The sequence below is a fragment of the Miscanthus floridulus genome, chromosome 3 (assembly GCF_019320115.1).
Source record: "Miscanthus floridulus cultivar M001 chromosome 3, ASM1932011v1, whole genome shotgun sequence".
NCBI lineage: Eukaryota > Viridiplantae > Streptophyta > Magnoliopsida > Poales > Poaceae > Miscanthus > Miscanthus floridulus.
Genome location: NC_089582.1, coordinates 130,030,964 through 130,103,052, shown reverse-complemented (window position 1 = coordinate 130,103,052; position 72,089 = coordinate 130,030,964). Strand labels below are relative to the sequence as shown.

The window sequence follows — 72,089 nt, the reverse complement described above, 5'->3', positions numbered from 1 at the left end:
TGCATTCACTAAAACAAGTTTACATTTATGTTAGGAGTGTTGAATTGAATTGTTTGAATCAAGATCAAAATTTGGTTTGGATTTGAATTTTCGAGAAAACCCTGATTTTCAGCATTTAAAACCTGCCCTAAAAACTCATTTCAAAATCTAAGCATATTTTGGGGTTGAGCCCAAAAGCAAAAGTGTAGAGCTTGTCAAGTTATACAAAGTTTGTTTTTGGAGTTTTCAAAGTTGTTATGAAAAATTTGGAGTAATTCGAAAAGGCGTAATTCGTTAAATATTCCCTTTTTGAATTCAAAAGTCAATTTCAAAATGTAGACCAAATTAGGGGTTGGTTATAAAAGCAAAGTTGTAGAACTTTGAATTTTGAACAACTTTTATTTTTGAAGATTTTTGAGTTGTTATACAAATTTGGGAGTAATTTGAATTTGAATACGAATGGCAATTCTGTAAATTCTGTGAACAGTGTTCACCGCCTAAGCTACATTGCCGGCGACCTTCGGTTCGCTTCCAGGCGCGCGCGTGGATGTCCTCGGCTTCGCGCTAGCACGGTGAAGTCTCCTGCGTGGCTTCCTTGCGCTTCTGAGCCGTGCTATTTAGCCTTGGCCGTCGTCGTTTGCCCCCGCTCCCTTGCTCTGTTTTTCCAGTCACAGTCGCCATAACTTCGGCGAGCTCTCACCGTCGCTTTAGCGCACTCCTACCGCTGCAAAGCTTGTCATAGCTCCGCTTGCTACTTGCGCACCCAACCAACCTATTTTTGTCGCTTGACTTCACCAGGAACTCGTTATCCACGCCCTTCTTCCTCGCGGCCGGCAACCTCACCCGCGATCCTGTTTCGTCGTGGTCAGCGTGTTGCGGTGAGTCTCTATCCTTGCCGAGCCGTGATTCAGTTTCGCCACGATGCCGTGGTGCTTTGTACCTTGATGCTTGATCAAATTGTCCACCACAGCCACCGGAGCGCCACCGTCGCCGTTGCTTGCTCTGCCGTGACCGCTGTGACCATCGAACAGCGTCTCTAGTGCTCCTCCTGCCTTGTGCTCTACTCAGTCGCGTTTGGGGTGAGCTGCTGGTGCTTCCTAGGCCATCTGTTTAAGCTTTACACTTCTCACGTTGCCAGCATAGCATAGCCGTGCCGTCGTGGCCGCCATGGCTGGCGTAGTGCTCGGTCCAATCCGTAGTTAGTCCAGCTTGTGCCCCAAATCGATGCGCCTAGACTCGGATAGTGTTTTGGTACTTTGGCCGTCGTCGTTGGTCTCATCGTCGGTGAGTGATCGCTGGTCAGCGTGCGTGTTGCTGGAGTCAAAGCTAGAGGTTAGGGATGACAGGTGGGACCCGATGTCAGTGACTCAGCGTTCAAATGGGATTTTTCTATTTTTAGATTTGAATGAATAGTGATGTAATTTGTTATTTTTGTGTAGATTTATTTAGAGCTCCAAAAATTATGAAAATTTTTGTGTGACTTATCTGTGATGTATAGTATTTAATAAAAATATGAAATAATGTTTTTCTATAATTTTTGAATGTGATGAAAATTGCTCAATTAATTAATAAATGGATTTCCATGATTTTTCTAGGCTTATTTATTTATCCAAAACTTATGAAAATTGTTTTGTCACTTAGTTATCATGTGATGAACATTTAAAAAAATTTGAGGTCAATTGGAACGAGTTGATTTATTTCATAATTCTTAATTAATTAATTAATTCATAAAAGCAAATAGTAACCTTTAGTGATTTAGGTTTTGTTTGAATTTTTGATTGAGTGATGTCCTTGGGTCATTAGTTGGTAATGATCTTTGGAATTGATGTTAGTATTCCGGAAAGGTTTAGTTAGTTTGACTTGGAACTATACTGTGAAGGAAAGTTGTATTCCAGTTGTTAACTTTTGCATCCATCATTAAGCATCATATTTCATATTCCGCATCATGTTAAATATGGCATTGTTACTACGTATAGTGAACAAAGGTGAACACATGGTAGTTAATCAAGTTGCAGAGGAGGTTAATCCATCTGTTGAGGTCGGATCGAATACTTGTGGAACGTCATAGGAACCAGACTTTTCCGTCAACGAAGGCAAGCCCCAGATGCATACAACCCTACCTTGTGTTTTACAAATTAATGTCGCTTTTGCTTTTTTGTACTACATTAAGTGATTAGGAGTTAAGTAAAAGCCTAATTGGTGCATTACCAACATTGTTTTTTTGTACCTACCTTGTTACCCGTTTTACGTCATAAATGTCTAGTTATGCTTAGCCATGCTTAGACAGGTCAAAGTTGGGTGATTACCTGTCACCTATAGGTGTTAAATGGATCTTTGGTTACTTATGTTATCATGAGGTACGAGCATGGGAAGTAATAAATCTAGACCGGACGGACTCGGGGTGTGTGAGCCACAAGACATGGAGGTCTTGTGAGCAGATTCTTTCCGTCTGTGTCAGTTAAGGTCCGTACCATTGTTGAACTGTGTGTGGTGAGACTTTGTAGTACTAACCATATACTCTGATAAGCCTTAACTTGGCGATTCTATTATGAGAATGGCAACTCATGCACTGGGAGTGGAGAGATGGCGGGAATAGCATGTACCCACGTGGCAATGGGCTGGATGGGTGGAGTACTGTATTCTCGGGTGGCGCGGACCCGTTCTTGTTTTAGAGGATCCAAGAATAGGTTGGTATATGTAGGTCGGGGACCTACATAGGTCGTGTGGTCTAGAATTTCTAGCTGGGTTTATAATCGGTTCGAATCATCGTTGCTCCTTGGTTATGGAGACTCACTTCTCTGTTCATCATCGTAGTTTAATAACTAGAACTCGAATAAGGTTGTGAAGGTGTTGGATATGAAGTATCATGATCTCATTATGGATCGTGTCAGCTTTGTATATGATCTTATGAAGTTTTCAAATGTTAATATAAATAATTTTGTTAAAGAGCTTTTACGTAAAAGAACTTTGATTATTGCTAAAGCCATACCTTGAACCCCTAAGCCTTCATTACTGTGTTTTATAACTTTTATTTTAGTTAAGTCTTGTTGAGTACTTTTGTACTCAGGGTTCGTTGACCCTTGTTGCAGGTGAGCCTCATGAGTAGGTCTGTTGTGGACCGTGCTGCATGACTATTGTTCAGGTCGATGATGATAAGTAAATGTGTGATCCTTGGGCAGGAAACTTATTTTGTGTGTTTGTATAATGTACTAATGCCACCCCACTACTCCTAGGGTTTGTAATAATTATCGAACTTAGTTTGTAAGGTTTGAAACTACTGGTTTGTAAACTAAGTTATCGTAAGACTTCCGCTATTTTTACTCTGATGTATATATTTGAATAAATGTGGTAATATTGCAATAACTCTGTAATGTGATCCTACTCGGAAATCGTGGATGATTTGGGGTTCCCTGAGGACACCCGACAGTCTTCTTAAGTTACCAGGAACATATGCACGGTCGTCAGAGGTCGTTGGACAGTGATAGGTGCATGTGGGTCCTATAATTTAGGAGGTTCTACCATAGAATGGTATCAGAGCGATCGTTACAAAGTCTTTGTCGTATTGGTTTACAAAAACTTTAAAACAATTTGGGATGACTAAACTTAACTTGTTAATTTGGTCCAAATTGCTTCTGACTTATCTTATTTCTTTCTCACCATTCCTTATTTGATTAAAAAGGTTTTGTGTGGTGGAGTAGTAATCTTACTATGCCCTATATAAAAACAAATGTTGTTTATGTGCATTATAAGCTTTGATGATTTTGTTTGTAAGAATGATTCATGCATCATGATTAATTCACTCGTTACTTCCTTCACCTCTGAGTCTGGAGTTGAGTAGTGAGTCTAGTTTGAGTAATGTAATCCATCCTAGCTGCTCTTTAGACTTTGATCAAATGGTCTTACTTAGATTAAATTGGCTTCCTACAGTATGGCTCATACCAAGATGATGCCCCATAAGTCCACTGGACCCAAAGGAGTTCCTCATCACCAACTTGCCCCTAGGAATGATGGTGCTAGTAGTAGCAGCTCTAGGCCTGATCCCCAGGCAGAGATACAGAGGATTTCTACAGAGTTAGCACAAACTACTAGAGATAGGGCTTTGGATGCTATACAGGTAGGAGAATTATAGGATCAATTGAGGCGTCTCACCACCATGCATAGAAACTGCGAACGTATGTTAGTTCGTATGGTGGAAGAAAGGAATGAAGTTTGGCATAGGGAAAATGTAGCTAGAGCTAGAACTCATGAGCTAGAATTCTATGTAGAAGATTTAGAAGAACATAATACTTATCTGCATGAAAAAGTTCATAGGCTTAGCAATCTCTAGGATCCTAATCATGAACCCCAAGCTGATGTAATGGACCCAGGTGTTATCCTTGTCGATGGCAGTGAATCAGAAGAAGAAGAAGAAGATCTTGAAGAATTAGTGACGATCGATGAAAGTGATAATGAAGGCGGTAATATTTCCGGAATGGATACCGAGCCTGAAGTTTGAAGTAATCAAGGAAAGGAGTAGAGTTGTATAATAGTTAGTTCTAGTTAAGTTAAGTAGTTTTGTTTTGGTACTTGTGGATTTGTGTTTATATTAGTAAACCCTATGTAATATGTATGGAGTAAGCTTTTGTGCAATTCAATAAAGACTTGTGAATAAAGTTTGATTTGTTATGAGCAGATGCGTCGTATGTGGGGTTCGTATATTCCGGGAACTTCATAAGATGAGGACGGTATTCTAGATCTGCCACTAGTTCCAACAAATCTAGCTGATGCTATAACCGCACTTGTCAATGTGATGGTCGAAAATTCTTGTTTGCTTCATGAGATAGCTCAGAGTAATCAGAATCAGATGCAAGGAAACCGTGGTCGCCACCATAACAGACAAGAAGCTACATATGTTGATTTTACCAACACAAGACCACCAGTGTTCACCAAGGCAGATGAACCATTGGAGGCTTATGATTGGCTTCGAACTATGGAGCAGAAATTTGATCTTATTTCATGCACGGAGTATCAGAAACCTGCATTTGCCGCCCAGCAACTTCAAGGAGCAGCAAGTGCTTGGTGGACAAACTTAGTGGCTATGCAACCAACTGGCATTCCAATAACTTGGGCTGAGTTCCATACTGCCTTCAGAGCCCACTATATTCCGAAAGGAGTGATGGCTATGAAGCTTAATGAATTCCTTGTTTGAAGCAAGAGGATCAAACCATGATGCAGTATGTGGGAAGATTCAATCACCTGTCACAATATGCACCTGAACATGTCAATACTGATGCCAAGAAGAAGAGATGGTTTATGAGAGGCCTAAATACCAAGCTACAGACCATGATGACAACCTATACTAATGTTACTTATCATGAGGCTATAAATATTGCAATTGCTTCAGAGGCAAAGTATCGGCAGCATAAGGAGCTCAAAAAGAAAAAGAGTATGCCGTCTGGATCTTTTGGGGGAAATCAAAAGAGGCAGAGGGTGATTTATCATCCAGTAAATCAAAATCGTCCTTATTGTCTGCCATAGTTCCAAGCCGGGCAACAGTCAAATATCCATCCTGCTATAACCCAACTGAATCCACAGCAGACCAATGCTCCTAGTGGTAATGCTCCAACGTCCCAGGGTCACAATTATCCGTGTTACAATTGTGGAAGGACTGGTCATTTCTCTAGGGAATGTTCATATCCCAGGCAGGCTAATCAAAATTATCAGAAGGCCCTTGCCAATCAACAACAGGGTCAGGCACCAAACAAGAACCCTAATTAGAATGCTTAGAAGGGCAAAGATGAGAGGAAGACAGGACAAGTGTTCTATATTCAAGCTGGAGAAATTCCGGAAGGGGAGCCAGTGACGATGGGTATGTTTTCTGTTGCCAATCACCCTGCAGTTATACTTTTTGATTCGGGTGCATCTCATTCATTCATCAATAGAACATTTGTGGTAAAGCATGAAATTTCAATTGGGGCAACCAAGGAAAATTTCTTTATACAGTCACCTGAGGGACGTCTGTGTACTAAGGAAATGGTATACCAGGTACCCGTAAACCTAGGTGGGCATATTTTTCCCACTACCATGATTATCCTTAAGGATCAGGATATAGATGTAATCTTGGCAATGAATTGGATGTATCAGCATAAGGCTGTTATAGATGCTTTGAATAGGACATTAAGGGTGAGTTTGCCTAATAGTAATTCTCAACTTCTCATCCAACTTCTAACCTTAAGAAGATCAGTGGACAAGGTTTATGCAACTACTGTCAAAGAGATTAGAGATATCCTGGTAGTGTGTGAATTTCTAGATGTGTTTCCTAAAGATTTACCCGGTCTACCACCTGATAGGGATGTACAGTTTAACATAGAGTTGCAACCAGGAACAGCTCCAATTTCTTGGAGAGCTTATAGGATGCCACCCAAGGAATTGGCCGAGTTGAAGACTCAGTTACAAGAATTGATTGAGAAGGGGTTTATCCAACCTAGTTCATCATCTTAGGGATGTCCGGCAATTTTTGTGAAAAAGAAAGATGAGACCCTGAGGTTATGTGTCGACTATCGTCCGTTGAATGAAGTGACCATCAAGAATAAGTATCCCTTACCTCGGATAGATTTACTTTTTGATCAATTGGTCGGAGCCAAAGTTTTCTCTAAGATAGATTTGAGGTTAGGATATCACCAAATCAAGATAAAGCCTGAAGATATTCCCAAAACAGCATTTACCACAAGATATGGATTATATGAATACTTGGTAATGTCTTTTGGTTTGACAAATGCTCCAGCTCATTTCATGTATTTGATAAATTCAGTATTCATGCCTGAGCTAGACAAGTTTGTAGTGGTGTTTATTGATGACATCCTAGTATATTCTAAGAATAAGAAAGAACTTCTGGAACATCTCAGAATTGTTTTGACCCGCTTGAGAGAACATCAACTATATGCCAAGTTCAGCAAGTGTGATTTTTGGCTTAAGAAAGTATAATTTCTTGGACATGTCTTGTCAGCTGAAGGTGTTGCAGTTGATCTAAGCAAAGTGAAGGATGTGCTTGATTGGAAACCGCCAACCACAGTTCATCAAGTTCGGAGTTTTCTGGGATTGGCGGGGTATTACCGTTGGTTTATTCCAGATTTCTCTAAAGTATCAAAGTCCATAATGGAATTGTTGAAGAACCAAGTCAAGTTTGTCTGGTCATCTGATTGTGAAGAGGCTTTCCAGACTTTGAAGAGATTGTTGACTACTGCACTAGTATTAGCCCAACCTGATATCGAGAAGTCGTTTGATGTTTATTGTGATGCTTCAGGTATTGGTATTGGATGTGTGTTGATGCAAGAAGGCCGAGTCATTGCCTATGCATCTAGGCAACTTAAGCAATATGAAGAACACTATCCGACTCATGATCTGGAATTAGCCGCTGTGGTCCATGCTCTAAAGATTTGGCGGCATTACCTACTTGGTAATACGTGCCATATTTATACAGACCACAAGAGGTTAAAGTATATCTTTACTCAGTTAGAGTTGAACATGCGACAAAGAAGATGGTTAGAACTGATTAAAGATTATGACTTAGAAGTACATTATCACCCCGGTAAAGCAAATGTGGTTGCAGATGCCCTTAGTCACAAAAGTTATTGCAATTGTCTGGCAGTGAGAACAATGGGTTTGACATTATGTCAAGAAATGGAGAAGTTGAATGTAGAAGTAATTCAATAAGGTAGTTTAACCAACATAATTGTTGAAGCCACTATTCGAGATCAAGTTATTGTTGCTCGGAAAGAAAACAAGGGTATAGCCCATATCAAAGAAAGGGTTAGGAATGGAAAAGCAGAATGCTTCAGCATAGATGATGAAGGTGTGTTATGGTTCAAGGATCACCTGGTGGTACCAAAGGTTCCTGAGTTGCGGCAGTCAATTCTGAAAGATGCACATGCTACTAGGTTATCTATCTATCCGGAAAGTAACAAGATGTACCATGACTTGAAACAAAGATTTTGGTGGACTAAAATGAAAATAGAGATTGCTAGATACATAGCAAAGTGTGATACTTATCAAAAGGTGAAAGCTATACATTTGAGGTCTACTGGTGAATTACAACCATTACCTATTCCATCTTGGAAGTGGGAGGACATAAGTATGAATTTTATTGTTGGTCTACCCAAGACATCAAAGGAATTTGACTCAATATGGGTTATTGTAGATCAACTAACCAAATCAGCACATTTTCTTCTAGTTCAGAATACATATCCCACTATATGGTATGCCCAGATGTATTTAGAGCGAATTGTGAGTCTCCATGGAGTACCAAAGACTATTATGTCAGATAGGGGTACACAGTTTGTCTCCAGCTTTTGGAAACACTTGCATTCTTCATTGGGTACCAAACTACTATATAGTACAGCTTATTATCTGTAGACTGATGGACAGACTGAGAGAGTCAATCAAGTACTTGAAGATATGTTAAGGTGTTGTGTCCTTAACTATTTCAATAAGTGGGATGAATGCTTACCTTTGGCCGAGTTCTCATACAACAATAGTTATCAGGAAAGCATTAGAATGGCTCCATTTGAAGCACTCTATGGTCATAGATGCAGAACATCGCTAAGTTGGTCTGAGCCTGGAGAAAGAAGGTTCTTTGGGGTTGACATTGTGAAAGAAACAGAAGACAAGGTTAAGCAAATACAAAGTAATTTGAAGATAGCTCAATCCCGATAAAAGAGTTATGCGGATAGACGACGTAGACCATTGGTGTTTAACAAAGGAGATTTTGTATATCTAAAAGTATCACCAATGAAGGGAGTTACCTGTTTTGGTGTTAAAGGCAAGTTGGCACCTCGATATATTGGACCATTTCAAATTTTGGAGAGGTATGAAAAGTGGCATATCGCTTGAAATTACCAGAACATCTCACAGCTGTACATGATATGTTCCATGTTTCTCAATTGAAGAAGTATCTCCGAGTGCCTAAGCAGAATGTTGAAGTTGAAGGAGTGGAACTTGAACCAGATTTGACTTATTCCGAATATCCTATCCGAGTTTTGGATCAGAAAGATTGTGTTACTCGAAGAAGGACAATCAAGTTCTACATGATACAATGGAATCAACATTCAGAAGAAGAAGCTACTTGGGAATCAGAAGATTACTTATTAGAAAAATTTCTAGAGTTTCTTGTGTCAATATAGAGTAATGTTAGTTGAGCTAGGTTGTTACAAGTTGTGTTTTGCAAAGGGACCTCAGCTATTTTATGGACAGATTGTGTATGTGTTCTCGTGACATATTTCCTTTTCTATTACTTACCCTATGGCTTTGAATCTTGGGGCGAGATTTCTTTTAGGGGGAAGGATTGTAACACCCCGGGTGTTTAAATATTAAAAACAGGACATGTCATCATATGCATTGCAAGGCATTGATCATATTGTAAACTTTGATATGCATTCACTAAAACAAGTTTACATTTATGTTAGGAGTGTTGAATTGAATTGTTTGAATCAAGATCAAAATTTGGTTTGGATTTGAATTTTTGAGAAAACCCTGATTTTTAGCATTTAAATCCTACCCTGAAAACTCATTTCAAAATCTAAGCATATTTTGGGGTTGAGCCCAAAAGCAAAAGTGTAGAGCTTGTCAAGTTATACAAAGTTTGTTTTTGGAGATTTCAAAGTTGTTATGAAAAATTTGGAGTAATTTGAAAAGGCGTAATTCGTTAAATATCCCCTTTTTAAATTCAAAAGTTCATTTCAAAATGTAGACCAAATTATTGGTTGGTTATAAAAGCAAAGTTGTAGAACTTTGAATTTTAAACAACTTTTATTTTTGGAGATTTTTGAGTTATTATACAAATTTGGGAGTAATTTGAATTTGAACACGAATGGCAATTCTGTAAATTCTGTGAACAGTGTTCACCGCCTAAGCTACATTGCCGGCGACCTTCGGTTCGCTTCCAGGCGCACGCGTGGACGTCCTCGGCTTTGCGCTGGCGTGGTGAAGTCTCCTGTGTTATTTAACCTTGGCTTCGTGCTGAGCCGCGTTATTTAGCCTTGGCCGTCGTCGTTTGCCCCCGCTCCCTTGCTCTGTTTTTCCAGTCACCGTCGCCATAACTCCGGCGAGCTCTCACCGTCGCTTTAGCGCACTCCTGCCACTGCAAAGCTTGTCACAGCTCCGCCTGCTACTTGCGTGCCCAACCAACCTGTTTTTGTCGCTTGACTTCGCCGGGAACTCGCTGTCCACGCCGTTCCTCGCGGCCGGCAACCTCACCTGCGATCCCGTTTCGTCGTGGCCAGCGTGTTGCGATGAGTCTCTGTCCTTGCCGAGCCATGATTTAGTTTTGCCACGATGCCATGGTGCTTTGTACCTTGATGCTTGATCAAATTGTCCACCGCAGCCACCAGAGCGCCACCGTCGCCGTTGCTTGCTCTGCCGTGACCGCTGTGACCGTCGAACGGCGTCTCCAGTGCTCCTCCGGCCTTGTGCTCTACTCAGTCGCATTTGGGGTGAGTTGTTGGTGCTTCCTAGGCCATCTGTTTAAGCTTTACAGGTCTCATGTCACCAGCGTAGCGTAGCCACGCCGTCGTGGCCGCCATGGCCAGCGTAGTGCTCGGTCTAGTCCATAGTTAGTCCAGCTTGTGCCCCAAATCGATGCGCCTAGACTCAGATAGTGTTTTGGTACTTTGGCCGTCGCCGTTGGTCTCGCCGTCGGCGAGTGATCGCCGGTCAGCGTGCGTGTTGCCAGAGTCCAAGCTGGAGGTTAGGGATGACAGGTGGGACCCGATGTCAGTGACTCAGCGTTCAAATGGAATTTTTCTATTTTCATATTTGAATGAATAGTGATATAATTTGTTATTTTTATGTATTTAGAGCTCCAAAAATTATGAAATTTTTTGTGTGACTTCTCTGTAATGTATAGTATTTAAGAAAAATATGAAATTATGTTTTTCAGTACTTTTTGAATGTGATGAAAATTGCTCAATTAATTAATAAATGGATTTCCATGATTTTTCTAGGCTTATTTATTTATCCAAAAATTATAAAAATTATTTTGTCACTTAGTTATCATGTGATGAACATTTACAAAAATTTTGAGGTCAATTGGAACAAGTTGATTTATTTCATAATTCTTAATTAATTAATTAATTAATTCATAAAAGCAAATAGTAACCTTTAGTGATTTAGGTTTTGTTTGAATTTTTGATTGAGTGATGTCCTTGGGTCATTAGTTGGTAATGATCTTTGGCAATTGATGTTAGTATTCCGGAAAGGTTTAGTTAGTTTGACTTGTAACTGTACCGCGAAGGAAAGTTGTATTCCAGTTGTTAACTTTTGCATCCATCATTAAGCATCATATTTCGTATTCCGCATCATGTTAAACATGGCATTGTTACTATGTATAGTGAACGAAGGTGAACACATGGTAGTTAATCAAGTTGCGGAGGAGGTTAATCCGTCTGTTGAGGTCGGATCGGATACTTGTGGAACGTCGCAGGAACCAGACTTTTCTGTCAACGAAGGCAAGCCCCGAATGCATACAACCCTACCTTGTGTTTTATAAATTAATTTTGCTTTTGCTTTTCTGTACTGCATTAAGTGATTAGGAGTTAAGTAAAAGTCTAATTGGTGCATTACCAACATTGTTTTTCCGTACCTACCTTGTTACCCATTTTACGTCATAAATGTCTAGTTATGCTTAGCCGTGCTTAGACAGGTCAAAGTCGGGTGATTACCTATCACCTGTAGGTCTTAAATGGATCTTTGGTTACTTATGTTATCATAAGGTATGAGCATGGGAAGTAATAAATCTAGATCGGACGGACTCGGGGTGTGTGAGCCACAAGACATGGAGGTCTTGTGAGCGGATTCTTTCTGTCTGTGTCGGTTAAGGTCCGTACCATTGTTGAACTGTGTGCGGTGAGACTTTGTAGTACTAACCACATACTCTGGTAAGCCTTAACTTGGTGATTCTATTACAAGAATGGCTACTCGCGCACTGAGAGTGGAGATATGGCAGGAATAGCGTGTACCCACGTGGCAATGGGCTAGATGGGTAGAGTACTGTATTCTCGGGTGGTGCTGACCCATTCTTGTTTTAGAGGATCCGAGAATAGGTTGGTATATGTAGGTCGGGGACCTGCATATGTCGTGTGGTCTAGAATTCCCAGTTAGGTTTATAATTGGTTTGAATCATCGTTGCTCCTCGATTATGGAGACTCACTTCTCTATTCATCATCGTAGTTTAATAACTGGAACTCAAATAAGGTTGTGAAGGTGTTGGATATGAAGTATTATGATCTCATTACGGATCATGTCAGCTTTGTATATGATCTTATGAAGTTTTCAAATGTTAATATAAATAATTTTGTTAAAGAGCTTTTACGCAAAAGAACTTTGATTATTGCTAAAGCCATACTTTGAACCCCTAAGCCTGCATTACTGTGTTTTATAACTTTTATTTTGGTTAAGTCTTGTTGAGTACTTTTGTACTCAGGGTTCGTTGACCCTTGTTGTAGGTGAGCCTCATGAGCGGGTCTGTTGTGGACCATGCTGCATGACTATTGTTTAGGTCGATGATGATAAGTAAATGTGTGATCCTTAGGCAGAAAACTTATTTTGTGTGTTTGTATAATGTACTAATGCCACCCCACTACTCCTAGGGTTTGTAATAATTATCGAACTTAGTTTGTAAGGTTTGAAACTACTGGTTTGTAAACTAAGTTATCGTAAGACTTCCGCTATTTTTACTCTGATGTATATATTTGAATAAATGTGGTAATACTGCAATGACTCTGTAATGTGATCCTGCTCGGAAATCATGGATGATTCGAGGTTCCCTGAGGACACCCAACAGTCTTCTTAAGTTATCAGGAACATATGCACAGTCGTCAGAGGTCGTTGGACAGTGATAGGTGCATGTGGGTCCTATAATTTAGGAGGTTCTGCCACAAAGAGTTAGTGTATGTGGAGCAGCCACCGGGGTTTGAAGATCCCAAGTTCTTCAACCATGTCTATAAACTCCAAAAGGCGCTCTATGAGCTTAAGCAAGCACCAAGAGCATGGTATGAATGCCTTAAGGAATTCTTGCTCAAACAAGGCTTTGAAATAGGCAAAGCTAACCCTATACTCTTTACTCACAAAGTTGGAAATGATATATTTGTGTGCCAAATATATGTCGATGACATAATATTTGGTAGCACTAACCATGTGTATTGTGAGGAGTTTAGTAGGATCATGACTAAGAGATTTGAGATGTCCATGATGGGTGAGCTAAAGTTCTTCCTTAGATTTCAAATCAAGCAAATGAAAGAAGGGACGTTCATTAGCCAAACCAAGTACACCCATGATATGCAAAAAAAAGTTCAACATGATGAATGCCAAGCCTATCAAAACTCCCATGTCAACCAATGGACATCTTGATTTAAATGAAGAAGAGAAAGCCGTGGACATCAAGGTATATCGCTCCATGATCGGCTCTCTACTTTACTTATGTGCATCTAGGCCAAACATAATGCTTAGTGTGTGCATGTGTGCTAGATTTCAAGCCAACCCGAAAGAGTGTCATTTAGTGGCTGTTAAAAGAATCTTGAGATATTTAGTATACACTCCTAACCTTGGTTTGTGGTATCCCAAGGGCTCTAAGTTCAATCTACTTGGCTATTCGGATTCCAATTATGCCGGTTGCAAGGTAGATAGAAAAAGTACTCCGGGGACATGTCAATTCCTTAGACGGTCCCTAGTGTCTTGGAGTTCAAAGAAGCAAAATTATGTAGCCCTTTCCACCGCTGAGGCTGAGTATGTTGCAGCCGATGCATATTGTGCTCAACTACTTTAGATGAGGCAAACCCTTCATGATTTTGGATGCCAATTCACCAAAATCCCACTCTTGTGTGACAATGAAAGTGCCATAAAGCTTGCAAATAATCCCGTAAGCCACTCAAGAACCAAACATATAGACATCCGACATCACTTCCTGAGAGACCATGAAACCAAAGGAGATATTGAAATTCATCATGTGAGCACCGAAAAACAACTAGCCGATATCTTCACTGAGCCTCTCGATGAGTTAAGGTTTTGTGCTTTACGTAGTGAGCTAAATATACTTGATTCTCGTAATGTGGTTTGAAATATGGCACACCTCAGTTTGACAACCTAGCGACATAGGAAAATGATTTAAAAGGATATTATATTGTGTTTCAAAACCATTTCAAAAGGCCAACTAAGTGTCATGACCATTGTCTGTATTGTTGATTGCTTACTGGTCATGATATTTAGATAATATATATCCATATCTGAGGTAAAGGAGGTCATAAAGTTTCAGCGTAATCCCTGCAAAATTGGTAGGGCGGCAGTGCCACCCATAATGGTCGGTAGTGCCGCCCTCTGAAAACTAGGCTATTTTCTGCCAATTTTGACTGGGTTGCGGGGCCCATTTTCTTCTATCTATTCCATTCTCTTGCCCCCGACCTAACTCTTTCCTTCTCTCCTAGCCGACGCCGACACCCGTGCTTCTCTCTCTTTCTCTCTCAAGCATGCATCATCGCCGTTCCTTGCGGTCTGCCACCCCAGCAGTGCTGCCCCTGCAGCCGGCCAAGTCTCCTCATCGCTGGACCCCTGCAGGAAGCTCCTGGCCAAGCCCCTTCTCCTCTTCTCCCTCCATTCCATCATTTTGGAAGCAAGGTGAAACCCTAACCCCATTTGATCTATGCAATGTGAAGGTTTTAGTCATGGATTTTTATTTCTAGGGGGAGTATGAAAAGTTTAGAAAGGATTTTGATGATTAAATCAAAGTGATTTTGAATTTCACCGGTTGGATGATTTTGGGGGAGAGCGGCAATGCCGCCCATGGGACCATTAATGGCACCCCTAGTAGATTCTAACTGCTATACTTAGTCTCATTAAAATGATGAAGTTCAGAATGGATTGAATTCATTTATTAAAATTGTTTCTAAAGTTTTTCATACTCAATCTTTCAAATCCATGGCTAGGGTTTCATATATCTATTTTTAGACTGTGATTATGAAATTGTGATGATGGATAGACATTATTGGAAGTAGAATTTAACTAGAACGAGAAAGTTGAAAATGAACTAGTGAAGCAACTGAGGGAGGCAGTGCTAGCCTCAGGGGGTGGCAGTGCCACCCTACCATGCTGATTCCAAATCTAGCAAAGCTTCCTGTGTCATTTTCAAAATTCTTTTTCTTGTTAAAACCTGCTTGCAACTGTTTCTAACTCATTATCTTATATAGTTTCTTATCAAGTCTCATTTAATTACATAGGTGGACCGAGGAAAAAGGAAGATGATGTCAACTAAGCAAAAGGTCAAGAGAGGCAGGGGACAGGCAAGCTATATTCCCAGTGACAGAAATCTTGATGAAGACCTTGCTAAAGAAGAAAGAATTTAGAGGATGGGAATGACCATTCGTGTGTGGCCTGATTCTCCTCTGCACATTTCATAGTTTGATAGCAGCTACATGAGAGAAAACACTAATGGGTTCAACCTCAATCCTCCCCAAAACAGTGACAATCATACAGTTCTTGATTATTCCATGAGTTGGAAGAAGACATGTGAAGCTAGAGAGATTGATCCTTACTCCTCTAATAGGTCCAGTGGCATTGATTATAGATTTTGGAATGCTTTTCAATCTGATTTTTATGCCACAGCCATCCTGTCTAAGCCAAAGGGCAAGATCAGTAAGATGCAATACATTGATTTTGGTGACTTGGAGAACAGGGATGATCATGGGTTTGCTGCAGCCATCAAGACCTGTGACCGCTTTGAGATGACAGATATCATGAGTTTCAGGCATGCTTGGAACAGGGAGATTCTTGCACAGTTCCATGCCACTTACTATTGGAACAGGGAAGTGGATGAGCTTCATTGGATGACTGATGGGCGACATTATCGCAATGATTTTGTCACCTTCTGTCGTATTCTTGGTTTTGGACACATCCATAGGGGATATGAGAGGATTCATAATGAACGTCGTCTTGAGCCAATGGAAGTAAGCTTCATGTGGGAGAATCAAAATCTAGCAGTTCCTGATTGGTCAAGGACCAAGCTCAAGAGCTTCTATTACATCATGAACAATCTTTTCAGGATCACTCTTAACCACAAAGACAATGCAATAGATTTGAATGGCTACATCACTAATGTATTGTCTAGGTTTCCCAGTAGTGAAAAGTTTAATGTTCCAAGGTTTATTTGGGTTGAGCTAGCATATGCCATGGATGATGGGAGGAGATCTTTGCCCTATGCTCCTTACCTCATGTTTGTGATTGAGAGAGTGACTGGCATGTGGTTCCCTAAGGATTATGAGCACACTATTTACAAGATCAAAAAGACACATGATGGCTTAGGGGGACTTGGGCCAGCTTCTTAGCGCACTTGTTCTGGAGGACATGGAGATAGTGGGGCAGCAGGCTTTCACTCTTCTGGAGCTACACATAGAGATATTCCTGAGCCGTCCAGGGCTAGAGAACAAAAGAAGTCAAAGTGGGGGAAGATGAGTGCATGGATGAAGGCAATCTTTGCTCATTGTGCATATGCTTCACAGACTGCTTATGAGGATAGAATGGAAAATAGGGAAGCAGTGAGGCATGCTAGGGAAATGGTAGGGCTGCCACCCCTTCCACCAGTGCAGTCACCACCTCAGTTTCCTAACTTGCCTCGCCTTTCTTCCTCTGATGAGGAGCAGGATCAGCCACATAAGCACCATTATAAACAGCCAGATGATCAGCAGTATGGGCACTCATATGAACCATTCAGTCAGTACTACGGGTACCCATAGGGGTAGCATTTTGAGCAGCCCCCAAGGCAGCAGGACCTTGGTGCAGAGATTCACTCTACAGAGGCCGATCCATAGGTTCAGGCAGCCTTGTTTCACACATATTCTAGGAGATTGCATCCTTCGATGGATCAGCCAAGTCCTTCTACTTTAGCTGGGGCATCTCCTCCGTGACGTTCAGCGCGCTTCACTTCACACACCCACATCGTAGGACGTGCCCGCGTTGACTCCGACAGTGACGAGTGACTTTTCTTCTTTTTCTTCCTTTTTTGGTACTTGATGCCAAAGGGGGAGAAAATTAGAGGGGTCAACAGATTTTCGACGCCATGAGTTCTCTGCAGCTGCGCTTTATGTCCAGATCCTATGAGAGTAGTTGTTAGGTTATGAGTTTGAGAGTCGCTCAAAACTCTATTTTATGAAATTAAGCTACTTTATGACTTAATTTTCTTTGGATATGGACATGTATTCATGGTTACTATTTTAGCTTGTCATATTTTGAGTTTAGATTGTTTTATATTCATATGATCTATTGTAGGAACCTGATTGCTACCTGACCGATATAGTCAGGACGGCAGTGCCGCCCTGTGCTGTATCAGCCAGGGTCTTGTGTGCTTGAACTGATATAACCTGTCATATGCATCACGTTTATTCCTATGACACCTTGTTCAGCACCCCACAGCAGGCATGGATGTAGGGGGAGGTTCCCATCACACCTAAAATGTGAATCATGGCCTTTCATGCTAAATTTAGAATTCAAATCTCTATTCACATATTTAAGGGGAGGCTCATACACCCATAGTTCGAAAATCTCAGTTTAGATTTCATATCTTTTATAAGCTCTAATTGGGTTGTCATCAATCACCAAAAAGGGGAAGATTGTAAGTGCAATCTAAGTCCTATTGTAGGTTTTGGCATTGATGACCACCAAATTAGAGGACTAATAAGATTTATCGAGATGACAAGTAGAGAATCAAAAAATGAGGATGATGTACAGGTTGCAGGTGTCCTAATTAAAAAAGGTGGCTAGACCTAGCTCAAAGGAGGTTTAAATTCTTTTATGTTTTGAAATTGAGTTCAGGGAAAGCTATACTATTAAGAGGGATTTTAGGACAGTTGGTCAACTATTGAACCAGATGCTCAAATTCTTAGATTTACATCCTCTCACCTAGTCAAAATAGCCTGCCAAATTTCACCTCAACTTACCTGTTTTGGCTAGGGCGGCAGTGCCGCCCTGTTAAGAGCGGCAGTGCCACCCTTAACTAGCCGTTGGACCCAAGGGGTATTTATACCCTTCAGGCCCAGCCCACAACGGTCATTCACTTCACTCAGTCATTCTGCTCAAAATAGAACAGAACCAAAGCTCACCCTCTCTCCTCCATTGTTGCTCCTTCATCTCTCAAGCAAATTCTTGATTCCAACCATCAAAACTTGAGAGAAAAGGCAGCAAAACTCGATTGGAGAGCAGATCCACTGATTCCCAAAGTCTAAGAGCATTTGATTCATGTTTGGTCGGCGGTTCTAGAGTTTGTTACTCTTGGAGCTTGCTCCTAGCCGGTTAGGCGTCGCCCTTGGGCTTGCCAACTCATGTGGCAGCCTTGGGAGGTTTGTAACCTCATTCTCAGAGCTAAGAAATCACCTCTCACTTCAAGAGTTCATCCTCTTGATTTGAGAACAAGGGTAATGCAAGCCTTTGTGGTAAGCCCAAGCCTTTTGTGGCTTCCTCAACAACGTGGACTTAGGCAAACCTTTGTGGTGAGCTGAACCATGGGATAAATCTTGTGTCTCGCATGCTTCATCTTGTTTACTTGCTGGTTTAGCTCTTTGGTAGCTGGTGTTAGGGTTTGGTTGCTCGATCCACTCTTGTGTGGAGTTTCTGTGGTATTTAGTCTTCGAACTGGATCTTATCTTTCTATTGCAGGATTAAGCAGCTAATGGGGTCAGGTTCATCTCTGTAAAATCTTAGTTGTGTTAGATTTATTTTTGAAGAGCGGTAGTGCCGCCCTGTAGGCCAGCAGTGTTGCCCTCTGTTCTGATAGAGTTTTGAGTTGAATTTTTACAGGCCTATTCACCCCCCCCCCTCTAGGCCTCCTTTATCTTCCTGTAGATCCTACTTTTGTTGTATTGTCATTTTTAAACTTTAGGAAATCAGCAAGGTCACTTGCCTTGGAAGGATAGGGTTGCTACATTAGATGCTCCCAACTAGGCGCCATGCACTATCCTCGACAATGACTTGATGTGTTGTAGCCACCATCATCCTTCCTGCCTTGGCAATGCACCACTATTCCACAAATGACTAAGGATTGATGTGGTGATAAGGATGGTAGTCTATGAGTTGTTATGGAGGACGATGCCTAGTGTTGGTTGGGATCATATAGGTCGAATCTGATGGTGGAGCCTTAGCTAGAGTCATCATTGTCATTATCACGGTCGGGGGATCCTAATATGAGAGACCAATGCATAGAGCCACGTTGTCACTTCCATGGGCTTCATTGTCTGTGTATAGTGTGGAAAGAATGTGGAGAAGAAGGGTGTGGTGGTCAATTGCTCTTATGTGGCAAGCCATCAAGGAGAAAATGACAAATATACACCAATTTGTGGTCCTTATTTGGCAATTGATAAATAAACTAGGAATAATGACATTTGAGAACAGGTTGAAATGTCAACTACCCCAATTTTGGTGGATGTCTCCTTCCATGAAACATGAACTCATACTCAACTCCAAACTTCTCCCTCATTGGAAACCCCATGGTCGGACTCTTCCCCCCTCCTCGATCTATTGGCAACCTTGCTTCCTTGTTGGATACCTCAGTAACAACCCAACATGTTATATTAGTCCAATCCATTTCAAGTAATTTCATCCTTCTCTATCGTTATCAACATCTTGACACAAGGTTCTTCTTCAACATCTGCCCCACCACCATCAATACCAAGAAGCAACTACAAGGTGGAAACAATCGATTGGATGGAGACCTTTTCCTAGCAGATTTTAGGACAATTGTAAGGGTGTAAGATCCACAGTGATCGTTGTGAGCTCTGGCAATGGCTACTCCATGGATGACCACCACTAAAGGAACACTAGCCACTAACATTCATCAATTTCCATGGCACCACCGCTCCAGTGAGTTTTATGGACACAACTATGAGAGCAGATTATTGTTAGATAGTTTAGGAGCTCATGGGATAGTTAGTCCATGAAGGATGAAGTGTCAGAGTTAGAACATGGGAAAGATGATAATTTGTTATTTCCTTAGATGGATAAGGATGACTTTCAATTTAGCTAATAAATGTGAATTAATTAATAGAAATCAAACAAGAATTGGATTTGAGAAGAATTGCATTTCCATGATACAATTTTTTGGGAGCATATAATTCAAAGTGGAGAGCAAGTCATTTCGCCATTAGATTCAGATTTGAGAACAAATGCAATTCATCCACTCCAATTAGTGTACCTATTCTTTTTTTATTGAAAACATTTTTCAAGAAAAAACCGGTGACCCTTGAAACACTGACAAGAACATATATACTTTGGATCACTAAGGGGCTTCTTGGCATTCATGACATTCCTAACAAATGTACTAATAAAGGTAAAAAACTCAAAAGCCTTAAACCCTAAATGGATGATGGGGAGCTAAGAAATAATATATGTGCTAATTGTTGACGAAGTTAACAAGTAAAGAAATCATGGTGGCCAATAATGATAAATGACAACTAGAGGGTACACAATAGTAACATTGAGTACTAAACTACGAACAACACAATTCTTTTATCACATATGTTAATCCTATTTCTTTAAAAATAGAAAAATAAAATAAAATATCCCTTTTGCTCCTGAGTATGTGAAACTCTAGACAAAACATGGTCTCTGCAAAATTACTTGCATGTGTTTATATACTAAAATAGAAGTATAAGATAAATTGCCATCTATTCCGATACTAAAATACTAGCAGTGGTAAAAAGTACCAAAGCACTCATAACAAATCTAATGAGACAATTTTTCATTTAGCTAGGTAATACAGATAGTTTTATATAGAGTACTGGCCAAGTTAGGGAATTTTGACCATTGAAATTATAAGCATCATATATTTTTGAAGAGAAAGAAAGTACTATGATACCATAAAACTTTGACTAATGACCAATCAAATTCTAAACTATGAAATATTGCAAATATTGACTATGTTGGTAGTGGGCTTACCACATCATAGACTTGGAAGTGACAACGAAGGCGGAAAACCAGTATATAGGTTGACATGTAGAAAGGTGTTGGCCAACGGACACACCTTCTCAAGCCGCATAGTGTCCAATTCAAGCAAAAAATAGTCTGCATGTATGCTCCCCCCTTGTCTATTATTACACATATACCGAATATGTGTCCCATGCAAGAGTAAGTATCGCCCGGCTGCACCTACAATGATGAAGTTAGAGAATTTGGGGAACTGGACTGGGAGTTCCTTCATAACCTTCCACATGTTGACACTTCTAGCTTCGCAATGCCTAACAGAGTAGAATAACTCATGCTTGTAAGCTTCCTTTTGTATTGTAAACATCTCAGGATTGCCATCTCTAGCCTTAACAATGGCAAAACACTTGTCATGGTTGCTTATAGGAGCGACCTTGTCAATAGAGAACCCCATGGCGCTTGTGTCAAGCACTAGCAATTCATCCATCTGAACTTTCCAATCCATCCTCTAGTAGAAAGAGTCACTGGCGCAATAGCGCTTGCGAAGCCTAAACCAAGATTTCTTGATGTTGGTACCCTTGGTGAAAGTACTCCAGTTTTGAAAAGGCAAGGAAGACCATCGACCATTGGACGAAGATAATTCGAAGGCCACCAACTGAGATTTGTGCACTACCATGTAGATTACCCTGAAGGATCCCTCCTCTTGGCTCGCAGGCACGAGGAACGTCTCTAGACGCAAGCGATGTTGTTGCAGGATGGGCGCAACTAGGCCATTGGGGATCAGGGGAAGCAGCGCGTACCGTCGAGACATGGGGTCTGCAATAGCAAACTCTCTTGCTGCCATGGAGTTCTTGAGGAGGACACGTCCATCGCGGATGTCATGGAGCAACTAGGGCCCCACGGATGGATTGAATGAGAATGAGAAGTCGGCGATGCGCATGAGGGCATGGACATAGGGCGCAAACTGGTGGGGCTCAGTAGAAGCATAGAATCTACCATAGAAGAAGCCTAGGTAGGGCGTCGGGTGGGTTGAGCGGAGGTGGCGGCGGCAAAAGGAATGGTCGGCGATGACACGACGGAAGGTGGAGCAAACAGTGGCAGCGCGCCGGATGTCGGCGAGGGTTGGTAGGGATGGAGGATGTCTGCGATGTGGTCATCCGTTAGCCTCAGTAGCGACGAAGACGCGATGATGCGCTTCACATCCGTCTCGTCCTCCGGAGTTGACATTGCGGCGTGGTGGGGAGGTAGGGTTTAGGGATCGCTGCCACCCACCACGCTTCGAATTTATACCACACTGGGCGAAATGGGCCAACACTAAGAGTTGGGCCACAATATTGACTTGGTGGGCCTGGGCTTAATTAGAGGGCTAGAAATTCCAAAATGCTTAGTGGTGTGGTAGCTATCACCATCTAGAAGTGCTTCAACACACCATAACATGGAGATGACCGACATCAAAAGCAAAAATTTCATTACTCTGTCATTGCCATGCTCCTATCTAGGCCCTCCTCTTATTTTGTCGCCCTCATCACTCTCCATCTCTAGCCCCACTTGCACTCACCAACACACCCCTTTTCTTTCTTTAATACAGAAAAGAATTGCACAACTTTGCATTAAGATAGAAATATTTGATTACTTGACACGTCATGTTGTAGCATGTGCCAAATATGATAGTGGTTTACACGAAACAAAAGAACCACTGAAGATTCAAGCTATGCTATCTAGCTATATACTAATGACTAGAAAACCAAGTTTGGAGTCTTACAAATCTTTCGTAACTAAGGGACTTGAGATGCCTCACTATGAAATAACCCTATGTTCTGTCCTTTCCAAATATGCCAGGTGACTAGCATGATGATTGAGTCGAACCACATAATGTTGCTTGACTGGTATGTTCTTCAAAAGTATTTCCAATGATCAACCAGTTCAGCCACCTTTGATGGTGAACACCATGGCAGGTTTACAGGTGACATGGTCTCCCATTAAACCTATTTTTGCTTAGAAGCATGAGTTGAACAAGTGATTACGAGATTTTGGCTCCTATTTGCATGGTCGGCATGTCGTCCTCGCATAAAACTTAGCTAGGGCAAACTCGAGCGACGGAACTAACCCAAATGTAGAAAATGCATATGCACCGCATTTATATATTCAGCCTGCTCGGAAGTGATTGCCACACAAGTGCCGTGCTTGTTGCCGCTGCAGCAATCAGGGCCTGTTTGGCAGCCGGCCACACAACGCCACGCCCTTACTGCGGTGGCGCTACACTATGTGGTGTAGAAAAACAACGCCACAACTATAGCGAGAAAAATGCTAGAAATGAACTGAGAATCGTATGGCGTGCTGCACGTTAGTTGTGAGCAAGCAGTCATCTACTTTTTTTTGTGGCCGCCGTAGTCAGCGAGTTAAGGCTGGCAACCTAATAGCCTCTCACTCGTGTAGTTACTATTCATACCTGAAGAGAACTAGGGAGTGGCAGCGCCAGCAGCTGGTGGAGTAGCACAGCCGAGCCGAGCAGCGCCATTACAATCATATAGAAGCTACAATCATAAAAGTGGATGAACAACAGAAAAGGATGTTTTAAAATGATGCCGCTAATTTGAACAATAAGTTTATGTTGTAGCTCAATTCAAAATACATCAAAATAAAATTAATCAATCTATAGGTATGCTCTAAAAATATATATCCATAATTTATGTAATGATATATATCCGGTATCATAAATATTTGTGTTTTTTATATAAACTTGGTCAAACTTATGATGGCTTGTTTAGGACAAAGCTAGAAGTGCACTTATTTTGGGATAGAGATGTGACTATGTGTGTAGTCTATATGATGAAATTGTATAGTCAATTTGTCATGGAATTGTGGTATTTCATCATATTGCAATGTGAAATTGTGAGTTTGAGTGATGTGGAAATGGGTGAATTTGTACGTCAAATTGGGAGGTTTCATTTTAGATATGCAAATTCCATGATGTCTGTTAGCAATGGAATTTTGATATGCATTTTGATGGAAATGTATGTCTATTAGTATATATCACTTTCCACATTTGGAAAAATATTTTGAATTTTGATGTTGTGCTTGAAATCATGAATTTGAATATGATTTAATTCTATGTATTATAAAGATTTTTTTCCTTTGAATTGTTGTGCGAATTAAAGAACATATAAAGAATGTGGAAATATTAAGTACAAATCACATCTTTGGTGGAATCGGGAATACCCCCTAGAAAAACACACTAAGGTGTTTTCAAAAAATTTGAAACGACACATATCTACAGTGCATCTATAGATGTACATTACCCCAAAAATGGAGATCCAAACTCAATCTAAAGTTCATACGAAAACAAAAAAAAAATCCAGGTGGATATGCACTATAAAAGAAAAAAAATCTTAGAAATTCATCTTCTAGTGTGTATTATGTACCTTAAATTTTTATTTTTTACGTGACTTTTTAGAAAAACAAGTTTGGATCTCAATTTTTTTGCAATGTGCCTCATTTAATTTTTAAAACACTTATAGCATGTTTTTCTAAAGTGTTTCATGATTCCATCGAAGATATAGTTTTGTACTCAATATTTACCCAAGAAATATGGGCTTGAGATAGAGGGGGCTTAGGAGTTAGGATCTAGCGGGAGCCACTGCTTGGCATTTAAAGGGTGCGTTTGGCAGAGAGAGACATTTCAAATTCTCATTAGAATCACAGAACCATAGTCAAACACCATGAAGAGAGAAATGTTTTAAGAAGGATCACTTAGAATTGATTCTCGTTTTTATACTAGTATAAAGAAACACCCTAAACTTGGTTTTTCCTTATTCTAGTTCTAGTTTCAAGAATCCAGCGAGCTAGTCAAACGATTTCACGACTTAATTCCAATTCATCAGAGAAACATTTTTAGAGAGAATCAAGATCTAAAACATTTCTACGAGAATCTGAAATGCTTGTAGAAGAATGCGAATCCCTGTCAAACACACCCGGCTACTCTAGGTCCAAGTCCTGGATACACCCAGTAGCAGCAAGTCACACAAAATATATTGAAGTCATGGCATGGAATAGATGTTGGGGATTCAATCTCGGATGACGCGGGTAAACTAATACTCAAACATCGTATGACGATACATGAATGTGGTTAACTCTATTGTATATAAATTTCATGTCTGGTATTTTGGTCATTTTTACAGACTCAAGTATGTCTTCCGAAGCAGCCACGATATTTGATATCTTGGCTTGCTGAGGAGAGTAAAGTCTTCGCTGGAAGAGCCTTCGCCATTCGAACCTTCGTGAGTTTCCTTCGGTCCTTGTCATTGACCGAAGATGCTTAATCACCTTTGCTCCGTGTATTAGCTAGCCTTGGCATCGCGTCATGTTTGAGTATTAGTTTACCCAACAATAGAATATTGAGCTTAGGTGGAGTGAAGTCCAGATGGCTAACCACGACTCGGATTAATACAAACGTGTATATATCATAGGAAAGGAAGAGCGATCTATTTGAGATAAACAATACTCCATCTTAGAATATAAATCCATCCCATCCTGGAATATAAAGTATTCAAGCGTTGGAAATTTGTTAAAAAAGGATCATAGATGAACTAACCATCCAAATAAACGATACTCCCATCTTGGCATATAGATCCTTCCCATCCTAGAATCATAGAATATGAATATAAAGTATCCAAGCGTTGAAATATTATTCAAAAACTACATATCCTTGAATCATAGAATATGAATATAAAGTATCCAAGCGTTGAAATATTATTCAAAAACTACATAGGACTATAGATGAACTAACCATCCAACTGAGTTTAAAAAGGCAACATTTACCTTCATACCTACCATTATTGTCTAAACCCAAATAGAATTATCAATGATGTATAAAAAAATTGTTTGATACTGCCAAAAAGTATATATATATTGAGGAAATTAGTTCTGACCCGTTGTTTATGAAACAGTAAAGAAACATATTACATTGAGATGTATAACCTAAACTGGAAGAGAGGAACGTCTACCTGCAAACTAAAATCAATCAACATAACCAAAATGACGTAATCACCATGACGTGCCAACCCAAGGAAGAACCGAAATGAGAATGAGAAACACCCCATGACGTACCAGGTACCACCCTAGGGCAGAACCGAAATGAGAAACAGAGATGGCATTGAAGTGACCTGACAGCCTGAACCCCGCCCATACATACATCAGAGAATCCAAGGCACCGTCACGGGAAACATTGTCTATCAGGAAAATGCCGCTAAGTTAACCGACTATATCTGATCACAAAGGAATATTTGGTCAGAAGCCCGCAGGAGGCATTAAGTTCAACCTACACTTCCCCCGACTACCAACTAATATTGGTTAGCAGACTTCTCCCTGTGATCACAAAAATATTCCCTGATACTCTTATGGGGGCCTAGCTAACTGCTGCAGCCATCCACGACCCTTCATTGACAGTAGCTTACAACCAGCATCAACTCTGAAAAAATGGGTGACCCATCGCCTTCCATCTTATAAATAGTGTACTGTCAGGTACAGCAAGTAGGAGCGGCGTCAGAGGGATGTTTTACAGTACATCAAAAAGGCCGATGGGTATTTGGGTGCGAAGAAAGTAATCTGCTTGGTGACCACACCCGTTGGTAATCTGTCATCAGAAGAAGAGTAGTTCAGAATATTTAGTTCAAGGTTAAGTCTTCAGACCAAAGAACTAGCCAATAACAATATTTACACCTGGACTAGAACAGACTTACCAGGTAACAATAAATTATGTGCCTACATGAAGGCGTCCAACTTTGATCGCTTAAGATGTTGTGGTCTGAAATCAACCAACTTTAAACTTGAAGTTGACTTAACCTCATTCAAGAATGAATCCCCTTTGTCTGATTTTATGGAATCCAGAACTGCACCAAGGATGTCAGCCGCAATACCATCTTGTATTAGGTACCCAGGTTCTTCTCCACCTTCTTGAATCAATTTACCTACCTCTTGCAAGAGCAATATGCTTTCCTCCACAAACCTTGCAAGAAGTCGTCCAAGGTATTCGGTGGCCCTTGGAGCATCACTTAGAGTATCTTCCAATGAGGCAAGAACAGATGAAAGGCTAAAATAATAATCATTTAGTCAGTAATAATACAATGCAGACTGAATGGCGATATACTAGAAAGTATGAGAAAGCACCTACCCATCACTGAGTTGTTGCTTGCTCAACAAATTATGTCGACCACTGCAAAGGCTGGCGAGAAGTTTAGCCAACAACTCTCTTTCCATATCTTTTCTCTCAAAGGAATCATTTACCCAAAGTGATACAACAGAAGGATAGAAACTTGGAGCATTCAACTCCTCAATACACAAAGCAACCTCCTTTTCATCTTTTGCACTGACCAAACAGAAGCATATAATGTTACGAAGAAAATTGGACAGTGCGGGGTGCTAGAACTAACTCTTTATGACATATCAGGAGAATTATAATTATAACAAACAGTACAAGGAAAGCCTCAATCCATAACATTAATTTCATAAACATAGTACACGTTTGCAGATATCCCTGGAGTAAAACTGTCTGGGAGTAGTAACACGTTTCCTCAGCTGTTTCTAAAGGTGTACACTCCAATACGTAAGAACAATATGCCCATGGTTTTTGAGTCGTCGTCTAGGCGTTGAGGCGTACCCCAGGCGTCACAGGACGCCACAGGGTTTTAGTTACGCCATATCGCCTAGGCGTCACCTAGAAGGCGCCTAGGCATCCAGGCGTACCCCCAGCGCCACAGGACGCAACAACGCCTCAAAAACCATGAATATGCAACCTAATCTCAGGAACATGAGTAAATTAACTCTGGAATTTGTGAATAATAAAAAGAAATGCAGTAATATAAAGACATTTTTTAACCTAGCATAGTAAAACATGGGCCTACCAATCAACGGTGAAATGCTTATGAACTGTAAAAAATTTAGAAGTATTACCTGTAATATTCCCGAATGGCCGAAACAGACTTTTCTCTCAATTCATCCTCAGAATATGATTTACTTCCTGAACGGCCTTCCTGGCTGGCAGGCCTCTGTGAAGGTCCAGCAGATTGACTAGAAGCAGGAGTTCGGCCAGAGGTTCGATCTGGAATTCTTGAGCTAGAATCTTCTCTTCCAGATGATGATGTCCAATCAGCCGCAGAGTTATAACCATTAGAACCAGATACTATCCTCCGGTGGTCAATAACAGAAGGAAGTTCAGTATTTGATACTGGTGGCTGCCCTCTTATAGACATACCCCTAGCAAGGCCACCTTGTGGCCCAAGAGTGATAGCTTCATCCTTGACTGCCCGCTGGGGAAGAACAGTTCTATTGTCGTATCGGATGTCTTGTGAACCACGTGAATGTGGAGGCATTCCTCGAATGCTCCCTTGTTGGGAACTTGGGGATGCTAATGCAGATGATCCACGGGGGCCATAATCCATAGGAGGCGCTCCTCTTCTTGGAACAGAACTAACAGCTGGACCACGCCCTAACCTACTCGACTGAGCATGTCTTTCTTGAGCTGCATCTCTGTGAACCTCCTCAATCTTCTTGGGACCTTCAACTTTACGCCTCTGCTGCCATTTATTTCTCCTGAGGTCAATTGAATCTCTCAGCATAAACCGTACACGAGAAGACAACTTCTGACTTGTTGACATCTTCTGCATCATACCAAAATAGGCATCCATGTGCTCCTTTGCCTTTGCATGATCAATCATCTCACCAATTGTACTCATCAATTTGCATAGTGCTTCAATGTTCTCCTCATCGGGATTATCATAATTTCCAAACAACTTTTTAATGCACTCATGCATAATCCTTTCCGTCAACATTTTCTTTTTGTACAACTCTCCAATTAACCTAATGTTTCCCAGCATGCGCCTTCGAGCACGGATCCTCTTTTCCTCCCGTTCTTCTTTGGTTTGTTTAATCTCGCCTTCCTCTTCTGTTTTATCAGCTTCAGCTTCTTCTCTTTCACCCCTCTCAAACTCCTCTTGGCATTTATTCAAAAGCAATCTTTTGAATGTGATCTTTTCATTGTCTTCACTGAAGTCAGGCAAGGCACCAGCCAGATGGAAGCAAAAATTAGCATACATTTCACAGAAAGTTGGTTCCGTCAAAGCTTTGTCAAATATCTGTGAAATGACCCCAGTAAGAGTTGCTACACTGTCAATGTTGACTTCCTTAACTTGTTCAAAAAGTTTTTCAAAGTTTTGCGGAGTCAGCTTGTTAAGAATAGCTTTCAACTGCCTCTGCTTCGCCTCTTCCTCATCAGAAACTTTCCCAACAACATACTTCCTCTCTGCTTTGTGCATTGCTTGCATGGGTGTAACAGGAGAAGGCATGAGACCCTTTTGCTGCCATCTATCAGCATCAGAGCCGCTGCGAGGTACTTGAGGTCCAACAGAATGCATGGGTCCTGCAAGAAGCCCACCACCATACTGATTTGATGGTTGGCCACGTGGATTTCTTAAAACACCATGATTACCTCCTGAGCTACCACGGTAGTTGATAATTGATGGTCCATTTGCCAGGTCCATGTGAACATCACGACCAGGACTGAGAGGAATACCCGCCCTAGTCCACCTGTCGTCAGCCATAACAGCACCACGGCGGTCACCACGAGAAGTTGGGCGGTCCGAACCCCTTCCAGGACTAGGGTGAGGTTCCCGGTCAACAACATAAGACTTTCCTGCCAAATTATTCATTATTGCATTGACAGCTTCATTCATCTGAAATCCAACAGGAAGACCAGTCCAGTGCTGTTGCAAAGTCAACAGAAAATCCCGTGAGTATTTCTTCCTGCTGTTTGCTTCAGTTGTATCTGAATCTAACACCTGGGTGATGCCAGCCTGGTTTCCAGAATCTGATGGCAGCTTTGGAGTAGACATGTCTGCAGCATCTTCCCAATCATCAGGCTCAACTTTTTTCTTACAATCATCTGCAGCTGTATTTACATCCCTTTCCGGTTCATCAGGCAGCACATGAGTTGTATCAACTGTTGAAGAACTATCAGCACCCTCCACAGTACCAACAATTTCAGACTTCTCTTCTGGTCCTTTGTATGCATTATAAAGATCTGAAGACCCAGCAGCATCAGCCTTAGCAAGCATTTCCTTTTTATTCTTCTTCTTCTTCCCAGCTGTGGACTTTGTCCTGGCGATCTCAACACTAGGCTTTTCCCTGGATACTGGTCGAACTGAAACTGTTGGTGCAGCAGCCTGTTGATCATCTGCCCTACTCTCAGATTTCAGTTGCCCCTCAGATGAAACTAGAGGAACATTACAAACAGCTAGGTCTGATTCTGGACTAATATCTGAGTCACCTTCGTCATTCGAACTTTGAACAGTATGCTCTGAAGTTCCAGAAGTTGTCACGTCCACAGCATTGCCATCAAGAAAATGTACTGAAGTCTCTGAATTCTTGGATGAGTTATTCATCATAGCTTGTTCCTCAGAAGCAGATGGAGCTGACTCTTTCAGCAACTGCTCCTGATTAGTTACTAGAGGTGCTGCATACGAATCATCAGTATTAGAAGTCACTGCTGATGCCTGTTCAGTGGGGTCCACTGCACATGCCTCAGGCAATCCATGTTTGGTAGCATCAGAAGAAATATTATCCTGGCTAGGATCTGTCGTAACTTTGTCAGTCCGCTTGCTTTCATCACATTCAACAGCCGAAACAGCAAAGCTTTCTACTCCTCCAGGCTCACCAGTACCCTCGGAAGATGGACTTCTTGAGCTATTATCTGTCCCAGGAACATCAGCAGCTGCCAAAGTAAATGAGTTAGAAAAAACTAAGAGGCACCCCTGTACAATTCTAAAGATTTAAAGATCTCACCAGTTACTGATGTGCTGTCAGCATTTGCTGTACCAGCCCCTGGAATGATCCTCCTTGCTGCCAGTGGAACCGTTGAGCCTGAAGATGAGCTGGTCAAATCCAACTCATTGTTCAGGTTCTTAGTTTCCTGGTGATCACCATCTCCAACCTTTACAGTTTGCACCTTATCTTCAACAGATGAAGCCAACTGAAAAAATACAACATACAAACATGTGAACAAAAGCAAATGCTAACCTAGGAAAAATGCAAACATAGCATGGCAGAAAGAGGCCAACAACAACGTACATTTGGTGGTTCAGATGAATTCCTGACATCCTTTTTAGTGACAATTTTCTTATTATCTTTAAATGATCCAGTCCTTTCAATGGATTCTTTGCTTTTCCCATCAGCTCCAGCCACAGGTGAGACTGAATTCGCAACAGGAGATGCTGTCACTGAAGTTTGTGGTTTTGCACCATGAGTTGGCAAGGACGGGCTTATCACAGTGGGATGCTTCACTGTGACTATAGGATCATTCCTCTCCTCCTTCTCAAGGGTTGATTTACTAGAAACAATGATCCCAGAAACAACTTCATTATCCTTTTGCCGACTTGACGCAGCATCCTCAGAAGCACGTAACTTAGGTGGCTCAGATTTAGCTGGTGGAGCACTTATTGTGACATGAGTGGATTTTTCAGTCAGCAACCCGACAGGGTGCGGTTTAACTGTATATTGGGACTGACCAGATACCGGAGGCGCTGCAGATGGACTGATATATGTCATCGCTTGCCCAGATTGAGTGACGGGATAATTAAATCTAGGAGCCGAGGATCCAGTAGCAACTTGGTTCACACCAGCTGGAGTAGAGTAATACATTCCTGGCTGATTGTAGGAATTCGGTTGCTGATGAAAGAAGCCCATATGAGGAGCATAACTACCAACAGGCTGGGATTGTTGTGTCAAACTCGGTGCAGCTCTCTGCCCAGAAGAGTCCATCCTCTTATCAAGCTTCAACTCTTCATGAGTGTCTGGATGAGTAATTTTTACGGTAGTCTTACGTGTAGTAGCATGCTTGTTTGGCTGCTGCTGAGGATATTGCGATGCCATGCTCATAGGAATGTTGCCCAGCTGTGGGAATTGGTGAGCAACTGAAGGAACATAACCCATACCCTGGCCAGGATGCATCATTGCTTGCTGTTGCAATTGATGATGCTGCAGAGTCGGGGCATACAGCTGCTGTGGGACTTGCGGTGTACTACTGCCTGTCAATCCTATTGACATTTGAAATGAGCTGGGCACGACTTGAGGCTGCAGTTGTGCACCATGACCACCAAACTGCAAGGAAACCTGTGCCGGCGGGTGGTGAAAGGGGATCGGCATCTGAACACTAGGCATTTGTTGAACGGTAGGTCTAAGAGATGTAACATTGGAGACAGACGGAGATGGGTGCACATCTCTTTTCAATTGTGATGTAATATGGGGATTGATGGAGTTAGGTTGGCTGGAACCAACAGCTTCCTTTCTTGTCGACTGCTGCTGTGGCTGCTGGGGAACCTGCTGTGGTTGATGCGACAGCTGCTGCTGTTGCTTCTGCTGCGGCTGCGGATGCTGCTGCAACAGCTGCTGTTTCGGAGCTGGTTGCACAGGGGCAGGTGCAACCTTAAGTTCCTCCACAAGTGCCTGAATAAGGCATACAAATAAAATAGAATCTTTTAGAACACTGGCAGATTCAGAACGCGTATCAAATCAATACCATCAACACATGCAAAAGGAACTGGCTGTGTGCTCCGGAAGGCAAATTAGTCATGGGACATCAATATTTCTGTAAGTTCTAGCAGTCCAATAAACAAGCACTGAACCAACAAATAAGAATTAACATACATCAGAATATCAGATAAACAAGAGAAGACAAGATACCTGATTACGTTTTTGCTCATCCAAGTTTGGAGGAGCTGAGCTTGTTCTGGCAGGAAATTGCTGTACAAAATTTTATATTTAATAGTTGTAATGTAAGTAGAAAGCAAAAGGTAATTGCTAATATAGAGCTTCATGTCCCAAGCTGGAGATGAAAAAGGGATAACAAAATCGTACCGGTAGCCCATTCATATTTATACTACCAAACTGAAAGTTAAACCCCTTCGATGGTTCTCCTGAAACAAAATATAAACAAGAAGAAAAATAAGGTGGTTACCCATGCAGTATATACCCTATCCTATATGGTCATAATAGACAGAGCAAAGAAGGTGTGCAATGCCACCATAGATGGTCACCATGCACATGTAAAAACATGTACCAGCGTATATAACATTGAAGAAAATTGAGTCAAACCTTTCGATCCTCCCTGAGGAAGCGGTGGGTTAGAGCTTTTTGGTGGAGCCCTTGGAGCAGCATGTGTAGCTTTCGGTAATGGCGGATTAGCCTGCTTCTCGCTGGCAGACGATGAAGATGACACTTGTGGATCTGGTGAGTCAAACAAAAAACATGTGCAATCAAGCAAAGGAACACATTAGGTCATGTTTGCACCATTACAAACGCAATACAAGATAGTAGAACAGGACACCTCACTCACCTTGGTGCTGCGGCCGTGGCGCGGAGACGGGAACATGCACGGCCGCATACTGAGGCGCGGGTGGCGGACGCGCAGGAGTTTGGTGGGGGCCAGGCGCGGGTGCAGGCTGGAAACCAGTGGTGTCGGGCTGGTTCACCACCTTCTGGTGCCCGCCGTGGCCATTGCCGGGCTTTCTGAAGCTGCAATCGAGATCCAAGGTTCTCATCAAAACCCTATCATCCCCGGCGAGATCAAACCAATCGTGCGGCGCAGAGGCAGAGGGCAATCAGAATCAACGAGGGCAGTAATTTACCTGCGGTTGGATGAGAGAGGAGGCTGGCCTGAGGAGCCCGCGCCGCCCTTGCCCGCGCCGCCGACTCCGCCTCCGCGGTGGCCGCCGAAGCTGCTGGACCGGCCGGGTCTCCTGGCGTGCCCCTCGCCCCTGTCCCCTCGCTGGGACATAAATCCCCTTCTCTCCTCACCGATCTCCTACTCCTTCTCCTCCCTACGACAGCCCTGATCCAATCACGCACAGGAACAAAACTAAAACATAAATCACCCTGAGCAACGAAATCGCAACGAACCCTAGTGTGAATCTCTCAGTCGCTCGGCGCCACGGACGGCGGCGGAATCCCGGCGGCGGATAGGCGAGAGGCGCGTACCTGAGGGCCCCGGGGGCGGCGGCGCCTAGGGTTTGGTCGTGGCCAGTGCGTGTAGGCGACACGGGGGAGTTGTGTTGGGTTTGGGTTGGGGGAGGGGGAGAAGTGTAAGCGAAGCGAGAGGAAGGGAGAGGGCGTCCCTCTCTAGTACTATGGCCACGCAACAAATCGAAGGCGATACGATTACGGAAGGAACAAAAAGCGTAACTAATCGTATCTGAGGTGAGCTTAAGCGGTCAAGGGGGCCAGATCGGACGGACGGGGCTGGGTGGCTGGCGTCCGCTCGCGGGGCCGCGTTGTGCGCCTCGGGCCTAGTTGGAAGCGGGCACGCGCGCGTGCGCTCCCGGGACACTGCCCGATTTGTTTGGGTTGGCCCGAGAGGGAGTGCACGATGCCAACGCTGCTGGGGCTGCTTCGTTTGGTTCTGCTTTTTTTTTTTTTGTAGTATATAAAAAAAAAGCTTAGGAAAAGATCCACAAGGTATACTAGCAAAAACCCCGCGCGCTGCTGCGGGTGCAACAGAGCAAAGCAAGCCGTGTGTCAAAATTGCAGATAGATTTATTTGACAATTGGCTGAGAACAATATGATCCAAACAATGGCATGGTAAGGTCGAAAAGATGAATAGATGGATGCAAGATTGGTCATTACATATATTGAAATGCTACTGATAAGTGGCCAACGCCAAGTTCAATCTGGGTGCTGAGATCATTGAAAGCGGATTAATTTGGGAGTAAGTAACGTAATCTGGAATGACAAATAACTTGAGATATTGTAAGCTAATGTTGATTCCACCCTATTGTTGCTGCTATCTTGGTGTCCTTTTGAAGCTGTTGGAGCTTCCCTGATGCATCAACCAATGTAAGGAAGACATTTTCTTTTTGCTGTTTAGTAGTGGCCTCCCAACAATAGTGCTACATCTAGGGAGATGAATGACCTTCAATTATAAAGAGGTTAGACAGGGTAAGCAGTGACATAATTTTCCCTCTTGTTTTATTATTGGTATCATGTAAGAAGAAATAGCATATCTCCTTTTTAGAAGCCCGAAAGTTCTGACTTCATTTTTCTGCTGGCTTTAGATAACAGGGGCACTGGAAGACTGCATAGATTTTTTTAACACTTTTTTTTAAACTAATTTTAAATCTAACACTGTTTAATTTTTTTTCAAAACTAACACTTTTGGCAGCGCCTATTGCCATGGCGAGTCGAAACGCATGTGCCGCGCCATGCATGGTGGCGCGGCGAGAAGGGTGACGTGGCGACGACCAGGGCACTGACCGCTGACATGGCAGGGTCTGCCACAGCGCTGACGCGCCATATCCCACGGCGCGGCAGTCCTAGGTAAATATCGCCCGCGAGCTGCCGCCCTCCCTCTGTCTGCCTGCCCGCCTTCCTTGCCAGCCCGCCTCGCCGCCGCACGCCACCCACCGAGCCTGCCGCTGCCCGCACGCCGCCCGCCACGCCGGCCGCGCCACGAACGCCGCCCGCCGCACCCGCACGCCACCACGACGACGACGCACGCCGGCAGCGAGTAAGATTGATTAAAGTCCTAATTAAGTGCTAATTTTGGTTTAGGCGTTCCTGTAATTAGGTTAATTAAGATTTTGTCTAAGTATAAGTTCTAATAATTGGTATCCGAGCGCTTAGCCTAATTCTTGAACCCTAAGACCTAATTAGTGTTTGGTTAAGATCTAAATAGCCTCGGATTTGTCCGATTCAAAGTTCTTTAAGACAAATCAGAATATATGGTTTCGCTTAAGCACCGAGAAGGAGGGGTGTCGAATCAACTTCAACACTAAGCTCCAGTTTTTGTCCAAATCGAAACCCTAGGAATGCAAATTACCCAAATCTGGTAACAATTCCCAACCCTAAGATCAGTAAGACGCTTTTCACTTATCTTAAGAACTAAGATGGCGCCGTCGGGCTCCATCACGAGTTCGCCGGCGGCCACAAAAGGGAGCCACGCCGCCGCCCTGCTATGTGCGCGCGTGGTCTCCGCGCCACGGACGCCCGCGGGCATAGAAGACGAGGGCAGCAGGTCCATACATAGAAGTTGCTTATTTTCCTAGTGAAGTTGTTTAATATGTTTGTTAATGTTACTTTGAATATATACATATGCTTTCATATTGTGTTCGTATTGCATAACAAGTAGTTTAAATTTTGCAATGCTACATAATGTTAATTTGAATATTGTTAATTTCAATACTCTAACCCTTTGTTTATCAATTTATAACAGGATGGCCTCTCCCACGCAGCACTCGTTGTACTCCCTTCTTGAGATGGAGTACGACGAGCCGCACCGAGCACACTTCTTGACTGACATCGACGCAGAGGTGCCTTTGCCTCCTTTGAGGCCCCGCGCGTACACCAGGGCGCACTAGTGGGACGAGCATTATGCACCGTACATACGGCGTGCCAGCTTCCTCGAGCTTGTCCGTGTTGTCAACTACGGTCTTTCGCCCCTTGACCCAGCACTACTTACTGCAGCTGTAGATAGGTGCGAGTGCCTTCATTGTACGTAAACATTCTTATAATAAATTTGAGGTAACTAACAGTCGTTCTATTTTTATAACAGGTGGAGGCCTGAGACCCACACGTTCCACCTACCTTGCGGCGAGATGACCTTGACCATGCAAGACGTGAAGGCTATCTTTGGCCTTCGGTTGGGGGGACTTCCCGTGACAGGTATAGTTGGTAACGATCACTGGACGGAGCTGGTGGCTCAGTTCACTGGCTTTCTTCCACCGGACGACGAGGTTTCTAAGAAAAATAAGTGAGCAATTGAAGCCAATTTAATACTTACATTGCTTTCCTGCAGCCATGGGGTCTCATTTTCTTTGGTGAATTTTAGGAAAAGTTCCGGTGTTTCGTCGTCGTGGATCATAGAGCGCTTTGATTACTTGACCCACAGGCTGATGAGGCTTAGATCGATAGGTTCGTTAGAGTGTGGCTCTGACACTTCCTTGGTGCTTTCCTATTCCTAGACGCCTCGGGCAACACCATCAGCTAGATCTTTCTTGACATACTATGTCAGCTGTGGGATAACATAGCGGCGTATAGCTAGGGCAACGCGGTCCTAACATGGATGTATCGACAGCTATGTGTTGCCTACCGTCGTACCTCAGGGTATGCGAACCTTGGGGGTTGCTCCTACCTACTCCAGATTTGGTGTTGGGAATGATGGCCTGTTGGGAGGCCTCTTGTTACTGGTTTACCGGTAAGTACTTCGGTTCACTATATTCTTCGAGGCAGTTACATAGGATGAAATTATTAATGGCTAATTCATTATCATGTTCAATGCAGCATTGGAACGGGCAGGATACACTCCCTACAGCTCTGTATATCTAGACGTAAGCAGAGTTAGTTAGAGGGAATGCGAGGCGCAAGTACAGGGAGTACACGAACTATCTCGACGTCCTAACACAGCATTAGGTTACGTTCTCTTTACTATCATACATGTGTCTTGTTCGATGTACACTATATCATAACCTAACTCAATTACGAAATGTTCAGGTGCATTGGTGTCCTTAGGATGCTCTGGAGCTCCAGTACTATCTAAGTCCTATCACTAGGGATGAGTTAGACGAGTATCGCTGCAACGTCCCTCTTATTTTCTTCCACGTGGTCGAGATTCACTTGCCCATCTGGGTTTGCAGATAGTTTGGAAGAATGACAGGCTATCCACCACCGCTTTACTCCATCAACCAAGAATTGCACGGGTGCATTATCGATTAATAACAAAGCTACAATTTAGAGATGTGTATGGTACAACTAACAATTATTTTATTACAGGTATGACCGTAGAAAGAGGTACAAGACCAAGGATTGGCGCGTGACACACAACGCGTACATTCAGTTGTGGCAGAACAGGGACCAGCAGTCGGTCGATGCGGGTCCCCCACATGACCAGCACACCTTCGACAAGTACCTATGGTGACTTCACAGGTCTACGAGGACACATATCAAGCCCCCGTACACTGAGAAGGCGATTGATGAGGACGACGAGAAAGATGTGATCGAATATGTGTGCGATGTTGCCACTAGGGACGACACATAACTACAGAGAGCCCCGCTTTAAAGATACATGGTAAGATACTCGAATGGTACAATTTATTATCCATTTGGTATTAAGTATGTGTACTAAAATTGTCCAACCGTGTTTCTGTACCCAGGCGACACAATTGTCAAGACTGTCCAACGAAGCAATGTTTTGGCTTCACGAGTCTAGAGGGCAGGGGCCAGGTGTTCTCGAGGCTTTTGTGAAGGTAAACATAAACTTGTCCGTTTCGAAAATTTTTCTTTAGTGTATATATATTTGGGAAATGCACTAACTTTAACGTCTATTTATGCAGAAGGTGAAGAAGAGCTGCAGGAAGCTAGCTCAGAAGCTGAGCTGCATGGACACTCCTTGGGTGGAACCTGATTACCCGGCGCGGTCGGGTGGCACGTCTTTTGGCTCTTTGAGGACACTAGCCGACTCTTCTCAGCCGGTGACAGGTGCCGCTTCCGCAGTGCGTACACCACCACATCATAGCGCTGGGAAGAACCCTATAAACGAGGACGACGATGACGACGACCCCCCAGGCTTCCGCATACAGCACCACCAGTGGGACGATTGGTAGCAGGACGAGATTGGCATGTCTCAGCTAGGTGGTGCCCTGCTTGGTACCCAAGGAGCCTCACAGGTAGTAACAAATGTAGTTTCTTTAAATACGTAGGCTCCATGAACTAACGATCATACAGATTATAAGTAATCGTGCATATCATATACTTGCAGGGTACGAGCCGTACGCACCGGCAACGCGATCACACCGACGTTGGCTACACTCCCAATGTGTTGCCTACAAATCCGAAGAGACAGAGACGTTCGAGGAATTCTTACACTCCTGGGACTTAGTTGGTTATGTCGAACTTATGTCGAACAAATATTGTCGTCCGAAACTTATGTCGAACAAATGTTATGTGGCAACTTGTCAACTTGCGCACGGACTCAATTTATTTGCTTCATATTCGTTTTAATGTGTCACGGCAGCACTGCCGGCAAAATTAACTAGCAACTAGTTCGGGAACCTGTAGTCCCGGCGTATCTCGTCGCCGGTGGCCGGCGTCTTGACCCCGATCCTCCCGAGCTTGGTCATCGCCGCCATGAAATCGCCGAAGAAGGCACCCTGGTTGGACGCATAGTAGTCGATCGTGCTGCGCGACCTTATATCGGAGTAGAGCACCTGGTCGGAGCCCATGAGGCCCTTGTCGACCTGCAGGTTCCGGAAGAAGGCGTCGTCGAAGCCCACCGGCGAGGGGTCGAGGAAGGCGAAGGCGTTGGGGTCGGAGCTGCAGTTGCTGTTCAGCTGCGAAGCGAAGCCAGGGTCTATGGTCGCATCGCTGCCGATCCTCACCGATAGCAGCTCCCGTTCAATTGCAATTGAGGCTGGTCTTTTGTCTGCGTCTAGGTCCTACCGCGCCGTGGGCCTTGGCGCGTCAGTGCCGCGCCGTGGTCTATGGCGCGGCAGACCCTACCACGTCATCGGTCAGCGCCCCCGTCGTCGCCACGTCACCCCTCTCGCCACGTCACCATGCATGGCGCGGCACAGGCGTTTCGCCGCGCCATGGCAATAGGTGCAACCAAAAGTATTAGTTTTGAAAGAAAAAAATAAACAGTGTTAGATTTAAAATTAGTTTACAAAAAATGTTAAATATATAAAAAAAATCACTGCATACATGCCAAAAATTCATGTGGACTGACATCCAGATTTACAGGTAATATGCCACCTGAGGGTGAGGCACCTGCAGATTAATTCAAGAGGCATACTCAGCAGTTTGGTTGGCGATTGCAGAAAGATTAACAACTGCTTTAGCATATAGGATATTACGGTATTACCATAGGCATAAAAGCAAGAGAGTAGCAGGTAGCGCGTGGTAGGAAAACAAAGAGTGGCATGCTCTGTGCTTGTTAATTGTGAACCAAAACCATTAAGTCTATGCAAACAAATGTAAAACAAATACCATGTAATTAGAGCAGGGTTATCAACTCTGTTTTTTTAGCATGCATGTAAAAAATGAAAATTTGAATCAATCAAGCATCTATGTTATCAGGATTAGAGAGCAACTAGAAAGCAACGCGTGGCGTTGCCGCGCGCCTACGTGGAGTGCCTACCATTTTGATCCAGTTTGGTCATGCATTTATGTTACCCGGACCTGTTGGTTGCTTCTTTTTTACGAAGCAACTATGCATAATTTGGGGATTTGGCTACCGTAGAATTCGTTGATTGTCTATAGGCTAAGGATTGTAATAGAATAGCCATTAGGTAGTTCGTCATGGAAGGACATCAGAGGATGTTGCCGATTGTACTGATAAATCATCATATATTTTTCTAAACTAAAACAAATTTTGTATGAATTTTGCAATATTAAATGATATAAAAAAATATGTGGATAATGTTTAGCAAAATATATTTTCATAACTTTTTGGTAAATAAAGTCTATTTGACCCTCGAACTATCAATGTAGTTCATTTTATCTCTCTCATGACTGATGTGGTGCCACGTAGGTAAAAAAGAAGAAGAAGAAAAGAAAAGTGGTAATAATTTTATATAGAGACACAAATGTTGATACAATTTTATAAAAACTTGGTCTATGTTAAGAAAATTTGACTTAATTTAAACCTAGAGTTATACTCTTTTGGGATGAAGGGATTAGGGGCAGCAGGTAACTAAATATGTACCTGTTGATATAGTGATTTGCTTAAAAATATGCAGCAACACTGCAAGATGATAATGTTTCCAGCTTGATGTCAGTTACGTAGGTCCTACTTAGCATATTTTTAGCTTGAGCAATCGGAATAACTAAGAACTTATAATTTAAATGATTAAATAATAAATGATCGAGTTTACATGGACCTTGTACCTGCTGAAGGGGGTCACTCCTAGAAGGAAGAGGTGCTATATATATATATATATATATATATATATATATATATGTGTGTGTGTGTGTGTGTGTGTGTGTGTGTGTGACAAGCTAACTTCTATAGTTTTTTGCAAGGTTGCCTTAAACAAATAGGGAATATGGCATCTTCGTTATTCTTAGAAGACCTTCAGCATACTTACAACAACAACAACATAGCCTTTCAGTCCCAAATAAGTTATGATAGGCTAGAGTTGAAACCCACCAAGAGCCCTAGGTCACAAAAGTCAAAATTGTAGGTCACTTATATTGAACATCTTTGAGAGATGCTGAAAATAGTCTTTATGTTATCCAACTATATTTATTGTAGTTTGATAAATGTATTTTAGCAATAGGATATATTATTGTATCTGGATGCTGGAAAAAGCCTGAAGGAGATGATGAAAGCATATCTCAGAAATTCATCAATTGTAGATTTTCTGAAACCATATTTCAACATAAGAATACAGGGTAGAACTATAGGAATAAGATGTATCTGAGGTCTAACATGAAGACTGCAATTTTGGGCATGCAAAGATGGCTTTATCCAGAGCATTTATAGCACAAGCTATTCTTTAGCTACACATCTAGTTACTTGATCTATTTTCAGCAACATCTATACATAATTCACTGCTAGTAGGTAGTAACTTATCATAAAAGCAGCCATCTTGCACACTAAGGTAAAATTGTAAGATGGAGTCCCTTCCTCAATATGGAGTGCTTTTGTATAGAAGATAAGCGAGGATCAGAGTTATCAGAGTAATGGATAGATCAATGAAGAAATGATTTTGCATGAGCACACCTTGGCATAAGAACTCCATAAAAAGGGCGTACCTAGTGCAGAGAGCTCCCACTCTATGCGGGGTCTGAGAAAGGGTGTTAGTGGCAAGTCTTACCCTCGCATGTGCAATGCAAGGAGACCGCGACTCGAACCCGGGACCTTTCGGTCATAGGCGGTAAGACTCTACCGCTTGCACCGGGCCCGCCCTTCTGGCATAAGAACTCCATCTGTACACGAATTTATACATGCAGGTGCGATGGAGCAGTGCTCATCATATGGTGAGCTGATCAAAATTATCTTAGATTAAGAGTATACATAGGCACATAATTTTTCACTTTGGCGAACTAACGTAGCAATGTTAAATATCTATAGGAAGCATACTTGAACAAATAAAGATGTTGTCGGGTTCATAAACCCGGGGTCCCTCATGGACCAGCTTCCTAACAAAGGCTCGGCCTAGTAGACAACATTGCGAACGACGCGCAACTCATGGGCCGGCCCAAATACCTAAACTACAAGACAGAAGGGTGATCTAATTTTCGACCAGAAGGCCTGGCCGAGAAGGAACGGCGCCCGCTTCTGACTCTGGCCCGCCTCTCCAATCGGAAGGCCTCGCTTCTGACTCTAGCCTGCCTCTGAACGGCCTCTCCGACCGGAAGGCCTGGCCAAACACCACTTCCGACTCCAACCCGCGTCCCAACCAGGGATGCGCCGAACCCCTGCTCACAGCTCTTCTCCAACTGGCGCGATCAAAGCCGACTGGGACCAACCGACTGGGGACACTCGCTTGGTATGGACTAGGAAAAAGACAGAGAAAGTAAGGCAGGGCACTCAAGTCAACCACAATACCAAGGAACGTACCATGTACACCTGCAGAACAGTACCAACAGGGCATGTCAAAAGGGTACCCTGCAACCTTTCTGGCATATCAGAGCCCAAGCAGTGTTGTGGGTGCCGACATTTGTCCTATAGTGTTGTAGGCGCCATCAACTCTCATACCAGACAAACACGGTAAGGCTCCTCCACATGCCTCTAGGCATCAACAGTGTTGTGAGTGCCGACATTTACCTTACCAAGCAAACACGGTAAAACCTAAAGATGGCAATGGGGCTCCGATCCCCGATTCCCCACGGGGAATTCCCCTATTAGGGGACGGTGATGGGATCAATTGACCCCCCACGGGGATTTAAATGGTAGGAAATCAGTCCCCGTCGGGTCTGGCGGGTACGGGGATGGGATCAGTCCCCCCGTCCCCGATCCCCGCAAACCCGATCCACTATCTAAGGCCCATCGGTACTGAAGAAGTAAAAGGCCCGTCTAAAGGCCCAATAGCCAGCCAAGAATATATAATGTGAGCTGTGTAACCCTAACTCTACCGCTCCTCATTTCTTCTCCCCAGCCTCAACTTTGCTTTCGCCACCAGCCGGCTCCCGCACAAGCACAGCGCACACCAGCCGCCGGCGAACTCCACGTCTCCACCAGGCTTTGCTCCCTATCCGCATACCCACGCGGACATGTCGCCATAGGTACGAGTGAGCTGCCACGCTCGGCGGTCCTGCCTGCAGTCCGCTCACATCCTAAATCTCTGTCATGGTCCCCATCCAAATCCACAAGGAGTGGGCGCAAGATGGACGTGGTCAGTGGTCAAGACTCAAGAATCAAGATGCTGATTGCTGAGAACTGTAGGGAGTGGATAGCCTCGTAGTAGTATACTTTCTTTCTGGCATGTATTTTCTTTGCCTCGTAGTAGTATACTTTCTTTCTGGCATGTATTTTCTTTGGATCTGAGATGAGAGAACTAGTCTTTTTTTAGTCTTCTTTCTCTTCGGCATGTATTTTCTTTGGATTTGAAAGAATAGAACTAGCGTATCATTCTTTCTTTGCATTCTATGAGATTAGAAACTGGTTTGATTTTGCCCTTTCTGCTCTAGCTCTAGCAGAGTACATTTTGTTACGGGGATGGGATCCCCGCGGGGATTAAATCTCCGCGCGGGGACGGGGATGGGAAGAAAGTTTCCCCCACGAGTGTTGATGGGGATAAGGATGGGGAAAGTCTGTCCCCGCGGGGATGGGGATGGGGTGCTAACCCCCGACGGGGAATTCCCCGTTGCCATCTTTAGTAAAACCCCTCACATGCCTCTGGGCATCAACAGTATAGCAGGCACCGACATCTGCTATGCCGGAAGAAGACGACGCAACCTCTCACATGCATCTGACATTAACAGTGTTATGGGTGCCTACAATCATCTTGTACCCGACGGCATGGGCAACAAGACTTAGCATACATACTCTCTCTCTCTCTCTTGCAAGGCCATCCCTTCATCTATAAAAGAGAATGCGCTTTCTCCCAAAAGAGGATCGGTCAGTTCACTAGCACACAACAACAGAACCACTAGGTTCAAACCTCGAGCACACGCTCGAACACATAACACATAGCGGAGCTCCCGTCACTCTCGGCCCTTTAGACCAGAGTCTGACTGGACCTCTTGTACCCCCCATCTTTCTCCCTTCCATTTGTAACCCCACAGCAAACATCGAGCACATGGGCTCAAGAATAAAGTCATCGACCGACTCAAACTGGACGTAAGGCACGTTGCCTGAACCAGTATAAACCCTGTGTCATTGAGTGTTAGGCCACCTCCGATCATAACGTACAGCAAAACTACAAATGTTTACATATTGGTCACTTTCTGCATCGACAGTTGGCATCGTCCATGGGGAAGACGTTGTATGTTCAACACTTTTTGGTCATCGGATGGCCCACTTTTCTACCACCTTCACCATGGTGGGCTCAAGCCATACGACTCGCTTTGGCTCATTGGAGTTTCCTGTACTCCCACCTATGGGGATGTGGGGTCCACCCATCTTTGAGTCATCCTAGGCCTTCCTCTTCAAAAGCCTGGACTTCATCGCCGACCGGCTCGGCGTACTACACCTCCGCGAGGAGGCACTTGTCCCGGCACCCGTCGGAGGCACGCCCTCCATCGGCTCCGGGATGCACAATGACTTCAACAACGAGGCACCTGCGCTTCATTCCAAGCAAACTCTCTGCTCAAACCCCGCTGTGAGTAATGTGCATACTATTATTTACTCTCTATTTACTATCTCCCGTCGATTATTCAGAGGGACCATATTGTTCGCACCGCAAACACCATACGACCAGTTCCCCTATGGCCTCATGCCCCCCGCAGACACGTACGCTCAGGGGCTATGAAGGACACTGGCATCACCCCCCTCACATTCGAATTCGTGGAAATCGCGAGCTATGCTCCCACCACTTCCCATGAACTCCTGGAAGACGAGGGTGAGAGCGACGGCTCCAGCATCAGCGATGTGGCACCTAGCCACCATCCGTCCTGAGAGTGCGCTATGGCGGACGCTTCGAGACAGCCGCCGGTGGTTGCGGAGTCTTTGCAGACTCACACCCCTCCGGACCCATGCGCGGAGGCCCTCGCGCTCACACAAGAGCACGCCGAGGAGCTACGACAACGGTGGTAGAACCAACCGCCGCCTGTGCCGGCACGCTCGGTGTAGCACATTGCACCCCATGTGCGTGACCCGGCGAGCGGCTCCCGTGGTTATGCTTGCCAGGTCTAGCGTGATATCATGAACGAGGGGAACAACCCCCCATAGTTCGCTCGGGCGAGCCAGAACATTGCTGTTGTGACAAATGCTTCTGCGCAGCATTCTCGAGCCCATTGACCCCTAGTAGCGGGAGGTCTACCAAAACCTCTGGGCACTGGTAGAAGCCGTCGTCGTTCAACAAGCGAAAAGCTTCGCATCGCGACTCCAACTTGCACCCTCTCTCCCCACTAGGGGAGTGGGGACACACCTGATAGATCGCTCCATCCGCTCACCACTACAGCCGCCAAGCATAGCTCGGGAGGCCACGGCTGCGCTGTGGTCTGACCTGGTGCCTGCTCCACACCGACCACTGGTACGTGAATGGCTCGGTTCGCACCAAGACACCCGTAGCGTCATCAGCAACCAGCATCAGGCCCAGTATGATGATGATGTCCTTCGGGTGGTGATAAGGATAGGCGACATAGGCCCTGGCCGAACCATCGAGGGAAGTGGTGAAACACGCCCTAGGCATGGTCGTCGGTCAGATGATCAAAGTCCTAGCCCAGATGGCCCATGACCATAGGCCTTTGGCCAGCGTATCTAGAGGTCGCTGTTCCCACAGCGCTTTTGACCGCCCACTAACATCGCCATGTACACCGGAGAGATGAACCCTAGTGGATGATGACCATTTCATCATTCAATATCTCCCCATCTACATGGGGGAACATGTTTAGGCCTGGCTTGAATTCCTCCCACACGACAACATCCATGACTGGGCGAACCTCAAGAGGGTCTTCATCGGAAATTTCCAAGGGACGTATGTCCGCCCTGGTAACTCCTGGGACCTCAAGAGCTGCCAACAGGAGCCCAGCGAGTCCCTATGGGAGTACATCCGTAGGTTCTCCCAACTATGTAACTCCCTCCCTGATGTCATCGACGTAGACATCATCAGCGCATTCCTCATCGAGATGACCTGCAAGTCCCTGATCCACAAGCTTGGCTGTCTGAAGCCCCGTACCATCCGCGACCAGCTCGACATCGCCACTAACCACGCCTCCAGCGAGGAGGCAGTCGAGCGGTCTTCAATGGAGGTTGGGACAAAGGCAAGGCTAAGCGTGTGGACCAAGATGAGGACCCCTCCACATAGAGGGGCAAGAAGAACAAAAAGGATCGGCGCTGACTAGACAACACCGCGTTGGTTGCTGCAACTGATCGCGCGAGCAAGCAACCCCAATAGGGCTTACCTGACCACTTCAACAAGCTCATAGATAGCCCATGCACCAACCACACCTACCTCGTCAAACACCTCTACAAGGACTATGAGCTCCTCAAATGTTTCCTACAATAGGCCGGTGGGCTGAAGGAAGGAGACGGCAAAGAGGCGGCAGCCAAGAACGGAGGCGCGACGGGCAAAGATGGGGATGGCTTCCTCCGACCCTGAGGAATGCATCATGATCTTTGGTGGATCCGATGCCATCTGCTCTAAGCGCTAGCATAAGGCACGCTATAGGGAGGCATGCGTCGTCGAGACGGCTGTCCCCTCCTTCCTTAGCTGGTCGGAATCTTTGATCACCTTCGATCAGAGAGACCATCCCTTCCACATTGCGAGACCGGGACACTACCCGCCTGTCGTTGACCCCATCGTCCACAAGAAGCGCCTCACCAAGGTGCTGATGGATGAAGGCAGCAGCCTCAACATCCTCTACGTCGACACCCTCGATGCCATGCACATCCCCTAAATGGAACTCCACCCAGTGGGCTCTCTCTTCCACGGGGTGATCTTAGGAGCACAGGCATACCCGCTCGAGCAGATCGACCTGCCCATCATGTTTGGAAACCGAGCCAACTTTCGCTCGGAGGTCCTCATCTTTGAAGTGGTGGACTTCCCAGGGTCCTACCATGCCATCTTGGGGCGGCCAAGCTATGCCAAATTCATGACGATCTCCAACTACACCTACCTTAAGCTAAAGATGTCAGGACCGAACGGCGTCATCACCATGGGCAGCTCCTTCTCGCATGCCTTCACATGCGACCATGAGCATTTTGAACTCGCCACCGCGGTTATCAACTCGTCCGAGCTCCTACAGCTCGGGGAGTCATCAACCCCAGCAGTCCTGGACTGCAACAAACCAACCTCCTTGATGGCCTTCCATCCACTCAAGGAAACCAAGGCGGTGGGGATTGACCCCACTAACCCAACCAAGACGGTGAGGATTAGGACCCAGCTCCCACCCAAATAGGAATGCGAGTTCATCGACTTCCTACGCGCCAATCGCGATATCTTCACATGGAAGCCATCAGACATGCTGGGCATACCGTGGGATGTCGCTGAGCAAGCACTGTGCCTCATCCTAGGCTCAAAGCCTGCTAAGCAACGCCTGCGTCGCTTCAATGATTAGAGGCATAGTGCCATAGGTGAAGAGATCGCCAAACTCCTGGCAGCCGAATTCATCAGGGAGGTATTCCACTCTAACTGGCTTACCAATCTTGTTCTTGTTAAAAAGAAGACTGGGAAATGGAGAATGTGCATTGATTATACTGGCCTCAACAAAGCATGTCCGAAGGATCACTTTCCTTTACCGCGCATAGACTAGATAGTCGACTCCACCTTGGGTTGAGAGATCCTCTCCTTTCTAGATGCCTACTCGGGCTATCACCAGATCACGATGAAAGAGTCCGACCGGCTCGCAACCTCATTCATCACCCCATATGGTTCATACTACTACATAACCATGCCTTTTGGCCTAAAGAACGCTAGCGCCACCTACCAAAGGTGCATGCAGCAATGCTTCGCCGACCAAATTGACCCGCTCGATCAGCATGATCAAGCCGAGCAGCCGAAACCAACAATCGCCATCTATGTTGATGACATAGTGGTCAAAACGGCTCAAGCTTGTGACCTAATTGTAAACTTGGCCGCAACGTTCGTGAACCTCCAAAGGTTCAACATCAGATTGAATCCCAAGATATGTGTTTTCGGGGTTCTGAAGGTGAAGCTGTTAGGATACATTATGTCTGAGCGCGGCATCGAGGCCAACCCCAAAAAGATCATGGCCATCTCCAACATGGGCCCTATATGCAACATCAAGAGTGTACAAAGGCTCATCAGCTATCTGGCTGCCCTGAGCCAATTCATCTCTCGGCTCGTCGAACGGGGGATGCCACTCTACAAGCTCCTAAAAAAGATGGACTCCTTTGTCTGGACTGTGGAAGCTTAGCAGGCTCTGGAGAGCCTCAAAGCGTCCCTGACGTCGGCCCCAATCCTCGTCGCTCCTGAACAGGGAGAACCCCTCCTCCTCTATGTCGTGGCAAGCAACCATATGGTGAGCACCGCCCTAGTCGTCGAAAGGGAGGAGCCGGGACACCACCTTAAGGTCCAGTAGCTCGTGTACTTTATCGGAGAGGTACTCACTGACCCCAAGGTCCAGTAGCCCTAGGTGCAGAAACTCCTATGCACTATGTTGATGGTGACCCAGAAGCTCCTACACTACTTCACCGACCATGAAGTCACGGTCATCACTTCATACCTGCTTAGGGACATCGTCCACAACCGCGACACCGCGGGATGAATCTCCAAGTGGGCACACAAACTCATGGGCCATGACATCAGGTATATCCCTCATACCACTATTAAATCTCAGGCTCTCATGGATTTTGTTGCCGAATGGACGAAGGTGCAGCTATCGACCCTGGACGTCACCCATGAGTACTAGACAATGTAGTTCAACAGGTCCATAATAGCGCCCAGCTCGGGGGCTAGAGTGGTTCTGATCTCCCCGGACGGGAGTACGCTCCGCTACACCATCCGCCTCTATTTCTCAGCCTCAAACAATGCCACGGAATACGAGGCCCTCATCAATGGGCTACGCATCGCCATCGAGCTCAGCACAACGTGACTCTATGTCAGCGGTGACTCGGAGTTGGTCGTTGACCAAGTCATGAAGGAGTCCTCTTGCAAAAGCCCCCTCATGGCAGCATACTGCTAGGATGTGTGCAAGCTCAAGGACAAATTCTAAGGGATCGAGCTGCATCACGTCCCCCGAAAGGACAACGATGCTGCTGATTTTCTCGCAAAATTGACCGCTAGGCGGGATCCATCTCTGAGTGGGATCTTCATCAATGATCTCCATGAGCCATCTGCCAGCGTCCTAGAAGGTCCAATCTAGACACACCCCGACACCAAGCCGGTGCCCAGGTGAAAGCTCTAGTTTGGTTTTCATGAATTGATGAAACCCTAACTGCTAACCTAGTTTATCAAGTCATCATGAGATAGGTAGCACATTCCAAGTGGTGAAGCAAATGAAGATCATGACATGATGATGGTGATGCTGAGAATCAAGTGCTTAGACTTGAAAAGAAAAAAGGGAAAAACAAAAGACTCAAGGCAAAGGTATAAGTGGTAGGAGCCATTTTTGTTTTGGTAATCCAGACACTTAGTAAGTGTAATCACATTTAGGATCGATAGCCGTACTATTAAGAGGGGTGAAACTCATATCGAAATGCGGTTATCAAAGTGCCATTAGATGCTCTAACTCATTGCATATGCATTTAGGATCTAGTGGAGTGATAACACCCTTGAAAACATTTATGAAAATATGCTAACACATGTGCACAAGGTGACACACTTGGTGATTGGCACATTTGAGCAAGGGTTAGAAACTTCATCGACGGAGTGTCCACCCGTAGAGTGTGGATAGTCCGATGGTTCCGCCGGCGCCCTATACAGAAAAGATAGGGTTTCATAGAGTGCACCGGACGCTGGTCTCAACTGGACCAGAGCGTCCGGTCAATGGAGCTATGAAGATGCTGGCGTCGGTCTTCAACCAAACACTGGGTCACTTTATGATCGGATGCTGGCGGGGTGCATCCGGTCCTGCTGATGTTGCAGCGCACAGAGGAGACAGTGAGTGATAGGACACTAGGTGAGTCCGGTCGGGCATGATCGGACGTGTCCAGTCACGAGTGGAGGCTTACTAGAAATGATCAGATGCTGGGGTCCTGCGTTCGGTCATGATCAAACTGACCCATCCGGTCGTAGCTGGAATCTTACTGGAAGTGACCGGATGTTGGGGTCCTACATCCGGTCATGGCACTATGCTGCGTCCGGTCATCACTTGACCGTTGGGATCAGACGCTCAGTATTAGAAGAGAGGGATGATGTGGCACCCATCCATTGACCGGATGCTGGAAGGGTGCATCCGATCGATCTGACCAGAGCGTCCGGTCACCCCAAGATGTGCTCAGTGAAGGGGTACAACGGCTTTATTTCGTGTGAGCTTCTATTTAAGCCACATAGCTAGCTCTAGCTCACTCTCTTGGCCATTTGCCTCGACATAGCAACCTTGTGAACTTAGCCAAAGCCCTCCAACTCATCTCCATCATAGATTCAACTTCTTTGTGAGATTGAGAGAGAATCCAGTGCATTGCTTGAGTGTTTTCATCTAGAGGCACCTGGTATTCATGTTTCACTACGGGGTTCGCTTGTTACTCTTGGTGGTTGCTGCCACCTAGATGGCTTGGAGTAGCGAGGGTCATCGAGTGGAGGTTGGTGAATGTCTCCGGCTCTGATCATGGTGATTGTGAGGGGTTCTTGACCTTTCTCTAGCGGAGAGCCAAAAGGTACTCTAGTGAATTGCTCATGGCTTGTGTGATCCTCATCTTGTGTTGGTTGTGCGGCACCCTATTGAGGGTTTGGCATGTGATGCCAATAAGCGCGTGAACCTCCAAGTGAGTGAATCGTGACAACGAGGACTAGCTTGCCGGCAAGCAAGTGAACCTCTGTTAAAAATCATTGTGTCATCATTTGATTCTAAGGTGATTGGTCTTCATTGGTATTCATTCTTGTGATTGATTGGTTCACTCCTTGACTCAGCGGTACAACCATCTTGCTCACTCCCTTTACATTACCACAAACAAGTTATCAAGCTCTTTAGTGTAGCTAGTTGTGAGAGCTTGTTGGTTTGGTTAGTGTGGCTCTTTAGCTAGCCTTTGAGAGCACACTAACTTAGTATAGTAACATAGTCATTGTGTGGTTAGAAACTATAGAAACTAGAATTGTGGTAGGTGGCTTGCATTTTTAGTAGGCTAGCGCAACACTTGCTTCGCCTCATAATTGTCTAACCGGTTTGCTAAGTGTTGTTATAGAAATTTTTAACAGGTTATTCACCCCCATCTAGCCATTAGGACCTTTCAAGTGGTATCAGAGCTGATGTCATCATGATTTGAGGCTTAACAACCTTCGGTGTAAAAATGGCTCAAATCAACAACACCAAGAAGCCACCCTAATTTGATGGCTCAAATTATCCCTATTGGAAAGCTAAGATGACAATTTATATCAAGTCAATCAATAGGAATGTTTGGAATATGGTAGAGACAAAGATTGAGATTGAAGATGAAGAGGCTCCCACCACCGCCGAAGAAATGTTACTCTAAAATAATGACATTGGTCTTAGTGCCATCCATGATGCTTTGGATGGGAGAACTTTTGAGCTAATCAAGAACATTGAGAGAGCTCATAAGGCATGAAAGAAATTGATGGAATCATTTAAGGGCACTCAAGTCGTGAAGGGTGCAAAGGCATACATTCTCAAAGAGAAGTTTGCAAGCTTCAAGATGAAGGAGGATGAGAGTATGCCAGAGATGTTCCATAGGCTTCAAGGGCTTGTCAATGATCTTAAAGCACTTGGAGAAGAAGTGAAGGACAAGGACTTCTTCCACAAGTTCTTGAGATGCTTGCCTTCAAGATTTGGCATATTGGTCACTATTCTAGTGAGGAGTGGTTTGGACACCATGACACAAAACCAAGTGTTGGGAGATGTAATGACCGATGATACATATAGAGATGATGATGAGAAGGAAGAAAAAAAGGAGAAGAAAGATGAGAAGAAGGATGAGAAGAAGAAGAGCGTGGCATTCAAGGCTACATCATCCAAGGGCAAGGCAAAGCAAGATACATCAAGTGAAGATGATGGCTCATGGGATGATGATGATGATGAGAAGATGGCTCTCTTTGTCAAGAGATTTGATAAGTTCATGATGAAGAAGGGCTACCGTACTAGAAGAAAGAAATCTTCATCCAAGAATAAAGAAGAGTCAAGAAGGTGCTTCAATTGTGGAAGCAAAGATCATCTTGTTGCTCAATGCCCATACAATAGCGACAAAGATGATAACAAGAAGAACAAGAAGAAGGACAAGAAAGAGAAGAAGGACAAGATGACCTTCAAGAAGAAGAAGGGTGGTTCATATGTGGTCACTTGGGATAGTGATGATGACAAGACCACCAAGAAGAAGGCACTTGCAAGCATTGCTATCAATGAGAAGTCTTCTCTTTTCGACACACCATCATGCTTCATGGCTAAGGCTACTAAGGTACAAATTTGTGATGATGGAAGTGATGAAGAACATGATAATAAAAATGATAGTGATAGTGATGATGATGAGCCTACTAAGGATGAACTATTTAACGTGCTAGAAGATGCTAAAGAACACTTTGGCATTAAGAGAAGGAGATGCAAAAGCTTGCGTAAGGAACTAAAAGCCCTTAAGAAAGCCTTTGATGAGCTCAATGTATCTCATGAGAGGCTAGAGAAAGCCTATGAGAAGCTTGGAAAAGCTCACAAAAAGCTTGAGAAGGTTCATTCCTCTTTGCTTGATGAGCAAAATAAAAAGAAGCATGTTGAGACTTGTAATGTAGGCTTAACTTGTGATATAATTGATAAATCATTATCTATGCCTATCATTGTTCCTCCCACTAACCCTTCTTGTAGTACTTCTATTTCCACCTCATCTAGTAGTGATGGTCTCACTTGTGATGCCTCACTAATAGTTAAGAATGAGAACCTCAAGAAGAAGGTCAACAAGCTCACTCACACCTTGGCTAAGGCCTATGGTGGTGAGGACCGCTTGCTTATGTGCTTGGGTAGCCAAAGAGCTTCTCTCTACAAAGAGGGATTAGGCTATACCCCCAAGAAAGAAAAGGCGACCTTTGCTCCTCACAAGACTAGTTTTATAAAAAACAATGGTCGGTTTTGCACTAGTTACAAGCAAGTTGGTCATAAAGAGTATGAATGCAACAACAAGAGCAAAAATGCTAATGTATCCTCCATTAAGCTTAATTCTTAGTATATGCTTACCAAGGGTGCAAATGGTGTAAAGGCTAAGTTCTTTGGTAAACCATGGATAGGCTCAAAGAAGAAAGCCATTTGGGCGCCAAAGAGCTTGGTCACTAACCTTCAAGGACCCAAGCAAGTTTGGGTACCTAAAAAGAATTTATATTCTTTTGTAGGTCAATTACAAAGCCAGAGGAAGGTATTGGGTTCTTGATAGTGGGTGCACTCAACACATGACCGGTGATGCAAGAATGTTCAACTCAATCAACATAAATGACAATGATTGTTATGATAGTATCACATTTGGTGACAATGGAAAAGGCAAGGTCAAGGGGCTTGGTAAGATTGCAATATCCAATGATATGAACATTTCCATTGTGTTGCTAGTAGAGAGCTTGAACTTCAACTTGCTATTCGTGGCTCAATTGTGTGATCTTGGATTCAAATGCATATTTGGGGTAGATGATATAGAGATCATAAGTGTAGATGGCTCTAACTTGATCTTCAAAGGCTTTAGATATAAGAATCTATACTTGGTTGATTTCAATGCTAGTGAAGCTAAATTATCTACATGTTTGTTCACTAAGTCTAGCATGGGTTGGTTATAGCATAGAAGGCTTGATCATATTGGAATGAAACAATTGAATAGATTGGTTAAGCATGACTTGGTTAGAGGCTTGAAAGATGTTGTGTTTGAGAAGGATAAACTTTGTAGTTCTTGTCAAGCCAGCAAACAAGTTGGAAACACTCATCCTAAGAAAAGCATGATAAGCACTAGTAAAGTATTTGAGTTATTGCACATGAATTTATTTGGGCCAACACAATACACTAGAATTGGTGGTAACAAATATGGCTTTGTGATAATGGATGATTATACTAGATACACTTGGGTATTCTTTCTAGTGGACAAAAGTGATGTGTTTGCAACATTCAAATCATTTGTTAAGGGCATTCACAATGAGTTTGAAACAACCATTAAGAGAGTTAGAAGTGACAATGGTAGTGAGTTCAAAAACACTAGAATTGATGAGTTGTATGATGAATTTGGAATTAGACATCAATTCTTGGTCAAGTACACTCTACATTTGAGTTGAGAGGAAGAATAGAACACTTATTGATATGGTAAGGTCTATGCTTAGTGAGTACAATGTGAGTCAATCCTTTTGGGCCAAAGCTATCAACATGGCTTGCTATTGTAGCAACTACCTCTATTGTCACCCATTGAAAGAGAAGACACCATATGAGCTCTTGAATGGTAGAAAACCCAACATTGCATATTTTTGGGTCTTTGATTGCAAATGCTATATCTTAAAGAAAGGCACTATATTAGGCAAGTTTAATAAGAAATGTGATGAAGGATTCCTACTTAGATACTCAACTACTAGCAAAGCATATATAGTTTAGAATTTGGATAGTGGTACTCTTAAGGAAGTTCATGATGTTGAATTTGATGAAACCAAGGGTTCACGAGTAGAAAATGAGAACTTAGAAGATGTTAGAGGCATTCAACTTTCAAATGCCATGAAGAACATGGATATTGATGAATTGAGGCCTAGGCAAATGAATGATGATGAAGATAATCAAGTGCAAGTGCTCTCTAACTCAAATGTGCAAGATGATACAAATCAAGCTAGCACAAGTGGCTCTCATGATAATGAACAAGATCAAGTGGCTAGTACATCATCTCAACCTAATGATCAAGCAAGTGCAAGCAATCAAGTTCTAATCCTCCAACCAACCAATGTTGCAAGGGATCATCCATTGGACACTATCATTGGTGATATTTCAAGAGGTGTGCAAACTAGATCAAGATTGGCTTCATTTTATGAGCACTTCTCATTTGTGTCATCCATTGAACCAAAGAAGATAGATAAAGCATTGAAGGATGTTGATTGGGTGAATGCTATGCATGAAGAATTGAATAGCTTCACAAGAAATCAAATATGGAAATTAGTAGAGAGACCAAAGGGACACAATGTGATTGAAACTAAATGAGTCTTTAAAAATAAGCAAGATCAAGATGAGATAGTAGTAAGGAACAAAGCAAGATTGGTAGCACAAGGCTATACTTAAGTTGAAGGTCTTGACTTTAGAGAAACATATGCCCCGGTTGCTAGATTAGAAGCAATTAGAATCTTGCTACCCTATGCTTGTGCCCACAACATCAAACTCTATCAAATGGATGTTAAGAGTGCATTTCTCAATGGTTACGTTAATGAAGAAGTATATGTTGAGCAACCTTCTAGTTTTGAAGATGACAACAAACCCGACCATGTGTACAAGTTGAAGAAGGTATTATATGGCTTGAAGCAAGCACCTAGATCATGGTATGAGAGATTGAGGGACTTCCTACTCTCTAAAAGGTTCATAATAGGCAAGGTTGACACCACTCTTTTCATCAAGAAGATTGGCAAAGACTTATTTGTGTTGCAAATCTATGTTGACGATATCATATTTGGATCAACCAATCAAGACTTTTGTGATGAGTTTGGAAAGATGATGGCCAATGAGTTTGAGATGTCCATGATTGGAGAGTTGAGTTACTTCCTTGGTCTTCAAATCAAGCAATTGAAGAATGGTACTTTTGTGAGTCAAGGCAAATATATCAAGGACATGATCAAGAGGTTTGGCATGAGTGATAGTAAAGCCATTAGCATACCAATGGGAACAAATGGCAACTTGGATAGTGATGCAAGTGGAAATATGGTGGATCAAAAATTATATCGGTCTATGATTGGAAGTCTACTCTATGTGATCGCATCAAGGCCGGATGTCATGTTTAGAGTATGCATGTGTGCAAGATTTCAAGCCTCACCAAAATAGTCATTTGAAGGCTACAAAGAGAATATTGAAGTACTTGAAGCATACACAAAATGTTGGTTTGTGGTATCCCAAAGAAGCAAAGTTTGAGCTAGTTGGTTACTCCAACTTGGATTATGCAGGATGCAAGGTTGAAAGAAAGAGCACCTCGGGCACATGTCAATTGTTGGGAAGATCACTTGTTTCATGGTCATCAAAGAAGCAAAATAGTGTTGCATTATCAACCGCCGATACCGAATACATATCCGTCGGTAGTTGTTGTGCACAAATACTTTGGATGAAGGCCACTTTGAGTGATTTTGGAATCAAGTTCAAGAAAGTGCCATTGCTATGTGACAATAAGAGTGCAATCAAGTTGACCAACAATCCAGTTCAACATACAAGAACAAAACACATTGATGTCCGCCACCATTTCATAAGAGATCACCAACAAAAAGGGGACATTTGCATTGAGAGTGTAGGCACCAAAGATCAACTTGTCAATATATTCACCAAGCCATTGGATGAGAAAAGGTTTTGCAAGCTAAGGAATGAGTTGAATATATTAGATTTCTCAAATATGTGTTGATGCACCCCCCTCATATGGCATGCCTCTCTTTCAAGCAATCCAAGGTAAAAGTTAATTGGCATGGCATGCATCCTTGCTAAGGACATGTTTAGTGCATCAGACATCTTTCATATTTAATAGGCTCATTCATGAAAATCAAATAAATTTGATGATTATATGGTACCACTATTGCTTCTATGCTTATTTTGATCTAGTGGTAGCATATGACATGTTTGTGGGCTTGTAAACCTAGTGTTTGATCTAGAAAATGAGCTCTAAGTGTTTAAATCAATATGGTATAAGATAACCCTTATTTGGAGGTGTGAAGAAGCTTGTCCTTGGATCAAACCGAGTTAAATATCTTTGGCAAATGATCTAGATTGGACCAAATTTGGGAAATTAATCCTCACCCCATTGATTGGCATTGATAATCTCAACCAATCTACATTTTGAACCTTTGTGGTCATTGATGACAAAGGGGGAGAAAAACAAAGATATTAGTACATGGGGAGAAAAACAAAGATATTAGTGTACTAAGATAATGAAAAGACAACAAAGGGGGAGAACTTGACATAGGGAGAGAGATATGACAAAGGAAAGTGATCAATTAAAATTTTGAGCACATAAGTAGGGGGAGCAAGCTCATGAACTTGTATGGTGCATTTGAATGTGCATTTCATATGTTTACTTGCATGGCGCAAGTTTTAAATTTCAATATCCATGCTTGTGTGGTGTATGCTAGTTGTAGATTTGAATGATGAAATAAAAAACTAGCATGCATAGGTTATCTAGTGATTTCATTCCCAAGTGGTATCGAGCTAACCATGGTGCTAAGGATGGTATATTGGTGCACTCCGATTGGTATCACGCTTCAAATGTTCATCTTTTATACCTTAGCATCATTTGATAGACATTGTCTCCTATATTTCCTATCTAAGCATATGTGCAAGCTACAATCCAAAATCTTAGCACATATGTAGGGGAAGCAATTGCTACCATACGGGGTTCATGAAACTTGTCCATATCCTTTTACACATGGTAAATATGCTTAGACAAGCAACATGGATTCAATTGAATTTTAATTCATATCTTTGTGAAAGGGTTGTCATCAATTACCAAAAAGGGGAGATTGAAAGCTCTAGTTTGGTTTTGGTGAATTGATGAAACCCTAAATGCTAACCTAGTTTATCAAGTCATCATGAGATAGGTAGCACATTCCAAGTGGTGAAGCAAATGAAGATCATGACATGATGATGGTGATGCTGAGAATCAAGTGCTTGGACTTGAAAAGAAGAAAGAGAAAAATAAAAGGCTCAAGGTAAAGGTATAAGTGGTAGGAGCCATTTTTGTTTTGGTGATCGAGACACTTAGTGAGTGTGATCACATTTAGAATTGATAGCCATACTATTAAGAGGGGTGAAACTCGTATCGAAATGTGGTTATCAAAGTGCCACTAGATGCTCTAACTCATTGCATATGCATTTAGGATCTAGTGGAGTGCTAACACCCTTGAAAACATTTATGAAAATATGCTAACACATGTGCACAAGGTGATACACTTGGTGGTTGGAACATTTGAGCAAGGGTTAGAAACTTCACCGGTGGAGTATCCACCCGTAGAGTGCGGACAGTCCGACGGTGCCACTGGCACCCTATACAGAAAAGACAATGTTTCATAGAGTGCACCGGACGCTGGTCTCAACTGGACCGGAGCGTCTGGTCGCAACTAGAATCTTACAGGAAGTGACTGGACATTAGGGTCCTACGTCTGGTCATGGCACTGTGCTGCGTCCGATCATCACTTGACCATTGAGATCGGGCGCTCAGTATTTGAAGAGAGTGATGACGTGGCAGCCATCCGTTGATCGGACACTAGAAGGGTGCGTCCGGTCGATTTGGCCGGAGCATTCGGTCACCCCGAGTTATGCCCAGTGAAGAGGTACAACACCTCTATTTCGTGGGGGCTTCTATTTAAGCCCCATGGCCGGCTCTAGCTCACTCTCTTGGCCATTTGCATTGACATAGCAACCTTGTGAGCTTAGCCAAAGCCCTCCCACTTATCTCTATCATAGATTCAACATCTTTGTGAGATTGGGAGAGAATCCAAGTGCATTGCTTGAGTGTTTGCATCTAGAGGCACTTGGTGTTTGTGTTTCACTGTAGGATTCGCTTGTTACTCTTGGTGGTTGCTGCCACCTAGATGGCTTGGAGCAGCGAGGATCATCGAGCGGAGGTTGGTGGATGTCTCTGTCTCTGATCGTGGTGATTGTGAGGGGTTCTTGACATTTCCTCGACGGAGAGCCAAAAGGTACTCTAGTGAATTGCTCGTGGCTTGTGTGATCCTCATCTTGTGTTGGTTGTGCGACACCCTATTGAGGGTTTGGCGTGTGATGCCAATGAGCGCGTGAACCTCTAAGTGAGTGAATCACCACAACGAGGACTAGCTTGTCGGCAAGCAAGTAAACCTCGGTTAAAAATCATTGTGTCATCATTTGATTTCGAGGTGATTGGTCTTCATTGGTATTCATTCTTGTGATTGATTGGTTCACTCCTCGACTCGGCGGTATGACCATCTTGCTCACTCTCTTTATATTACCGTAAACTAGTTATCAAGCTCTTTAGTGTAGCTAGTTGTGAGAGCTTGTTGGTTTGGTTAGTGTGGCTCTTTAGTTAGCCTTTGAGAGCACACTAACTTAGTATAGTAACATAGCCATTGTGTGGTTAGAAACTATAGAAACTAGAATTGTGGTAGGTGGCTTGCATTTTTAGTAGGCTAGCGCAACACTTGTTTCACCTTATAATTGTCTAACCAGTTTGCTAAGTGTTGTTGTAGAAATTTTTTATAGGCTATTCACCCCCCTCTAGCAATTAGGACCTTTCACCAGGGGCTTCGACCCCGATGCCAAGCCAGCGCTCGGGGGCTCCGACCCTAGTGCCTCCGTGACGACATCACCCGCTGACATCACCATGTTGGCACTCGATCAAACCGACTGGCGAACGCCGCTACTCACCTACCTCCTCGAGGAGCTTCTCCCACCTGAAAGGACTGAAGCCCGACAGATCGCTCGATGTGCTAAGACCTTCGTCGCGCTCGGTGACAAACTCTACAAATGGAGTGCATCGGGGGTGCTCATGAAGTGCATCCCTACCAACCAGGGGAAACAACTCCTCCTTGAGGTCCATTCTGAGATCTACGGACATCACGTGGCCCCATGGTCGCTGGTCGAAAAAGCATTTCACCAAGGTTTTTACTAGCCCACCACACTATGAGATGCAGAGGATGTCGTCCGTAGGTGTGAGGGATGCCAATTCTACGCTCGGCAAACTCATTTGCCGGCACAGGAGCTTCAAACCATCCCTATCACCTGGCCATTCACGGTCTGGGGCCTCGACATGGTAGGACCCCTCAAAAAGGGCTCGGGCGGCTTCACTCACCCGCTCATAGCGGTCGACAAGTTCACCAAGTGGATAGAGGCTAAGCCCATCACCAACATCTGCTCGGAAGAGGTAGTTAAATTCTTTCTCGACATCATCTACCGGTTCGGCGTTCCTAACTGCATCATCACTGACCATGGGACTAACTTCACTAGAAAGAAGTTCCTAGACTTTAGTGATGGATACGGCATCAAGATCGACTAGGACTCGGTCAGACACCCACATACTAACGATCAGGTCGAGCATGCCAACGGCATGGTCCTCCAAGGACTTAAGCCACGCATCTTCGACCGACTCAACAAGTACGATGGGCGATGGATTGCAGAGGTCCCAATGATCCTTTGGAGCTTGAGAACGACCCTGAACCGATCCATAGGGTTCACCCCCTTCTTCCTAGCCTATGGAGCTAAAGCAGTGCTGCCCTCTGACCTCGACCATGGCGCCCCAAGAGTAAAGGCTTTCGACCACGACCGAGCCGCGGAGGCTCAGCAGGACACAGTTGACCTGCTCCAGGAGGCCCACGAGACGACCATCATCTGCTCCCCTCACCACCAGCAAACTCTCTGCAGGTACCACGAAAGGATGATCAGGGGAGGATCCTCGAAGTCGGTGATCTCGTGCTCCAGAGGACCCAATCAATGAAGGAGAAACACAAACTCTCTCCACCATGGGAAGGACCCTCTATGGTGACCGAAGTGATCCGGCCGGGCACCTACCGACTAAAGGATGACAACTGCAATGTTCTCACCAACACTTGGAATATTGAACAGCTACGTTATTTTTCCCTAAATTCGGTATTACTGCTTTTTATTCAACACTTGCTCCTGTAAAGCACCCTAGCCCGAATACTTTCAGCCCAGGTCGCTCGGGGGGCTCCATGAGGGTACAATACAAAATACTACATCTCTTTTTTACTATCACATGGTAAAAACTTTTTGCCCAAACAAAAGCGCATTCCATTCCTTCGATTACCCTACGTGACTTTGTTTTTACTCTCGACCGAGCGTACCCCACCACAACCTACGATTACGAGCAGCCGAGCCTCGCGAGCCATGCCCGGATTCTTAAAAGCTACAACCTACGGAATGAATGGGTAGGTGCGAAAAAGAAAGGATAAAAATAAAACTATGCTAGGATAAAAAAACAAGGAACGGATAGTGATTCTATCACAAAATAGAACTGATGTATTCATTGATACAAAAAACTATTCACATGGGGGCTCCTCTACGAACTTAACAATTACATTTACTGACTACTTCTACTCCGAATACTACTATGGCCGCTCGGTGGCATCGGCTGATGCCAAACGAGAGGCCATGGCACACGCCGCCGGACATAACCACCGCCACAAGGGCCCCGTTCGGTTCCGCTCCCTCGACTTCGGCGAGCGTAATGGGTACCTCAAGGGCCCCGCCTGGTTCCGCTCCCTCGACTTCGACAAGTGCAATGGGTACCTCAAGGGCGTCGCACCCAAAGATGCTCAGCAGAAGAGCATGGAGCTGACCTTCTCATGTAGTCAAGGCAGCTCCTGGGCAGGGACGCTACCCACCGAGGTATGGCTGCCATGGCTAGAAGAAATCTCATCAAACTTTATGAACTTGCCAACCTGAGCAGCTACAAGGGCGAAACCTCCCACCGGCGCAGTCCCGAGCGTCTTCCTCCCCGACAAGGCTCACCCAGAGATGACTCGTTGGAAGGAGTCCACGTGCGGCTCCATCCCGATGAAAGCATCATAGACGGTGACGAAGCTGACGACGTGCAGTACCCTCCAGTGCGCCACCTCCTTCGATGAAAGTAGCCCCTTCTTGGTGAAGGCGGCCAGCACCACCTCATCTACGCTGGATGACCTATAGCTTGACATCACGCTCCGAAATCACGAACGGCTCTATGAGTTCTCCTTTCCCTCTCCCTTCCCCTGTTTAAGGAGAAGATGTAGCAGTTGAAGAAGGGCAAAGGATGGGGGCAAAAAACCCTCTCCCTTCCCCCATTCAATGCGAATGGGAAACGACAGGACATGCCCTGACCGATGGGACACACCCTGCCTGATGGAACGACGCCTGGTCAGACGGGATGTGGCCTAGGTATGGCCCACCACTACCATAGGACTGAGCATGAGAAATAAAGCACCACCACGTAGGTGGCCTTCCACCTTCCTAGGCGGGACTTGGAGAGGCCCAACTACGGGATCTCCGCCCAAGAGAGACCATCGGGCTTCCTAAGTCAATCGAATGGCTCAGGAAAATGCCGAGAGATAGATAAGGAGCAAAGGGACACCCCATGTGGGCCATGCCAACTTTGTCACGAACGATGAGCATGGATCCCGAGTCGAACATTTCCGATTGGAGCTCTTCAAACCCCGTCACTCGAGTCATCAAGGTAACACTACCAACCCCCACTATTTCTTTATATAATCATTCATACATCCATACACGAATTCATTCATTCCATACACTCATGCCCCTAGACGATTCTACCCGAATCGCCCAGGGACTCGGGGGCTAAGTCATCACATATGCGGTTAAATGCATCACAACGCTCTGTGTTGCATCACGAAGTGGCAGTTGCCTCATTCAACATGAGAAACGACCGACCGAGGTTCGAAGGCCAGCCCACGAAGGGCTCGAGGGTGCCTCATGTCAAACAAAGCCAGGGGAGAAAACGTAGATGAGCCTCGAGCGGCCCTCGCCCAGTCTGCCCCAAAGCAGACAGGGTCATCTCAACCTTCTCGTTCGATCCTAAACCTCTGCCAAACCCACATAATCTCCATTGAGGAGAGGCCAGCGGGCCACCCGGGTCGGTCTCCAGAATGACCCAGGCAACTGCTGGGTTGCAGGTTAAGGAGCAGTGGAATATCACATGAGGGCTATGCCAACCCCATCACGAACGACATACCTAGATTCCACTTGAGTATACCCGTTAGCGAGCTCACCGAGCGCGTCACTCGAGCCTAAGCCCTCGAGACAAGTGACGTTAGCTCAGCCCCTCTAGTTGTGAGAACTGTGGATGGGGTAACGCACAAAACTCAACCAACCCCTATTAAGCCCATCAGGGCTTAGGGACTCAAGACACCTAAACTGCCTCGGCTGCGCCTAACGCCAGGATCCGTGAGCTTTGTCTCGCCCGATCCCTAAACAACTACCTCGACTGCGCACAACGGGTCCGCGAGTCCGCCTCGACCGATCCCTCGGCTATGCCCAATGCCAGGATCCACGAGCTCCATCTCGCCCGATCCCTAAAAAACCACCTCGACTGCGCACGACACTTTGGTTGACAACTCTGTCTCGACTAAAAGGCACGCACACACGTCTGCTGACAAAAAAAAAACCCAGGCGAGGCTCGGGGGCTACACCCGCGGGTGCGCTCGCGCGCACCCGCTGACGAAACAAAACTTTCCCCGCTGGCAACATGAAAAAAAACCTAGACAATTCTACCCGAATTGCCCGGGGGCTCGGGGGCTACACCCGCGGGTGCGCTTGCGCGCACCCGTCGTAAAGACAAAAATCCCCCAGACGACTCTACCCGAATCATCCGAGGGCTCAGGGGCTCATGTCGGGTTCATAAACCCAGGGTCCCTCATGGACCAGCTTCCCAACAAAGGCTCGGCCCAGCAGACAACATTGCGAACGACGCGCAACTCATGGGCCGCCCCAAATACCTAAATGACAGGACAGAAGGGCGATCCAATCTTCGACCGGAAAGCCTGGCCAAGAAGGAACGGTGCCCTCTTCCGACTTTGGCCTGCCTCTCCGATCGAAAGGCCTTGCTTGACTCCGGCCCGCCTCTGGACGGCCTCTCCGACTGGAAGGACTGACCAAACACCACTTCCGACTCCATCGCAGAGGTGTCCTTGCCTCCTTTGAGGCCCCGCACGCACACCAGGGCGCACCAGTGGGATGAGTGTTACGTGTCGTACATATGGCATGCCATCTTCCTTGAGCTTGTCCGTGTTGTCAGCTACGGTCTTTCACCCCTTGACCCAGCACTACTTATTGCAGATGTAGACAGGTGTGAGTGCCTTCATTATATGTAAACATTCTTATAATAAATTTTAGGTAACTAACAGTCGTTCTATTCTTATAACAGGTGGAGGCCTGAGACCCACACGTTCCACCTACCTTACGGCGAGATGACCTTGACCATGCAAGATGTGAAGACTATCTTTGACCTTCGGTTGGGGGGACTTCCAGTGACGGATATAGTTGACAACGATCACTAGAAAGAGCTGGTGGCTCAGTTCATTGGCTTTTTTTCACCGGACGACGAGGTTTTTAAGAAAAATAAGTGAGCAATTCAAGCCTATTTAATACTTGCATTGCTTTTCTGCAGCCATCGGGTCTTATTTTCTTTGGTGAATTTCAGGAAAAGTTTCGATGTTTCGTCGTCGTGGATCACAGAGCGCTTTGATTACTTGGATCCACAGGCTGATAAGGCTCAGATCGACAAGTTCGCTAGAGTGTGGCTCTGACACTTCCTTGGTGCTTTCCTATTCCCAGACTCCTTAGGCAACACCATCAGCTGAATCTTTCTTGACGTACTATAGTCAAGAAGTGTGCTCGGTGCGGATCGTTGTACTCCACCTCAAGAAGGGGGTACAACGCTGTTACAAATTGATAAACAAAGGGTTAGAGTATTCAAATTAACAATATTCAAATTAACATTATGTAGCATTACAAAATTTAAACTACTTGTTATGCAATAGGAACATAATATGAAAGTACATGTGTATATTCAAAGTAACATTAACAGACATATTAAACAACTTCACTAGGAAAATAAGCAACTTCTATGTATGGACATGGTGCCCTCGTCTTCTATGCCTGCTAGCCTTGTGACCAGGTTCTTTGCAAACGGAGCAAAGATTCCTGCCACGAGTCTCGGGTTGAAGTCTCCCCCTCCGTACATGTCTTCGCCGTATCCTCTCATAGCGTAACCTAAATCCAAAGTCCTAACTAACAGTAACCTAAACCCTAACTACCTAACCAAACCTTAACTATACTACAACACACAACCTAAACCCTAAAAACTACCTACCTAAATAAACAAATTCACTAACCTAACTATACTAAATCACTAACCCTAACTATTCTAAATCACTAACCCTAACTAAAATAACATTCATAATAACAAGAAATCGAGAGAGAGAGCTACCTTGACAAGCGGGGACCTTTTGGGGTCACCCAAGCCGAAGGAGTTGGCCGCTGGCGGCCTCGCCGACCGGCGACGCTGGCGAGGCGACGGTGGCCACGTAGGCGGTGCGTACGGCGACGGCGGTGGCCCCTGACGACGGCAGCACTAGGCGGAGACGGCGACGGTGGTGTGCGCTGGGGTCGAGGGCGAGGGCGGGCGCAGTGGGGATGTCGCGGGCTTTTACTAGGCCTTAACGCGCCACCAGCGCTGGCACGTCACAGCCACGCCAAGATAGGTGGCGCGACAGACCCTGCCACGAGCCCACGACGACGACACATCATCCTCCCGCCGTGCCACCATGCATGGTGCGGCATAGACGTTTCGCCGCGCCATGGTAATAGGCGCGGTCAAAAGTGTTAGTTTTGAAAGAAAAAAACAGTGTTAGATTTAAAATTAGTTTACAAAAAGTGTTAAAAATAAAAAAAAAATTCTCCAATGCAGCCCTGATCAAGGAAACTGTATGTAATGAAACAAATAACACGAACCAGTCGCACTTGCACGGTGTAAGATGACATGTACTACAACAGAACACTCTTGCAGTTGAGCCACGAAGATGTTTACTAATTCTTCTGTACAAATCAAAGTTACAGCCAAACGAAAATCGGTGCATGAGACTGACTCCAACAACACGACGCAACCGCAAAATTGCGTCCGCCACAGTGCATTTGCGTTCTCAGAACCGGCTTCAACGGACGACGCAGAGCTGGCACGCATTTTGGGTGGGAGGAGAGAGGGGAGGCAAATTTGCCTTCTCCCAGACGCGCGACCCAAACCTGTGATCGGGCGTCGGCACACCGGGGGAGCACGGGCTCCTCACCGTGTGGCTCTGACCGGAGCTCCGACGATGGGGAGGAGCTGGTCGAGGTCACGCTGGACCTTCTCGAGGACGACGGGGCTCGACGCTGTCACCTCGCTACTCGCTGACGGCCTCGGCAAGGTCGCCGCGGGCTGCTTCTCCCCCACGGCGACGGCGACTCCTTCGAGCCAGCGGCCGCTGCTGCTCCCACGGCCGGCAAGGCGGAGCGCGGCCGGTGCAGCGTGGCGAGACGGATTCGGCCCCCACCGTCCGCTGCGCACCTCGCTCGCCTGCCTAGGAGGGGTCCCGCACCGCTGGAGGTAGGAGATAGAGGGAGAGGAGAGGGAGAAGAGAGGGAGGCCGAAGGCAGCGGCACGCCGGCACGGAGGAGGACGCGACCACCGGAACTTTTGCGTTGTCTGTTGGAAAGGGTGATGTTTTGGGTCATTACTCATTGGCCGTGCGCGACGCAAAGGATGAAATGCCTTTCGTTTTTAGGTCCCCACGGTTGGAGACAGTCTGATACACGCTCACAAACGCCTGGAGAAGTGACAAATCAGCCAATTAGCCCAGCTGAAGTGCAGTGCAACAGCCTTCCTTGTAGAAACGTCAGTAGCAACACACCAGCCGGCTGACTCCCCTCACAAAACACTGTTCATCAACCAGCCGCTACAGTATTTCTCTCTCACAAAACCAGCCAGTTTCAGCCAGCCGAACAGGGCCGTAGTGAGAAAACAGCAATATCTTTTAGGGCAGAAAATAGTGATATACTCCCTACGTTCTAAAAGAGTAGTATAATGTATGTTCAGTTGTCCTAAGCCAAACCATCCTGAGTTTGACCAAATTTAAAGAAAATAAAAATAATATTTATGATACCAAATAAGCTTCATTAGATACATTATGAAATGTATTGCCTCTTTTGATTTGGTAGAAGTTAATATTCTTTACAAAATTGGTCAAACCTAAGATGGTTTGACTTAGGACAACTGAAAATCTCTTATATTTCAGAACTGAGAGAGTGATGCATTGCAAATACTTGCATTCAGAGACTTACTAAATGCCACTATTCTGTAATCTGAGCCTAAAGTTGGATTTGAATGTTTATAGCTACCTAAAGTCTATAGCTGTGCATCACGAAACAAACACCTGTCCAGAAAGTTCTCTTTCCATGAATCCATGTAGTATACCAGTTAAATAGCAAACATTTTGCTAGGCATAAGCATTAGCATAATTCAGATGCATAATATGTAAGTTTATTAGTTATAACTGTCTGCTTATCGATTTATAACTTGTTAAAGGATAGTGCCAATCTCTAAAGATCAACCAATTCAATATATAGTTCAAGTAGGGGAAAAAACAATTCAATGATATGTTTGACAATTCATATACAATCATCAAAATGGTGGCTAAACATAATAGTACCGATTTTGCCCCTAGCCCCCAATGATCCAAGATGCTGCCAGGAATGCATCTATGCATGTAAAACAATCACAGTGAACTGCCACACACATGAAGGCAGTGTTTCAACATTAAAAAAAATAGCCCAAGTTAGGATTATATCAACAATGGGACTCTGTTCAGTATAAACAGGTGGAACAATCTATAGTAACTACTACATGGACAAAACAGACTACCACTATATACAGGTCCGTATCGCAAGCCTGTGCAGGGACCTGCACAGGGCCTCCAAATTTGCTAATGTAAGCCTTTTCCTATTACTAATGTATTCAGCTAGTGTACTAATCAGCATATAGATGATGAATACATTAGCAATAGAAAAAGGTTTTTTATACATCCCCACGGTCCAACATCTCATGGGGCCCACCCAGCTATGACCATCAATGCTCCCGCTCCCCTACCTCGAGTTAATGTCCAGCCGCCGCACGAACAGCCGAACAGGCACCACATCTCTGACCCCCTTTCATCTTCCCAATCAGTAAGCTCCGTGACACACCAATGGGAGAAATTTTCTCCAAGGAATTAACTCCCTTCTCAATTCTCTTCGTCCAGCAACAGATCATTCACGATTTTCCCAGAATGAATTCGTTGATGGCAGTCAATAGGTATGGCGGTTCTCAGTTCTCACATATATTTATAGAAGTAGTTCATTCCAATTTCTCATCTTCTCAATCCTTACGCCCTGCGCTGTGCATCACAGCATCAGTTGGAGTTGGAGTTGGAGTTGGAGATTGGACTGGCGATTGGACTATCGGACGCACGACCACATGTGGGTGCTGCATCGATTGGTCATTGGCAAAGCAACTTGCATAGTTGCCGCCCCATCTTGGTTGGAATTGTTTCAACCCTTTTTATCTTTATCTCTATGTTGTGCAGTTTCTAATACATGTTGTCTGTTCCTGTTCTTGCTTATATTTGTGCATCTTGGCATCTTGCTGGTGTTTTATTTTTGTGCAATGTCTTTTAATCAGGTTTTATTTTTGAGCAATGTCTTCTTTTCTTTAAATTGTAATGGGGCCTTTTTTTTTGCACCGGGCCTCCAAATTCTTGAGTACGGCATTGACTATAAAGAAGCTCATCATTATTCATTGTAAATGAAAGACTAGAGATGTAAAGCAAGAAAGACAGCAGCACATCGTTATCCATTGCATAAATACTCTCGGACATATTTATGAAGACACTTGCACTTTCTACTCTAAACAAAGTTAAAGGGCGTACCCAGTGCAGAGAGCTCCCGCTCTGTGCGGGGTCTGGGGAAGGGTGTCAATGGCAAGCCTTACCCTCACCTGTGCAATGTGAGGAGACCGCGACTCGAACCCAGGACCTTCCGGTCACAGGCGGTAAGACTCTACCGCTTGCACCAGGCCCACCCTTCACTACTCTAAACAAAGTTATAAATGAAAAATTGAAAAAGTACAGAAATACTGACTACTGAGATCAATCTGAAAGGATGCGAGCATCCTCATCAAAGCCACCCATTAAAACTTCTAGAAGACAGAACTAGTTACAAGCAAAGTATTGAAGACCTCTATATGGAGTACATATAGTTTGCCATGTAGAATGCACGAATGTCCTAGAAGTAGTAAATACAAACACCTTGGTCATTGGGGATTAACATGTTTTTTTCTTCTGCAATTTGTATGAGTCTGAAAATGGTATGCATGTTCACAAGATAAGAAAATAAATCCATTTTGCTCTTCTGAGTTTCATAAGCTCTCTGATCACGTGGTGTGAATACATATCAGATATCACCTAAACACCAAACAGTACAGAACTGCAATGAAGACTGTTTGCAAGATAACTAGAATGTAAAGACACATATGCATCAGACTGATATCTTCATCATAGTGAAATGTCTTATTGTGCGCAAAATACAAGTAAGAAAGACTATGAGCACAACCTTACCATTTCATACACTTGGTGGAGACAAAGATGGTGGGTGACCGGCATACAGTTCAGCATGTAAGATGGAATGGTTAGTTTGACAGAACAACTCAAGGTGCAATGTCTTGACCTCCAGCGAACAGGTCAAGTTTGGATTCTTTGGGGGATGTAAAAGAGACATGCCTTCTGGAATCCCTTGAAGAAGCAAATATCCCCCAGCTACACCCACAATGTCATAGTGATGGTTCTCAGGCAACGGGAGCACCTCCTCAGGCTGCCATTGGTTTGCGATCTCACCATCATTTTGCAAGATGGCATACGAGAGATGAACCGTGCCATGTGGAATAAGACTGTAGAGAGAAAGCATCCCAACCTTTCCTTTCCCTGCCTCCACAATGGCAATCTCTCTGGTGTAGTCCTGTGGGAGCTCAACAGTAGAGAACTCCATCCCACTTGTGTTGAGCAAAAGCAATTTGTTCCTCCGATGCATCAACCAATAGAAGCATCTGTGGGCATAGTAGCGTTGGGACAACTCTGATCCTGAAGCAGGATTGCCGGTCCCTGTTGAAGCTGTGTTTCCGGTCCCTGTAATCATAGCACTCCAGTCGTCAAATGTAACAGCATGCCATCGCCCTTCTCCAGATGAGAAGACGAAGAGGATCAGCTTGATTGCGCATTGTGCCAAGCAGATCACCCTGAATGACGTGTCCTTGTCATCCTCAGCAGCAGGGGCAAGGAAGGTCTCGAAATCAACGATGTCTGGCTGATGGACAGCGGCGGTTAGGTCGGCTGGGATGGCCGGTAGCAGGAGGTAGCGCCGGTGCACAGGGTTGCAGACGGCAAGATCCGTGATCCAGAGAAGATCGCCGCGACGGTATCCCCTACCCGTGGGGACCCTGGAGAGGAGGAAGCGGCCGTCGCGGCTGTCGCGGCGGCGCCAGCGGTGCGGAATGGGGAGGAAGGAGAACGAGAAGTCTGCGGCGTCGGCTTGGGCGAAAGCTCGGGCGGCGATGGCGGAGGTGTGGGGCGGCTGCGCGGGGATAAAGCCGCTGGCGAGGATGCCGAGGAGCGGCGGCGGGTGGAGGGCGTGGTAGCGGCGGAGGAAACCGTGGTCTGTGATGACGCGACGGAAGCTGGCGCAAGCAAAGGAGGCGCGGGCAAGGTCCGGGGCAGAGTCGAGGTGGAGGAAGATCTCCCTGAGGGCATCGTCGGCGAGGTCCGCAGGGGATTGGAGGCGGCGCGGAGTTGGCTGCGTCGGTGGAGCCATGGGGAATTTGGGGTTTTGGCTGGGGACTTGTCCTGCCGATTTAATGGCTGGTTTGGTTGCAGGATCCAACGAATTTGTACCCTGCATTTAGTTTCACTCCTGCAGGGATAGACGTGTCTTAGTATTACTAGAAAAATTACATACTATAACCACTATTAAGAAGTGTTCAAGCATGTAATAATTACACTTTAAAATAGAGAAAAATAGTAAAGCCTATTAAAAATAGGTAGTCCCATACCTAAATATGTACTTATTTTAGGAAATCAATTAAAGTCTAAAAGTGCACTTATCGCGGAATAGAGGGGCCAGTAGTATTTGATAACGTCCTCCTTTCTCGAACTATTGGAGTGTGCAATCACCATGGCCATTAAACGTGTGTTTGCTTTAGAGATGAGGTGAGATGTGATGCTTCCATCACTGCTTTTGGGGAACCATATAGTGTTTGGTTGAGAGCTAGAATCATCCATATCTCTTGTTTGGTTGGGTGATTCAATCAAATAGGATGGACATAGATTTAACATCGTCGGTTATTGTTTTGGTCGGCCCAACATGTCATTAGTGGGTTCCATCAGATAACCTCCCATCCTTATATTCTTCTCCTCACCAACCCGAAATACTCCACTCCGCACGGCCACACCAGCGTTGTTCCTTGCATTGAAGCTGTTGATGGTGACTAAATGATCAATTCAAACATCAAATATCGGTAAAGTGAAGAAGATATCAACATTGTAATAAATTTTGTTTTCAAATAATATGGTTCCACTTATATTTGAAAGTGTCATTCCATGAACAAATGGAGCAAAGGGCAGCATCAGAGGCCCACTGGGGTGGGGGGGGGGGGGGGGGGGTTCGCCCAAACCCCCTTGAGGTCACCCGACCAAGGCCCTAGCCCAAAGGGGATCAATTCGTGGGACAAGTCAAGAAACACACTTTCAAAGCAATCTTTCATGTTGATCCAATGACGATTTGGCCCGAGGGCTACCATGTATCATTACAAGGATTGAAGGGCCCACCATCCATGCAACTAAGTGCATTTTGTCAAAATAACCGCCTTGGATCCCCGTCAACTAACTTGGGAGCTCTATGAAGGCACTAGAATCCATAGGTCGCATGACCCCATAGGGGTTCGGCCAAACCACTTGGCAGGGTTATCGTCTCATCTTCCACTACAAATACCCCCTCTGCTCATACACACTACAGATACCAGTGTTTGCGCCACTTCCATAAACACACCACAAGAAGGAAGAATCACTCTAGTAGCTCTCTTATTTAGGCTAATTTAGTTGGGAGCTAGAGTCGAGCCAAGCTTCGCTCGAGTTTCAGAAAGTAGTCTTCGGAAGTCTGGTATAGCTTTTGTATCTTTCTCTTTGTAAGATATTTT

General features: G+C 44.5%; 3 protein-coding genes across 5 annotated transcripts; all 3 read right to left on the bottom strand.

The window, feature by feature from the left end:
* Positions 1–25,781: 25,781 nt before the first annotated feature.
* On the bottom strand, positions 25,782–34,077 carry LOC136542442 (eukaryotic translation initiation factor 4G-like). Of its 3 annotated transcripts, none has more exons than XM_066534867.1 (12): positions 33,928–34,077; positions 33,579–33,781; positions 33,287–33,465; positions 33,046–33,177; positions 32,809–32,867; positions 32,635–32,694; positions 31,024–32,397; positions 30,739–30,925; positions 27,853–30,667; positions 27,074–27,268; positions 26,643–26,992; positions 25,782–26,536 (listed from the first exon to the last, which is right to left on the bottom strand). In XM_066534867.1, exons 2-11 carry the CDS (start codon positions 33,725–33,727, stop codon positions 26,665–26,667), a joined length of 5,478 nt encoding a protein of 1,825 aa, XP_066390964.1. In that variant the 5' UTR covers positions 33,728–33,781; positions 33,928–34,077; the 3' UTR covers positions 25,782–26,536; positions 26,643–26,664. The 3 variants fall into 3 exon arrangements, with proteins under 3 accessions (XP_066390964.1, XP_066390965.1, XP_066390966.1); XM_066534868.1 differs by having other exon boundaries at positions 33,579–33,770; positions 33,850–34,072; XM_066534869.1 differs by lacking the exons at positions 32,635–32,694; positions 32,809–32,867; positions 33,579–33,781; positions 33,928–34,077 and having other exon boundaries at positions 33,287–33,463.
* Positions 34,078–38,979: 4,902 nt separating this feature from the next.
* LOC136544443 (peroxidase 35-like) lies at positions 38,980–61,977 on the bottom strand. The gene is made up of 2 exons (XM_066536604.1): positions 61,793–61,977; positions 38,980–39,262 (listed from the first exon to the last, which is right to left on the bottom strand). Exons 1-2 carry the CDS (start codon positions 61,975–61,977, stop codon positions 38,980–38,982), a joined length of 468 nt encoding a protein of 155 aa, XP_066392701.1.
* A 5,569-nt stretch (positions 61,978–67,546) lies between these two features.
* LOC136546934 (uncharacterized) lies at positions 67,547–70,739 on the bottom strand. Its single transcript, XM_066538889.1, has one exon. It carries the CDS (start codon positions 70,706–70,708, stop codon positions 69,467–69,469), a length of 1,242 nt encoding a protein of 413 aa, XP_066394986.1. The 5' UTR covers positions 70,709–70,739; the 3' UTR covers positions 67,547–69,466.
* Positions 70,740–72,089: the final 1,350 nt, after the last annotated feature.

Coding starts and splice junctions, on each gene's coding strand:
- LOC136546934 (XM_066538889.1), bottom strand. CDS start 70,708: ATGGCTCCACCGACGCAGCCAACTCCGCGCCGCCTCCAATCCCCTGCG.
- LOC136544443 (XM_066536604.1), bottom strand. CDS start 61,977: ATGTCAAGCTATAGGTCATCCAGCGTAGATGAGGTGGTGCTGGCCGCC. Junction 39,263..61,792: donor TTCCAACGAGTCATCTCTGG/GTGAGCCTTGTC, acceptor GCAGCTGAACAG/CAACTGCAGCTCCGACCCCA.
- LOC136542442 (XM_066534867.1), bottom strand. CDS start 33,727: ATGTCCCAGCGAGGGGACAGGGGCGAGGGGCACGCCAGGAGACCCGGC. Junction 33,466..33,578: donor CCTCTCTCATCCAACCGCAG/GTAAATTACTGC, acceptor TCTCGATTGCAG/CTTCAGAAAGCCCGGCAATG. Junction 32,868..33,045: donor TCCTCAGGGAGGATCGAAAG/GTTTGACTCAAT, acceptor ATTTTGTTTCAG/GAGAACCATCGAAGGGGTTT.